Genomic DNA, 72089 nt, shown 5'->3' on the forward strand with positions numbered 1-72089 from the left:
TTTTCATTGAAGTTTGGCGTAATGCATTATTTGTAATGAGTTGTAAGATATTATCTCAAAATAAAATACGTAAAATTTCATCTCACAAAAAATTACACAATTCATTGACATACAAATACGTAACTTTTTACATTGTACGTTATGTTGCAATTTGGTATTATAAAATAATTAAAATTTAATCTCACAATAAAATACGTAAAATTTCATCTCACAAAAGAAATGCAAGATATCAAAATAATTGATAGTGCACTTTTTTAATGCACTAACCATTTATTTTATGAATAGTGCACTAAAAAAATGTACTAAACTATAGAAAAAGAGGAATAATGCACAAAAAAAGTGCAATATATCAAAAATAATTGATAGTGTACTTTTTAGTGCACTATCCATAAAATAAATAGATAGTGCACTATTCATAAAAAAAATGAATAGTGCACTTATTTAGTGCACTATCCATAAAAAATGGATAGTGCACTTATTCATATAAAAAATGGATAGTGCACTATTCTATTTTAACAGTGTCAAGACGGAAAAAAAGAATATTGTGCACTTATTTTGTACAAACAACCCATTTTATAACTTTTTAAATCAGTGGCACAGATTAGTTTTTTTTTAATATGGTGACATATTTAGGTTGCATACTCATTAAGTCATTGGGGATGAGCTGGCGTTGTTGACTGAGGATGTTGTTTTGTTGTTGTCGTGTTGAAATTGTCATTGAAACACTGATACCACTGATGTTGTTTGTTGGAGTTTGTGCGGCTAAGGGGATACAAGGAAAAAGGAAATTTGGATCGGTTATGGGCTGCTCTGGGGCGGGTTTTATGGCTATTGGGTCATTGTTGATGTTATTGTTGTTCGTTGTTGGGCTGGGGCTGGGTGTTAAGGGTGTTATGGGCTACAAGTTGGCCCAAATTTTTTTTTAAAAGGGAAAATGGGGTTGGGTAAATTAGGTTAACAAAGGGAAAGACTCTAATTAAAAATTGCAACTTTTTTATATTAATAAAATGGCTACAATTAAATTAATTGGATAAAGTTGATATGGAATTAACTTCTAATTAATTCAATGAGTTTCTCAAATTCAATAATTTCAAAATGAATTTTCAATAAAACACAATTTTTTTAAAATAATAATAATGATGATAATAATAATAATAAAAAAAAATTAAGAAACTAATTATGTCAGCAATTTCTTATTTTCAATCGATCTAGAGAAAAATAGAATATTTGCAATTTAAAATCGAACTTTTCACTCAGAATAAATTCTAAAGCTTTTTATTTAACTGATAATTATATGATCTTGTATAATTAAACACAAAATATATTAATTTCACCCAAATTTAAAAAGGTAGGCTTAGAATTTATTTCAAAATAACTTAACACACACATTAAAAAAATATTTAAAATTGAGAAACTCATGAATTAATTTGAAATGGGAAGGGCAAAAATTAGGTGTCAACAGTACCCAAAAGGATAAAGATAGGACTAAAGACTGTGGACTGCATTTTCATTGGATATCCTACAAGCAGTTAAGCATGTCAAGTTTTAGTTCGTAATCTAAACATCTAGATATCCATTATAATACAACAATTGGATCAAAGTATGTTGAATTCTTTGAACACATTTATCCATATAAATTAGACATGAGTTATCTAGTGAAGGGTCTAAACAACCTAGGGATAAACCATGGGAGGATGTACTAATAAAGAGAAACCATGGCGTAATAAATAGAAGAAAATCTACTTCTTTCTAATCAAATTTTGTAACATTACTTTTTCAAAATGAGTCTCAAATATTCAAGAAAGCAATGATTTCTACAAAGTCATCCATTTGGAAAGAGGATGTTAATAGTGAGATTGATTCAATTTTGAGTAACCATACTTGAGAGTTGGTTGATCTTCCTCTAGGAAATAGACTTTTAGGTTCAAAATGGATCTTTAAAAGAAAAATAAAAGTTAATAAATCTATTGATTAATATAAGGCAAGACTTGTTGTCAAAGGCTTTAGACAAAAAAAATGCATTGATTATTTTGACACATGCTCGCCAGTATTAATTAGGATACATGTTGGTTGCATTAGTTGATGCTATAATCTTGAAATCCATCAAATGGGAGTGAAAATAACTTTCTTAAATAGAGAATTAGAGGAAGAAATTTACATAGAACAACCTTAGGATTTTATGGTTCCTGGTAAGGAAAGGAAAGTGTGCAAAATTTTTAAGTCACTTTATGGGTTAAAACAAGCACTCAAACAGTGGCATGCAAAATTTAACCAAATCATGTTGTCAAACGAATTCAAGTTAAATAAATGTGATAAAATGTATTTACACTAAAGACACTTCAAATCACAAAGTAATTATTTGTTTATAGGTGGATGACATATTGATCATCAGTAGAGACATTTCTGACATAAATATCACTACGCGAATGTTAGAAAGCAAATCTAATAAGAAAGACCTTGGAGTTGTTGATACAATTTTAGGGATAAGAATCATAGAATTATTTAAGGTGTAGTATTGTCACAGTCTCATTACATTGAGAAGGTACTTGATAAGTTCAAGTATTTGAATTTCAATATTGTCAAGACTCTATTAGACGTAAGTTTTGCACTTCAAAAGAATGAAGGTGAAAGTGACTCACAATTTGACTATGCAAGAGTGTTGGAAAGTTTGATGTATATCATGAATTGTACGCGATCATATATAGCATGTGTTATTAGTAAGTTGAGTCTGTACGTGAGTAACCCCAATCAAAGTCATTGGATGACAATGAAAAGATTTTTAGGGTATCTAAAACATACTCCAGACTATGCTTTGAATTATAAAAATATTCAATGGTAATTGAAGGATATAGTAAGAAAACTAGATCACTGGAACAAATGAAGTAAAATCCACTCGTGGATATATATTTGATCTTATTGGAGTAGTCGTCTCTTGAAAATCATCCAAACAGACATGTATTTTTTCCTCTACAATGAAATCTGAATTTATAGCTTTAGATAAGGCTGGTGAAGAAGCTAAATGACTCTAGAATTTCTTGAAAGATATTTCTTATTGGTTTAAATCTTTGGCACCAGTATGTACACACTGTGACAGTAAGTTGTAATAGGTAGGGAAGCAAGCATGATGTATAATGTTAGATCTCGTCATATAAGACATAAACATAATATTATTAAAGAAACTCTCCAATGAAATTATCACGATTGACTATGTGAAGTCGAAGGATAATGTGTTGGATTCGCTTACAAAAGCCCTAACTATAGAGAAACTTGAGAAATCATCTAACAGAGTGGGCTAAATGCCTAGGACAAGTCATCACGACGGTAATTCTACCTAGCAGTCTGGAGATCTCAAGAGCTAGGTTTAAGGAGATCAAACAAAGTTGTGACTGGCGGTTCAACAATGCCAATTAACTCAACTCATTTTCATAATGAAGATAATGTTCAGGAAACAAGAATAACGCTTATTGATTAAAGATTTTTAATGGTTTTTAAGTTTGATAGAATTGACCAAATAGTTTGATATATAGGAATAAACGTTTAGGAATCACCTATGTGAGGGTGAGGTGGAAGCTGCTTCAAAGAGAATGATCGTAAAGACTTATTCTCTAAGCTCTCATGAAATCAAGTAGTGTTCATGGATGAAACAAGCAAAACCATAAGAATCATAAATGGTAAAAGGTTGGTTGTGTGCCTTGTATTGTCTAGGTGTATACTAAAGTTTGACTATACAAAGATATCATATCTACCAATTGACCGAGGGCATCCGATACAAGTTCACTACTGAAAGTTCAAAGAAAAACCTTCTTATCCAGATGAAATTAGTCTTTGCTTGTGGATCACACACTTATCTATATTTTCTGATAAGATAGTCATTTTTCATTCATGTGGGAATTGTTGGGCTCTAAGTTAAATATGACTGAGAAATAGAGAGAAGAAAATGGAGGAAAAAGTGCATTGTACTTTCACTTTAAAAAGAGTGTTTCTCTCACATTGTGGGAGAAAATAACATTCTTATGCGTAATAATAAAAGCACTCTTTCATGTGAATAGTGAGGCAAGAAGAAGACAAACATCGCACTATCATTGTCGTCACTTGCTCAGCTCGAATTTGGCTTCAAATTTGGATTTGATTTGAATTTGTCAAATGATCGATCGAGAGATTATCTTTTTGGATAAAATTCATTTGAAACTTGAGAGTTAATGATGTTTTAATCAAAAAATTTGATACGAAATTTTTTTCCAATTGCGGATGCACACGAACATGTGTAGACGTATGTCACAATGCACCTCGAAGGAAAGCAACCTTTTGAGGCACTGTTTGAATATGACGTTGCTCTTCTACGATACATGAACCTGAAAATTTTCAGAAGAAAACAACCCCACAAAAATTTCTAAGTAATAGGGAGGAAATCCTCCCATAAGTTGCTTATAACCCTAGTACTGGTATATAAAAACTCTAACCATAGTATTGGTCCCAACAAAGCTTCAATTTTTTGCCAGTTTCATAGTAAATTTGAATTAGTGATGACCAATTCACTTAATGTAATCCAGCAGGTAAGATTCTATGTCCCCTCCTCAATATATTAAATTTTTTCGATATACAAGGTAGGAGTCAATGTTGAAATCCTTACCACCTTCAAGTGAGTAGAACCTCAGTGAAAATGACTTAAATAAATAAAAAAACGTCGAATTATAATGTATACAAACTATTGGATTTAGTGGCATGGATAGTTACTCTACTTATGGTAATAGATCATTATAATCACTCAACTTTGCTTTGTTTTTCAAAAGCGACTCAACTTTATCTACTTAGCTTTAATTTAATTTATTTAGGACTCGATCAATTCAAAACCAGACCCACTTAATCGGCTGATTATATAAGAGATGCTTTTAAACTTATAGAATTTACCTAAAAGAATCCAACTGTTATTTACTTTCTAAACAAAAATAGACAAATTTATGAACAATCAAATTCTAGAAATTGAAGCTAACTAGCTAAAGTTGTATCTCCAACTAAAATGATCATCGAGAATAACTAAATAAAGTGTAGTGACTTTTGAAAAATAAAATAAAGGGAAAAGGACATGGACCGGCCATTTTAAGAAAAAAATGGCCCACATTTGGAAAGGTGGATAAGTTGTAGCCAGTCGGTTAAATTAATTCCCTTTTTTAGCCATTTGGCTCAACTGGGCACATGCAGTCTCTATACTCAATTGATACATTTTTATACCAAATTGATACACTTTTATACTATATTGATACACTTTTAAAAAAGAGAAAGAAAATTTTATGCAAGCACATGCAGTCTCTATACCCAATTGATACTCTTTTATACCATATTAATACTCTTTTATACTACATCAGCACATTGATACACTTGCAGTGTCCATATACTAAATTGATACTCTCTTATACTAGATTGATGCATTTTTAGAATACATGTAGAAACTATATAGAGTCGTATAAAATATGTATCTAAATAATAATTGTAGTTAAAAATTGTATAGAATGTGTATAAAAATGTTATAATTATTATATAGAATATGTATATGTATAGAAACTGTATCATTATTATATATAAATATATATCTTTAACAATTGTATTATATTAAAAGTATATGATATTGTATTTTATAGTATAAATAAGTAAAACTAAACAAAACAAATAGTATGTTATTTTAATAATGTTGACGAATACAAAATAATCTGAAAAAAGCAATTACTCGATTGTTTAAAAAGAATAATCAATATTATACATTGATTATATATTTATTACATATAAATTATATACAAAAAATAATAGTAATAAAAGATATAACATACTATGTTTTTTATATTCTAACTATAAATTATTGAGGAAACAGATATCATAAAATTATATTTAATTATTAAAAAAAAAAGTTTCTTTTTAAAATTTTAAAAAGAATAGTAAGAGAGAGTGAGAAGAGCAGTCAACAAAGGAAAAAAGAAAAAGAGAAAACAATAAATTGACATATTAAAAAAGAGTTGAAATGACTAATTTATAAAATTACAATTTTTAGATCATTTTTAAAAAAATTTATTTGATCGAGAGATCATATTTATCGTTTCCCTAAAATTAAAATAAATTAAATGACTATAATAACTAATAATCATAACTAACTCCAAACTATTGAGCATTAAATAATGATGTCTCTATATTTTTGGATCTAGTTAAAGAGGAATCTCTTTTGCCAATTTGTGCATTCATATTTGTGTATATCCTTCATTTGTTTTTTCCCTTTTGTAACCACGTGATATGGAGTGGTTGAGATCTGATTTGAATAAAGCATTTTATATAAGTTTCCACTCTCTCAAACTATCATCATTTCTATTATTTGGCCATATTAATAATGCTACTGTCATAGGCGTGCATTAGTTATACTTATATTTTTCTTATATAATATTTAATTTAATATCTTAAAAATAACATAAATTATATAACTTTTTAAAAAATAAATTTTTATAAAAATATCCTTCATAAATTTATAAAGAAAGAAAGTGAAAAAGATTTCGATGGACAATTATTACTTTATTCATATCAATGTATGTACTAGATGCCATTGCATTAGTAATGCAATAAATTTTCATGTATTAGTAATACACTCCTTAATACCAAATATATAGAATGTATAACTAATGTAAGTATTAGTAATATATAGTATAAAAAAAATATAACAAATAAGATATTAATAATATACAAAGCTAATACATAAATATTTTTTTAATACACTCCATCAAATGATCACTTAGTATACATTTTTTCAATAATACATCCATACTTTAAAAATTCTAGAATTGCATAATATAATCATATTCTATGTCCTGGTCCTACAAAGAATATGCTTGTGAAAATTGATTGAAGAAAGCGGTTGATCGTTTGGAATTATAGCAACTTCCGTCACCCTTACCCTACATTACAACCACTTTTTTAATTTCCCACCCAACCTCTCACAGTTTATTATGTCTTGTATCTCACACATTTATGGGTAAAAATAATGCTACATATTGAAGTACTTATTCTCATGGTAGGAGAACAATTTTCTCCTAAATCATTTCTTTTAAAATAATATGAAATTTAGGAAGCAAAACAACAATTAAGAATATATACATCTAGCAAGCGGAGCCAACAAGCAAATGGTAAACAATGAACTTTGTTTTCTTTTTTTTGGGTCTGGTTATTCTAAGGTTCTATAAAAAGATGAAACTTACTTGTATCACATTTTGTTTTGCAAGATTATAAAGATCATCATTAATATGTTGGTCTAAAGATAAATTTTTGTGAAGTCTCAAATGTTATGTAATAGCATTGCAATTTTTGTGCAATCATGGATTCTTCTGCGATGGAGAACGAATTAATCTGTCACTAGCAAAATCTTACAAACAAACTGAAAATAATCATTATTTCAAAAAAAAATTTGCTTTGAATCAAAGAAAAAAGGTATGTTTTTACATAGATAAATTTTTACATGTTTAGAATTCACACCAAATTAAACGTAAAAGTAATTTTCCGACGCACGTCTATCTCGATTGAAAAGAGAAGGACTCTTACTTGAATTAAGATTTGAATGAACCTGAAATTCAAATGTCTTTGTATTTTTTTTATTAATTACTATTAAAAAATTATATAATTAAAATGATATTTGTAATAAATTTTGTTTACTCGGCTTGAATAGTCTTGAAGAGTTAAGATTTCAAAAATATAATAGTGAACTAGAGTATTTTCTCACTTTATTATTTATGCAAACTAACAAGTGGTATGACAACAAAAGAATATCACGAATATCGATGGTCCTTATCCTTAACAATCACGATGTGTGAAGAAGCAATAGATGAGCAAAAAGTTGATCAGCACGTACACTTGAATTTTAAATCTATGATGATATTTTTTATTTTTTTTTTGGTAATTATGATGATAGTTAATATGAAGCAACAAAAATTACAAAACATTTCCAATGTCTTCTTGAATTCTTGTTAATATACTGTAAAAAAAAAATTATAGTGATAATGTTTATTTGAAAATTTTATAATTGCTATAAAGATATATAGAGAGAGAGGTATTCGATATTCATATCTCATTTAATTGTTATAAATAAAAATATATAAAATTAGAAAGAACATAAAAATAAAAAAATCAAATATTAGTAGTCTTTTCCTCGTAATATTATAAAATAACTAATGTGCACCATTTAAATATAATTTTCCCCTTAAATTAAATATTCGTATTTAAAATTTACTGTATGCTTAACATTAATGATGATTACCATAAATTTTTGATATTTTATTTCGTACATAATATATTTCTTACAAAATATTATTACATAATATGTGCCTATGGTGTTATAGAGAGATAATTTTATAAAGTGTGTATCGTTATAATAAACGAAATTATTGTTATAGGTAGAACATTATTATACAAGTAAAATATAACTTGAAAAACTAGTTTCGAAGAAAATTAGATCGTTATAGTAAAATATTATTATAGCAAAGTAACACTAGACTTTATATAATTTTAAGTTTAATTAATTATAATTTTATTTTATAATAATAATGTTTCTCCTTTTGTTATTCTTTGTAGTAAAATGTAGTATGATATTTAAGAAGTCTCAAATGCTATGCCAGTGGATTAAATATGTCATTAGTTTAAAATGAGAGTTTGAAATAAATTATTACTATCAAATACGAAAAAACATCACTCCCTTTTAAAAGATACTAATTAGAAAATATTACTTATTAAAAATATAAAAATTATTATTTCTCCATTTTACTTTAATTTTAAAAATATTTTTTACATTACAAAATTCCTAATTTCAATATTAAAAAAATATTTTAATACATTACATATATTTTAATTTAAAATTACAAAAATCTCGATTATCTTTTCGATTTGTGCCTATCAAATAAACTACTACTTTGAAGACCTATGAAGTATTTATTACTCCTACTTGAATTACTATAATGATTTCGTATTTATTACTTGAATTACTATAATGACAACAATCAATTAAGTATAGCCATATCAATTGTAACATGCTCAATATAGTTTCCTCGATTTAAAGAGAGATGAAACATAACCAAATTTTACCTCTATTTTTATGGAGCAATAGACCTCAACTCAACTCAAAAATTATATTTTTTTGTTGAAAAAAATGGATTATTTTTTCCGCTTCTTCCGGACCGCTTTCGAGCAGAAAATAACAGAGAAATTAAAGAGAATAACAATACAAAGATTTAACGTGAAAAACTCCCATGGAGAAAGAAAAACTACGGGCTTTTCAGAAAAATATTCACTATATGAAAATTATTACACCATATAATACACAATATTTTTCTCACACACCCTCACTTCCTAAAATACTATTCTCAAAAGAGATCTCCAAGAGAATTATCTCTAAACCTCTTTAATAGTAAACAAGGAAAAAAATATTTTTATGTGTGTTTAAACAATGAAGGAGGTGGAGTTTATTTATAACTCTCAACCTCCTCCCAACCAAAGTAAATTTCCGATGTGAGAGGTTTTGTTTTCTTTCTTCAAAACAATTTCAACTTCAACAAATCTCCACCTTTTGAAGAGAAGAAAAATGCAATCCGTTGGCCCTTTATAGTTGTCCAGCTACACATAACAAAATCAGTTCTTCACCTGACTCTAAACTTGGCCAACCATGTGTAACTGCAACTTTCACATTGTCTGCTACTGACAATCATAATTCTAAATTCAAGAATTATTATACCCCCACCATAAAGAGTACATCCACTCAGATTGAAAAATCAATCCAAGAATTTTCACTTAAAATCACTTCCTAATTTCAAGAATTTCATTTTCGGTACATGTCGAAAAACTTGCTAATAACTTATGGTGCAACACTCTTGTTGATTTCTTGAGAGTTCACTAGCCATCGACATTCTTTCCACCACACACCTTGCATCACTTATCAATCAATGTTCATGTGCAAACTTATGGATCAGCTACCAATTAAACATCCTCTTCCATGGCAATTCTAAAGGTAGCATTCATGCCATGAGGATTTTCATCTTTCTTACAAAGAAATATCATCCCACTGTTCTAGGGAGACAACAGTGGCAGCATTTTCTTTGGAGCTTCCAGCCGAATTAGCCCCATTATTTGGACAATTATTTTTAACATGTCCCAGTTGTTTACCATTTCAGCAGATGACCTTCTTGTTAGAGCTTTGCTTCCATTTTTCTTTAACAACAAGAGCTGAATCTTCTAGAGATTTTTCATCTCCATTCTTCAATTTTTTTTCCTCAGAAATCAATTTGCTTGTCACTTCTGAGAAAATCACAGTTTCCTTTCGATACATTAAAATGGGTTGCATGTACTCGTAGAAAGATGGAAGAGATCAGATGAATCAAAGTGTCTTGTCTTCATCATCAATTTTCACTCCAATAGATTCCAATTCAGAAATAATCTCATTCAAGACAGTCAGATGATCAGAAATAGTTGTACCTTCAGACATTTACAATTTATGAAATTGTTCCTTCAAATATAACTTATTTGAAATACTTTTGGTTTGGTAATACTTTTGGTTTGGTACAATTCTTCAAGTTTCTCCCACAACTCCTTTGTTGTAGACAATCCAATCACATTAGCAAGAATATTTTTAGCTAAACACAAGCGAATTTGACTTGCCGCTTTCATGTCTAGCCCTTCCCATTCTTCATCACTAATTCTAGATTTTTCTGAGTCTTTACTGCTTTCAGATTTTTCTGAATCCTTATCACCTTTACCGCTAGTTGGTCTCTCTTTCAATATCTTGTGTAATCCGATTAACACATCCTTACACTTGCCACAAGCCAAAATTAATTCTCCCATCAAATTTCTCAATCTCAAATTTTTGGATAATAGTAATATAAAATACCCACTAAATTAGTTCCCAGGAAAAAGAAGTGGATCACAAGGGATACACTTAAGTACCAAGTCTTTCCTTAGCCAGAACCTCTTTAGATTGTACTTATTTCCACTATTACCAAATATACAAGTACCCTAAAGTAACTCCACCAAAATAACAAACTCCACTGGAATCAAACTCCACTTGCTACTCCACCGGGATGAAACTTCTGCTTGAGAACAATAATTCTAATTCAGAAATTTTTTCTGATGTGGAAGATCAGACAAAGCTGCAATCACAGAGTATACTAAAATTTCAAAAGAATTATTCCACACCCAAGGCTCTGATACCACTTATTGAAAAAAAATGGACTATTTTTTTCGCCCCTTCCGGACCGCTTTCAAGCAGAAAATAACAAAGAAATTAAAGAGAATAACAACACAAAAATTTAACGTGAAAAACTCCCCAATTGGAGAAAAACCACGGGCCTCCCAGAAATATATTTACTATATGAAAATTATTACACTATACAATACACAATATTTTTCTCACACACCCTCACTTCCTAAAATACTATTCTCAAAGAGATCTTCAAGAGAATTATCTCTAAACCTCTTTAATAGTAAACAAGGAAAAGAATATTTTTGTGTATGTTTAAACAATGAAGACGTGAAGTTTATTTATAACTCTCAACTTCCTCCCAACCAAAGTAAATTTTTGATGTGGGAGGTTTTTTTTTCTTTCTTCAAAACAACTTCAATACTTTTATAGAGTATAACGTTTATTTCTGATATGCCCCAACTTTATATAGAAACTGTTTTCCACATACTCTTGAAAAGAGCTAATATATAAATTATACTCTTTTATAGAGTATAAAGTTTATTTTGGATATATCTTGACTGTTAAGATCAGGTATTTTGCGAAAACTAACAAAGCAAACCTTGAAAAACGCGAAGTCAAATGAAAAATCATCAAAAGAGATATAATATTTAATGTGATTTGATCAATCTACCTACATCCACAAAAAAGAAAATGGGCAATCCATTGTATGAAAGAGAGTATAAAATATCGAAGAGACAAGGAGACAACTCACACAATTCACTTAGAATAAAAAAAAAAAAATTCTCACAACCCCCCCCCCCCCACCCCTCCCCAATGCAAAAAAAAAATACTCTTTAAATGTCTAGGACTACATTGTGGATAACTAGAAGATTAAGAGTTATAATCTTTTTCTATCAGATCAAGAATTGACCAAATCTGGATAATTTAGATTTTCCAAAAAATAATTTTGTATAGAAATTGTTTTCCACATACATAAAATTATAGAGTATACAGTATTATTTTTGATATACGTCGACTTTGTATGGAAATTGTTTTGAAAAAGCCAGGTATATCCTTCGTTAAATTCTAAGCAAACTCCTACTCTTATACGTCTCATCCTTCTATATAATCTGCTAACATAATATAGCCATCCTTATCCTCCTCCTTCCACATCAAAAAAAAATAAAAATAAAAAATGGCATCACAAAGCTCTGTTTCTCCAGCTGAAAACCCATATCTCTATTCCCTCTTGGAATCATGTCGTCCTTTTCTCCGCGGAGAATTTGAATCAATCGACAAAGATCTTCCCACACTTATCTCCGTCTTGCGCTCTGTTGGGGCAGGCGAATGCTGGCATAAACACGGAAGTTTTCTCGATCACTTAATCGATATCTACAAGATTCTCAAAATCTGGAAAGCACCGAGTTCCGTGTGCCTTTGTGGTCTTTTCCATTCAGCTTACTCCAATTCTTATGTCAATCTTTCTATCTTTGATCCTTCTACTGGTCGTCAAACAGTACGTGGTCATGTAGGCGAAGATGCTGAGAGGTTGATACATCTTTTCTGTATCGTACCTCGTCAGCAGTTGATTCATGATGATTTGTTGTTTAAGTATACTGATTCTGACCTCGTTGAACATCTCGAGTTTTCAAAGGCTTCATTGGAGAATGCTAAGGAGAAGGGTGTGTTTAATGGAGACGAAGAGTGGAGGAGGAAGTTGAGGTTGATCTTGCCTGAAGATGGTTTGAAAGTGAAGCATATTAAGACAGGAGAAGATGTGTTGATTTCGCGGAGATTGGTGGCTGTGTTTCTCCTTATGACGATTGCGGATTTTAGTGATCAGTTGTTTAGCTTTCAGGATTTGTTGTTTGACAATTCGAATGGGAGACTGGAATGGACTGGGAACAATTCAGGAATAACTCTATGGCCCGGGGATGGAAAGCCCGGGCTATGGATGAATTCTGCATCAAGAATGGGAGCTATTTACAGTTTGATAGTTCGAGAAGAAGAGATTTTGATTGAACAAAGGAAGAAAAATGGACAAAATGGCGGCATTGTAGAAGGAAGAGACGAAGAAATTGAGCTTGTGATTCCACCTGTTTTCGACTACTGCACGAGTGTTTTGGATGCGGAGGAGCAAAAAGAGGCAAGAGAATTGTACTGGGAAGGTGTGTGTCAAGGGTTTAAGAGAGGTTTAGATTTTGCGGAGGAGAAGTTGTTGATGAGTATTGAGAAGAATCGTTTTGTTGGTGAGCCACATGTTGTATTGGGGCAAATTTATTTGAGTAAAGGGAAGTTTGAAGAGGCAGAAAAAGAGGCTGAAAAGGGGCTAAGATTGATATTGGAATGGGGAAGTCCATGGGATAAGAGAATGTCTTGGGAAGGTTGGGTTGCTTGGACTAGAGTTTTGTTGATGAAGGCAAAAGAGAAGTCTTGGCCAACACATTCTTGGGGTATTCTTAACTTGGGTCTAGTAAGGTAAAATTATAGTATGTCCTAAGATAGAGTTCTTAGTTGGTTGTCTAGTATCCTTAATTTATGTTGTTCAGACTCTATAAATATGTTGTCTTATTTAATATAGATCGGGGTCATCTATATACCCTTGTGTCAAATTCTGTTAAGAATGCACTACTTTTGAAGAATCCGACATTCACCCATCTATATTTTACTTGGTTTCAATGATGATTATTTCACGGCATTTATTACAGTTAGAGCTAGCATATTTTATTACAAGTTGGCTGTCTAGTATCCTTAGCTTATGTTGTTCAGACTCTACATATATTTTGCCTTATTTAATATAGAGCGGGGGACATGCATCCCCTCTATTTGTTTTAGTCAGAGGTAGCATATTTTATGGAGCAACAATTTACCACAATGGCTATTATGTCTGCTTATGGGATATCAGAAGGCATTTGTTAACGTGTGTGTATACTTATGTTTTGGCTATTTGCCTAAGATTAGAAGCATCTTTTCCTAGGGGGAATGAAGAGGATTTTGCATTTGTCAATTTGATCACATAGACTAATTATCACATTGCCTTCTCATTACTGATTAACACCTATCTACACCGGAAAGGTCTGGATTGATGTTTTTTTTCCGTCAGGGAGCATCATCATAGAACGTTGCACACACCTGAACTGATCAACTCCTAACTACACCAGAAAGGTTTGAGTTGATGTTTGTCTACGGGGAGCATAATCAATAGAATGTTCCCTACACCGCATCTCCACCACCCTCTTCCAAACCTTCATAGCAACCACAGAATACACTTTTCACTAAAAGAAAGAACTAAAAATTCATATTACAGTATCTTGCACCCTTACAGAGGTTGCTAAGTTGTAGATGAAAATTATTTAGAGAGTTGAAAGGTTCGAAGCTGATAGTTGGCATCAACTTATATCCTGTCTTGCCAAGCTTTAAGAAGCTAAAACTAAAGATGTTTGTTTTAGAAAGTTGAGGTGTTTGACTGAGCTTTTAGAAAAAATATGAAGTTCTTTTGAGACTATTATTATCCAAATTTGTCACCCAATAGGTCCCTTTCTTTACTAGTTTTGTTTGCACTTCCGTTTTGTCAAGTACTCCCAAAATTTACTAAAAGATGACCATATATAGCATGCTCCTCTATATGGCCAACTTCAACTTCTTGAGTGTGATTCTAGAAAATCTGTGTTGATAGCTCGCCTGATATCCGCAAAAAAATCAAATTGAAAACTTGGTGGTTCAAGTTGATGTAGATGGACAAGATTATTGAAATTCCTGGATTCTGCACTACTTTTAGGCTCATCTCTATTGCCTAAATTTCACAACTTTTATAGGTTCCAAATGCTTATACAGGTCTCCGACAATAACAACAACAACACACCCAACGTAATCTCACAAATGAGGTCTGGAGAGGGTGGGGTATACACAACTTTACCCCTGCTTTGTGAAGGTAGAGGGCCTGTAATCGTGCAATAATCTGAAGCCAATTACAGATGTTGAGGAACTCACTCGAAATATGAATGTTTGTAGACTCCAGCCTGTAAGTTTCTCTTTAGGTAGCTCTTTCAATCAATATATTACTGGTTAGGTAGGAAATGCCTATAGTACATCTCAACTAACAATTATTTCTGATTCAAGAAATGAGTTGCAAATATATTGATGTATAATTTCATACTCTAAAACCAAGAACGTAATACATTTACATCATGAAAAACAGTGTGATGAACTAGCATCAGTCTATAACATGTTTCTCTAAACATCTTGAGATACAACTATCCATGACAAATTGGAACAGTTCTTCCATCACCGTTATCAGAATCTTCATTATCATCATCAACACCACCATCATTAACATAAGCATCATAATCATTAGCTGAATGAAGTAAGGGAAGTAAATTATGTTGGGATCTTTTCTTTATACTGGCAAACACTATAATTCACATTATTATAGATGTAACCATGATAGATATATACTTGCATGGAATTAATGCATTGGAGATATGAACATGCACGGGGTTGTTTCCGAGGTCTTCTTGTTCTTGTCAAATTCGTGCAATGGATGCCCTCGAGTTTAGGATTACACCATTTTAACTCAATGAGTTATAGCGAGTGGATGTCTGCAAACTCAATGGGTATCTCGTCCAAATCATGGCAAAATCTAATAATGAGGCGCTCAAGGACAGAAAAATTGTCATTTGTGGCTTTCCAGTACTTGAACTTTATTACTGTTGATTAGCAAAAGCTTCAAGCGATTAAATCCCCTAACAATTGGATACCATACTTTACCACGACAAGCATGAAACACCAGCTTCAGCACCTCAAGGTTAGGCAACTCACTATGATGTCCAAGTACGACCAACTTAGAAAGTTCTTTCCAATTTTAACGTCTTGAGCATTGCTAGAAAAGCATATACACTTGGAATGGTCGCTGGCAAAATGCCTGATCTCCAACTAGAATTTTTTTAAGCTCAATGTTTCAAGTTGATGCAGATGGACAAGATTGTTGAAAAGTTCAGATTCCCAAAAACTTTCATAGTCATTCCTCATCTCCTCTTATTCCTAATTTTTTTAACATTCTGAATTTCCGAAGCTCCTTCATGCAACGTTGAGACAAGTAACAAATAGTTTGTATATTTGAAAAATCCGAGTGGGAAATTTGATTGAGCATTACCCTTCAACGATGAATGTCTGCAGATTCCATAACTTGCAAATTTCTGGAGGCATGTCAAGATTCCAAGGGCAGAGGGTTATGCAAGATACCTAAACCAGATGAGGCTGAGTATTTGTAGAGGGAAAATATCAATCTCTACTGGACTCAAGTCTAAGACTTTTGAGGAATTTGAAATGAATAAGCTCTGATTTGAGAATAAAAGTTGAAGAATGATAACCACAAACGAAAATAGAACGAGTTTGTTTCAAAAGATTGTTGTTGTCACCATCATCTGTCAACTGATGATGTCCAGGGATACGAAGGGCCCTACAAAGACCATACGGAAGATCAGAAATTTCATCACCAGTCCAGCGCTTAAAGGGCTGCATTTTATGGATACTGAGAGATTGACGCTCTGAAGAAACATCATTTGGATCACAATCAAGTACGAAATCATGGATTTGAGCTTTTCTTTTTTGCATCTGATTTTTCAAACATAATGTCGTTCATGATAAAAACGTTTCCCCTTTGAACTTCTCTCAAGCACAGGTCGTACATCATATCATGAACCTTATATGATCTAATTTTTGTTTCATCTAGACTTTTCTCGCTGACGAGAACTAGACATCTGTTGATAAGATCTTGTAAACACTTGTCAGCCTCTCCTTCTAAGTCTTTTTCCAAATTCAGGAACCCCTCATCCATCCATAATCTCATCAAATTCTTCACTGGAATCTCAATGTCTTGAAGAAATATTTCGAAATACAGAAGACGTGCTTTTAGATCGCTGGTCAAGTGATTGTAACTCAACCCAAGCACATGTGAACATTGTTTATCAGGATCATTTGTGACAAATGACTCGACATAATTTACAACACTTTCCCAATCTTCTATTGTCTTTCTAGATTTGCGCAAAAGCCCAGCAACCCCAACAATAGTTAATTGTAGCCCTTGACATTTGTCTAGGATTTGCTTCCCAATAGTCTCGAACTCAGAAGGTAATGCTTCATTTGAAAATGCAGCACTTTTAAAAAGGTTCCAACTCTCGTCTTGATCCATGAAGCCCATCTGCAAAGAAAGATTCTCTGTACCAACGTAACAAGCTACTTCATTGTTATGGGTAATCAACAATATTCTACTCCCATTAATCTGACTTGGAAAGCATTATCTCAGGTCATCCTACACTTCACTATTCCAGATGTCATCCATGAAAATTAAGTACCTCTTTCTCTTTAAACTTTTCTGCAGCATGTCTGCTAGCTTTGCCTCACCTTTCATCTTAACGGTGTCATCCATTTTGATTGAATGTCAAGATATCCTTTACACTGTGTTGTTGAGATACAATAGCCCAAACATGAACATCAAAATGAGATATAAGATTGTCTTACCTACTCCTCCCATCCCAATAATTGAGATGACTTTGGGTTCGCCAGAGTAACCTGTAGTCATATCTTCTAACAACCTTCTCCTATGATCATCACGTCCAACCATATTGTTCCTGACATCTAGAATATCTTCTGCTGAACTTGAAAAATCTTGAACCAGTGATTCCTTTGATGTTTGTTTGTCTTTGTCTTTTATATGTACTTCCACATCTGTCATTTCTTCCAAAACACTGCTTTTCTCAAAGTTCTTGATAAATACTTACAGGGAACTAACTTTTCATGAAGAGAGCACAATTTCTATTGTTCTATTAAGAGAAGCCACACTTGCATAAGCCATATCTACTGTACTATTCCTGTTTTTGTCCGTTGTGATTATGACCTGAAACCTGCAGGTTGCAAGAGGCTAATGGTTTTACAGATAACATGATTTGCAAATTTGCAAAAGAAGCAGGCATTAACTAAATAAGATCAGGTAATTTAGAGTCCCACACCAGTAGTTTAAGGAGCATTTGGCCTCTTTATATGGTTTGGACAATCCTCACCTCCTCAGTTAGCTTTTGGTGTTGAGTTAGGCCTAAATTCCATTTCTTGTTAATCATTGGCACAGAGAGGCTAACTCAACTTGCAAATCTGGGGGGAGAGGCCAACAAGTTGAACAAGTTGAACTGCAGTCTGCAGTGACAAAGAAGTCCTTACTTACATGTACAGAGCTAGTCTTAAAAGCTATGGATCCAGCAAAAAAGATTGTGGTTCAAAACCCATAAACTAAAAATTTTGGAAGATTGTGGTTCAAAACCCATTCGACACGTCAGCTACAGAAATAGATCTAGTGCAAAGACCTAAATTAGACATTGATAAGCCACCTACAAAAGCTATTTTTCTCTAAAACATAAATCAAATGACAATCATTAAGAGAAACTTACCTTTAATAATATAGCTTCAAATCACTGCAAGAGATATTTGAGAAAAGGATAGAAGAAATGACAATATGAATATCAAGAAACAAATGGGTGAAGCACAAAAGATAAAATTTGAGTGGCTGAAATGAATGGTAGGCTAAACTTAGGTCCCTATAATATAATGCTAAACACAAATGGTCCTTTATCTCTGCAAAAGGGTGCACTTTTGGTCCTGGTAAAAGAGAAAACACTTTTAACTCATAAAAAGACACAGCTATTACGAGGTGATTGGATCAACTTTTTTAAAGTGACTTAAAAGTCATTTTGACTTATTTTTATATACTTTTTAAGCGCAAACTAAAGTGCTTAAAAGCATTGTTTTTGTCTTTGTCAAATATCTCCTATTATCATTTTAAAAACTTGAGAAGTTGAACTTATGGAGTTCAAATTTTAAATCCGCCTTTGTATGCTCTTACAGTGAAGTTCATCAACTTTAATAATGGAGACAAAACTTGGGAATAAGCTAATTTTATATTTTTTCTATTTTAATTTGATTGTCTGATTTTATCTTGACATGAAATTTTAGATGGTAAACAAGACTTTTGAACCTTATACTCTTAAACTAAAGACACATAGAATATATCAAAATGCTCTTTAATTTGTGATCTTAAATATACCGCATGAAAAAGTTAGAGTTAACTAGTTTTCAAAAGAAGAAGGATACATTTTTTCTGACATAGATTAAAAGGAACATAACCAACACATTGTTTCATTTGTGGTCTTAACCATACTATATTGAGAATTAGAATTAAAGAGTATCCAAAAGCGGAAGGATACATTCTTTTTGACATGGATAAAAAGGAAAGTTAACTAAACGTTGTTTCAATTTGTGATCTTAAACATACCTGTTTCCAACATAATTTAAATTCATGAAAAATAAACTTCAGCCACAAATAAAAATATGAAGAAACAACATTTTTTATTGATAAACGATGGGGTACAAATCTGTTCCTCCCTTGATTCTTCTCTCAAGATTTTCTCCATAATTTGAGGGCTGTCAGTAGCATATTTCTCGAATTTATGAAGATTTGGATATGAATTTCTTCGTAATTCGAGGGTCATTTCTCGAATTTATGAAGATTTGGATATGAATTTCTTCGTAATTCGAGGGCCGTTAGTGGCGTATTTCTCGAACGTAGGAACATTTGGATTTGATCTCCATGACTTTCTTCTCTCATGATTTTCTCCATAATTTGAGGGTCATCAGTAGCATATTTCTCGAGTTTATGAAGATTTGGATATGAATTTCTTCGTAATTCGAGGACCATTAGTGGCGTATTTCTCAAACGTAATATTTGGATTTGATCTCCATGAAAGAAGGATTTGTGTATTTGGTTATCAAGAATCCCATGAATTTATTGGGACCTTTTCAGATCTTTGATCTCTCGGTGAATATCTCGTGAATTTGTAGGATACTGGAGATCCTTTAACCCCTTTATATAGGTGTAGTTTAGGATTTAGGTTGAGGATTTAAGGTAAAGTAGCCCCAAGAACTTTAACCAAAATTGAACTCAATACCGTATAGGGAGTTTGAATCAAACAAATCCCAAAAGAAAGAAGGATACATTCTTTTTGACATGTATTAAAAGAAAAGTAAACCAAATAAATTGAAACGGGGAAACTACAAAATGTGTGTGGTAAACTTTTACACTAGCCCATGTATATATATATATATATGTATGTACATGAAAATTAGTAATTTCCAACAAGTAGTATTATTGACATTTCTACAAACTCAAAAAATCTTGTATTGTACAAATCTAGCCCCATTATTAATCCTTGGAAGCCACGAAATAATGCTAAAACACAGTAATGTAATGATAAATTTAAAGACTCAACAGTATGAACTATAATAAAATCCTTGAACTTCAATTTATCCTTCTGCCCTTGAACTTCTTAGCTAATGTCAGAGTCTGAATCAAACGCTAGTTCTGCGCTTCAGCTGTAGTAAAGAAACACCAAAGGTCAGTAGCAGTTTGACACAAGTCACAACTCACAAGCATCCAAAGGTGGATCTATACAACTAATCATCAACAACTATTATGCCTCAATTTCACTTATGATTTTCATTAGCCGTATAAGAAAGAAGCATCAATGGTCAGTTCTAAGTTTAAGAAACCACAAACATCTTACACCAGCCACACGAGGACAGGTGTGAGGCGGAATAATAAGTTTGGTAACCTTTAGAAATATATACTTACATGAGACACAAACATCCACGGGCTTGTTTCCGAGGCCGCCTTGTTCTTGTTGAATTCGTGTGGCAGACGCCTCGAATTGGGCTTACAGTCCTTTAGCTCAACTAGTTGCAGTGAGTTGGCTTCTGCAAAACTCAATCGGTATCTCTTCCAACTTAGTGCTACCTATAATCATGAGACGCTCTGAGGACAGGAAAATTTGTCATTTGTGGCTTTCCAGTATTTGAGATCACTGTTTTCAATTAGCAGAATATTCAAGCAAGTAAATCCTCAAGCACTTGGATAGCATCTTTCCCCTTCAGCATCAGATATCAACTTCAGCATTTCAAGGTTAAAGCAATTTACCTATGATATTAAGCCGTCCCACCTTAGACCAGTTCGTACAACTTCAACCTCTTGAGTGTTGCTGAAAAAGCTTTTGCACTTGGAATGGTCACGGGTTGGTAGCCTGATCAAGATCAGTTGAAATGGTAACAATCAATTGTTGAAAAGTCTAGATTCTTTAAAATTTTCATGGTCATCATTATCTCCTTCAACTCTTAACTTTCAAACATTCTGAGTCCCTGAAATAACCTCTTCTGTGCAACAACCATGAGACAACTCGGTCAAGCCAAAAATAGCGTGTATATTTGGAAATCCAAGTACCTTTGTTCATCAACGGTTACAGTTGGAGGAATTGGCAAAAGAAATGAACTCAGTTAGAGATGCCTTAATTGTGTTAGTTCCTAAATTTCTTCTGGAATGTTTGGAGATTCCATAACCTACAAATTTCTGGAGGCATCTCAAAATCTCCTAACAATTCTAGGTACCTCAACCAAATGAGGCATAGTATCTGGGGAGAGAATCTTTGAAGTAGTACGAGACTAAAGTCCAAGGTTCTGAGTGAACTGAAGTGAAAGACTTCGATTTGAGACTAGAAGTTTCAGAATAATTGTTATTAAAGAAAAAAGAAGAGTGTGTTTCAACAGAAAGTTGCCTGCATCATCTGTCTGCCTACTTATCAAATGATGATACCCGGAGCATGGCTTCATTGGTATTGGTGTCAACTTTCAAGGTCCCTACTCCTGTGGAGCTGTTTTGTGACAAAGGCTGCGGTTCAGATAGCTTCTAATCCTATATTTCATGAATGTACGGAACATTTTGAAATTGATTGCCAGTTTGTGAGGGAAAGATTTTTCAGGCAGCGCTGATTAAACCTGAACATCTATCTACTTCCTTACAGTTGGCTGACTTGCTTAAAAAGGCCTTGGTGTGGCACATCATTTCCTTCTATTCAAGCTTGGGGTTCTAGATGTCTTTCACCCTACAGCTTGAGGGGATGTATTGAAATAATGGGCACTGCACCCAAGCTAAGACACAACAACATACCCAATGAAATCCCACAAGTGGGGTCTGAGGAGGGTAGAGTGTGCGCAGACCTTACCACTACCTCGTGCAGGTAGAGAGGTTATTTCCGAAAGAGGAGCTCAGACAATACTGTTATTACAGAAGTTTATTAGTTAGTTATGTACAGCTGTAACTAGCTAAGAGCAGTTATTGGAAAATATATGTACTCAACACATTAACTGAAGGATTGAATCTATTGAATGAAAGAGTCTCTGTCCCATTCCTTTCATCTCTTTCCGGAAGCTTAGAAAGCTTGTCAATGGTTGGTGCAAGCCATTTTTATTCTGTACATTGACCTCAAATGTCATAGAATTGAGAGTTGGAAACACATAAACAAAGTGTATTGTTGATTTATTGGCAGAAAAGGAACTTGTTAGGCTCCACTGTACTCTTTGTTGAGGTCAGAATCCCCTCGATCACCACGCCTGCTTTTATTTTGCCTCCTTTTATTTTTTAAATTTGAGATTAGTAGAAACTTACAGACTTCGAATGTGCCTCTGATCTTAGCTCGCTAATATGTAGTTCTCAATGTATGCAATGATCTCGGACTATTATCAATTAACTTACAGAAAGCATGTAAGATAGCAGCAACAACAAAATATTCTTAATCTCATATATCTCAGAAATGGTAATTGTCATACTTTCAAATTTGAAAGCAGATGAAAATGGTATACAGAACAGGATAGTAGTTTGGTTTTGAACAACTAATCTGATACCCCTCTGAAATCCAAACTAGAAAAGAACAAAAATGAACAACAAAACCAAAACAAAATTCCAAGTAGCAAGCTTGTTCAAAGTAATCTTGTATCATGGCCTTTCCTTCATCTGCCTCAAAACGCATTTGCTCCCGAACAGCGCTCAGTATAACTTGCTGCTGACCAGTGCTTGTGTTTATGCTATCTAATATCCGACTATTGTACAATGCAGGTAACACTATGCTACTACACTTTAGTGCACGTTAGAAAACAGCGGGCGCTGAAATAGTTTTACGAATTCAGATACTCCTCATAGCCAACTTTTTCTAGTCTCTCCCCTTTTACCAAAACCTCGTCTCTTCTGTCCTCTTGATACTGGGCCATCCTACAAGATGCATGATCATTAAATTCCAAGACATTCTCCAAATTAACCTGGCCGAGCAAACACAGAAAAGAATTTTTCCTCTTTTGGCGTGGGGGTGGGGGGTGGGTATTAAGATGAGCTAATAGCATTAGAACATAGTAATGTTATTACTTCCGTCGGAAAAAAGTATCTTGACGGGCTTTCATTCTTCTGTTTACCGACATCTCATCTGCTCAATAAACTATGTGAAATTGAACAAAAATGGCCCCATTAATAGTTTGGTTCAAAAAGGGGCCCTGATTGTTACTTTGGGGTCGAAAATGCTTTTTGGTCCAAGGTGTATATTAGGAAAAACCGAAAAGGGCATTTTTGACCCTAGAGTAACAATAGGGGCATTTTTGGACCAAATTATTAACAATAGGATAATTTTTGGACCGAACTATTAACTGAGGGCAGCTTTGTTAAATTTAGCATAGTTTAAGGGCATTTTTGACCCTTTTCGTTTTTGTTTTTAAAGGATGTGGGAAGATAATCTCAGAGACTTGCTCTTTTCAAGAAAAGCAAAATCAAGTTCTTTCATTTTTCTTCGGCTGACTACAAGTAGGAGGTGGGAAAAGGGGAGCGGGGAGATGTAGTTTTTATAGGGAAAGATGAGAGGAGGGTTATATTACCTAGCTTGCAACTTTATGTCGCTGATCCCCAACAATCTTACTGCTAGCAGACCAGCATTTGTGGCGCTGTTGATTGCAACAGTTGCAACCGGGACCCCTCTCGGCATCTACATAAATAAGAAACCATGATCTTTCAACTGTTATGACCGAAAAAGTCTTATGAATGAACTGATAAGAAACATCAACTACCAAGTTGTCATTTGTAAGTTTGCTGATTACACAAGCAGTAAAGCAACTAAAAGAATTTGCTCAAAGTACCACTGCTATAAGAGCAAGGTTGCATATATAAGAGTAAGGGAACAAATATACATTTTAACTTTTAAAGCATTTCAAAAAAAAAAAATATGCCTTTAATAGGTCAGGGCACACTGTCACTACCAGCAGAAAGATGTTTCCGTCCATGCGTCCAAGACGTTTACAGTAAAGCTCTGTTGACGAAATAAAACTAGGATATTAACTCCAAATGGGCGAAAGGGATGGCGAAGATTTCATTTCGCTGACCGACTAGCTTGGATTGAGGCATAATTGTTATTAATGTACTTGATCACTAGTCCAACCACGAATGTACACAGCTATTTTTACCACGATATTTAGTAATGACACTTTGCATTAAAGGATATTTAGGTATCTGTCCAGCAAGCACACTCAAAGGTCATTGAACTTTAAAGAGATATTAAACCCCCATAACTAATGAGCTTGAAATAACTGAATACTATTGCTCTAGAGTAACAGAAGTACCTGAACAATGGACAACAGGGAATCAAGTCCATCTAATGTGGAAGCCCGTACAGGAACACCAATAACAGGTAGTGGAGTCAATGCAGCAACCATTCCTACTCAACCAAAGAGGCCACATTTAGTGTGCACTAGAAGATCTACAACAGCGTAAGTTATTTTGTGGTGTAAGACAAACCAACCAGGTAAGTGTGCGGCACCACCAGCCCCAGCAATTATTACTTGGATACCACGTTCCCGCGCAGACAAAGCATAAGAATACATCATCTCAGGTGTACGGTGAGCTGAAACAATTTTAACCTGCATCATTACAAGGTTCTTGGGTAAATACTTCATAGTACATACATTAGGCAAGCTGCCAAATGAGATGGAAAAGGAGGTGCAATAGTTGATGGTAAATACTTCAGCAGGCACATCAAACTCTTTTAAAATCTTGGCAGCATCCTTCATAACAGGAAGATCTGAATCAGATCCCATAATGATTCCAACACGTGGTGCAACTGCATATTTAATGGAAACCAAAATCGAGGTTGTCACTACACTCCTGAATATCTTACCAGAATGTAATATTTACACACGAAGTACTTGAATATATTTATGAAGCACTTTGACAACTAACCTGCAGGCTGGCCATTAACAGTGTCTTCATTTAGCATCACTCTTAGCTGCGCTTCCGCAACGCCCATAGAAGGGCCAACTATTGTGATGTGTCCCATCTTGCGTTGCCTTCGCATGTCTACAAGTCATTGAAGCATACAGTTTCACTGGTTGGTGGCATTCTTGCATGCTTGCTTTTTAAAAAAAAAAATGAGAGAAAGCATTTAAGGTTACATCTAAAATTGTCTCTGAGGAAGGTAAGGAGACACAGACCACCTATACGAGGTCAAATCCACCAACCTGGCTTGTCATACCAATGAATAGACGCCCCTGGAATCCCCAATGCCCTTCCAATAAGTTGATTAGCTAAAAGAAATCCAGGTTCTCCCTAGACGAAAAAAAAATGTTGGACAAGCATATGAGAGTTGCTGATCAACTATTATTGATTCAAACAACAAATACAAACTTCAAAAATGCATTAAAACAATTTTTTTGAAGATACAACATTATTTTAAACACCAATTGCACACGCAAGATGAGTTGTTGTATTAGGGAGCCAGATGGTAAAAGCAATTGTCCTTCAGCAAATTCATGTGAAAATGCATATTGAAAAAGATGAGCACCAATGTGTACAAAATTTCCTAAAGCACTCCAACGTGATTCAGTAACTGGCATTTACTAAATCTCATCAAAACTGATTGGAGAGGAGGGAACTACTAAGGAAGATAGATTACATCGTCTTCCCCCAATACGTTATACATGATTGCGGCAGGAGTTTTCATTGATGGATCACCAAGTGGAAGGCCCACGACAGCCCGCAAATGCTGCTCAAATTGTGAAGTGAAGCAAGCCTCAATAGTGTGATGGCCACTATTATGAGGTCTGGGAGCTACTTCATTTAGCAATATCTGCAAGAAGTTAACAATTACAGACAGGTTTAAGTTTTAGAAAATATGACTACTTTTGAGAGATCTGAAAATACATAAACTCATAAAGTTCCTCATAAAACAAAAAATATATCAAATGCGTGTGGAATATGGCAGACAACCTGACCATCCTCTGTCAGAAACAGCTCAACAGCGAAGACTCCTGCTCCTTCTAATGAACTAACAGCTCTGTGTGCAACATCTGTTGCAAGCTTCATAATCTTCCAAGATACATTTGCAGGTGACTTCACAATATGACAAATGTTATCCCTGTCAAAACAGAAAATCCAGTAATCAGGAAATGGAAATGATGGCACAGTCAAACTTCTGAGAAAGTCCATACTAACACAATGATACGAGGAATGGTGAATAGACCGGGAAAAAGAAATACAATCAAACCTGTGAACAGTTTCTACAGCAGGGTAACATGCAATTGAACTATCCCTTCCCCTAGCCACAATCACAGAGAGCTCCTGAAAATTAAAAAAAAATGAGGTTTTTAATTATCTATCAAAATCTTTATAAGTTAGAAAAGACAGGTCAATCCCTGCCTAAGCAGTAGCAGAAAGTGGTGATTTCTTCACATGAATACAAAAATTGAACTGACCTCCGAGGTATAACTAGAACTTCCAGTTTAAAATAAGTTCAAAGATTGCAAAATCAGGAGTAAATATGTTAACCTTTGAGCTGATGTTTAATATATTGTTACCTTTCACAAAATACGATTGCTAAAATAAGAGCATTGGCAAACTTATATTCTCAAACTCCTTAAAACCCGGAACTATTGGAGTAATGTGAAACTTCTTTCTCGAACTTATAAAGCTCGGAGCTTAACTTTTAGATTAATGGCAAATAAGCACTCAACATGGCTAACTTTCACTTCAGAAGATATATCTAAAAATTGAAGGTCCCCTTCTCAACATGTATTAATCCTCAAAAACGAAACCCAAAAATAATTCCTCAGATGACTAATATATGAATATACCAAACAAAATCAAATCAAGCTACAAGTTGATGTTCTTTCGTTGATTTCATGAGAATTTCAGTTTGCCTTAAACACCCCTTATTTCAAGAAGGCAGGTTTCCCATCCAGAATTACAAGTTAGGCAAAACCTGCTTCAAATCTGTTTAAAGCAAATGATGCCTTCTGAAATAAGGAGAAAGTGGTTGTCTCATTGACTTTGAGCTTCAAGATAATGGTGTTGAGATCTAACTAACATAAGCATCTTGGTATAACTAACACCGGATGAATATGATTCCTAATTTAACTGCATAAAGCAAAGATAAATATAGTTCTATCCTTTTTTGTAGAAAATGATCGGTAAATGCATATAAAACAGCCGCTTAACGGTGAAGCAAATTCTAACCTTCACAAATGGAGCCCATTTCTCAACATATAAGCCACGATCATATCCTCCAAGAGCTGAAAATTAAATTCAACCACATATCAAGGCCTGATTAAGCCTCAATCCCACACAAACAAATTAACGAAGTAGGGCATCATACATTCCTACAGAGAAAAATGTGGAAATTTGGATTCTTAACCAAAGAAGCTAACTATTATTAGCAGATATTGTTCCCCTGAGATAGTAACATTTCAATATAAAACCCATAAATGTGTTGATAAATCTTCATGTGACTTCTTCGCAATTTCAAACACAGATTAAATCAGAAACTCATGGAAACTATTTATCAAATCATATCTTCTCCCAAAACCTTATTTTTGCACTTGGATAAAAATTTAAGAAGCAAAGGAAATACTTAGCAGATTTGTTCGGATTGGCATAGTACCGTTAACAGCAGATGAGAGCTGCTCCTCACTTTTAGCAACAGCATTGCCACGCCCATCATATGCCAACTTCCTGCTCTTAATCATAAGAGGATAACCAAACAGGTCCCCTGCTCGTCTAGCACCTTCAAGGTTATCAATCTGTATGTATTGTATTTCCCAGATAAGTGAGAATTGTCAAATTCATATCAAAGGGGTAAGATAAATAAAAATAGAAATACTTGCCACCATATGCGAACCTGCATAAACTTAGGAAGTGGGATACCGTGACGGGAAAAGTGGACCTTCTGAAGATATTTATCCTGTTACAAGAAAACATGAGTAAACCAAACAAACAATTGTTGTTAATTTAGGTAACCAATGAACAATTATCTTTCTTCCATCCAAACTAAGACATGTTAAGTGTCTTGTTTGGATGGTGGTTTCCCATGGTATGGTATGGTATAGTTATCAAGGGAACCATGTTTGTTTTGATTGTTTTCATAAAAACATGTTATGGTATGGTATCTTTTCATGGTTTGGTAACCATGAAAACCCCCAATTTACAGAACCACCGATTTGGTGGTATCCCATGGTTTTTTTTTTTTTTTTTTTTTTCAATTATGCCCTTATATAATATTATTAAATCTTATTTTACCCTTTATCTAATATTACTTATATTTACTTTTTTTTGCTTTTTTGCTCAATCTTTTCTCTGCGTTGTTGCGTTGTTCATCACTGCAACAAAGCTTTAGAGACATTGCAAACACCAAATAGAAGAACAGCACAAAGAAAAAAGAAAAGAAAATGCACACTATAGAAATCGATTCCTTCTGATGCTGAAAATTCATTTAAAGCAAGTCGTGCAAACCAAAAAGCACCTGATAATTCTTTCTCCAACTTCCTCCAAGAAACGAAAGTAGCAGTATTCCCACGATTTCTTTATCATCAAGCTAATCAATGTTGTCACTTCATACTCCCTCTTCCATTCTTTATAGATGGTACTGTTTTACATCTCTCTAGTTTATAATCTTTCGCATCATCACCCCATAAAAGAAATAATGTTGTATAATAAAAGAAGTTGTTGCGATTCTAGTTCTTGTTATTTCATGAAGGTAAAGTTTTAATTTTGTTAGTAAGTTTTATGAATTTAATAACATAATATATTTACAAGACATGATTTGTGATAAATTTGTAAAAAAAAAAAATATTTTATATTAAGGGTATTTTAGTAAACTTACCCGCTACGATACAGTACCATACCATCAAACCAAACAAAAATACTGTTATCAAACAGCAGTGAACGATACAATCTATCCAAACATTGTATTGTACTGTACTGTACAATACCATACATTATGAAACCATGGCAAACCACCATCCAAATAGAGTGTAAAAGACAAACCTGTATTATGCGAATAGTAGAAGCCTTGGGTTGGCAATCCACACCTTGTTGCTCAAGCTTCTCAAGTGTGGGAACGTCAACATGCTCAATCTCAACGGTTAGTACTCCACACCTGCTAACATCCAAATTAGCTTTCTTCAAAAGTCAAAATCCTTAAACATATGATTTAGTAAATAACAGACCTTTTCCCAAATTCTTCAACTGTGGCACTGTCATCATAGCTTCCCACCACATGTTGATGTGCTAATGCACTAGCAGGACAATTCTCCATTGGGTCCAAGACAATCACTTTGATTGCCATTTGGGATGCTGCTTCACACAGCATACGACCTAGCTGCCCTCCTCCCAAAACACCCACAACCGTTTCTGATAGTCCGTGGACTGCTGAACCACTGCATCAAATTTGATAGTTGACACATTCCAAACAACCATTAACAATAACAAAAGAAAGTTAAAATTAGCACTAGAATTTCTAAGAACCATATAAAAGACACTCCCTACATTTCAATTGCTTGTCTGGCTTTGACTTGGCACGGAGTTTAAGAAAGTAAAGATGACTTTTGAATTTTGTGGTCTTAAACTAAAGATACGATGAATGTACAAAATGCTCTTTAAACTTGTGGTGTTAAACGTACCCGGTGGAAAGCTTGAACTAAAGAGTTGTCAAAAAGGAAAAGAGGCATTATTTTTAAACGGACTTGAAGGAAAGTAAGACACACAAACTGAAATGGAAGGAGCATCTAAAACAATATGAACAGTGAAACTTTTTCTTAGCAATGCTCATGAAGAGCACAACAACAACAAAATACCTAGTGTATTCCCACATAGTGGGGTCTGGGGAGGGTAGAGTGTACGCAGATCATACCACTACCTCAGGTGAAGTAGAGAGACTGTTTTCAATAGACCCCCGGCTTAGAACCGATAACAGTATAACAAATACAAAAGATAAGTGCAAAATAAACTAACACCGCTAGCAACAAGATAATACTACCACCACAAGATAAAAATAAGAACTACAACAACAACAACAACAAAAAACCCAGTATATTCCCACATAGTGGGGTCTGGGGAGGGTACAGTGTACGCAATCCATACCACTACCTCAAAAGAGGTAGAGAGGCTGCTTCCAATAGACCCTTGGCTCAAGATAAGAGACAGTATATAGAAGCATGCAAGGCATAGAACAAGATAAAATAACACAGGTACGACATCCAAAAAAAAAAAAATTACAATGCCAAACCAAGGACACCAAAATCCACCTAATTACTGACTACGACTCATCCACATCCTTAGCCCTCTATCCTAATGCCTTTCCTCCATACCTTCCTATCCAGGGTCATGTCCTCAGTCAACTGCAATAGCTCCATGTCACGTCTAATCACTTCTCTCCAGTATTTCTTCGGTCTACACCTACCCTGCTTGAAACCATCCAAGACCAAGCTCTTACACCTACAAACTGAGGCATCCGTGCCCCTTCTCATCACATGACCAAACCATCTCAACCTCACTTCCCGTATTTTATCCTCCACTGACACCACTCCCACCTTCTCTCGAATAATTTCATTCCTAACCCTGTCAGCCCTCGTGAATCCACACATCCAGCGCAACATCCTCATTTCCGCCACTTTCAACTTTTGGATATGAGAATTCTTGACCGGCCAACACTCCGTTCCATACAACATAGCAGGCCGGACTGCACCTCTATAGAATTTGTCTTTCAGCTTGAGGGCACCTTCTTATCGCATAAAATTCCCAAGGAAAACCTCCATTTTATCCAACCTTCCCCAATACGGTGAGAGACATCCTCATCTATCTCTCTATTTCCCTGAATCGTAGATCCGAGATACTTAAAACTATCCTTCTTGCAAACCGCCTAAGAATCCAACTTCACTACCACCTCCTCCTCTTGCCTCGAGTCACTAAACTTGCACTCCAAGTACTCCGTCTTCTTCTTCTTACTCAACCTGAAACCTTTAGATGCCAGGGTTTGTCTCCAAACCTCCAACTTATCATTAACCCCTTGTCGCGACTCATCAATCAAAACTATATCATCCGCGAAAAGCATACACCAAGGCACTTCGCCCTATATATTCCGCATCAACACATCCATCACCAAAGTGAATAGATAAAAATAAGAACTATCTAACCAAAATCATAGGCATCACACAGCACCATGCATACAAAACTACAGACACAAAAGAACGCTCCCTTATTGTTACCGACGCACTCCCACCCCCTAACACTCTACCCTAACCGGGTCCTCCACACCTTTCTATCAAGGGTCTGTCCTCCGTAAGTTGTAACTGCTCCATATCATGCCTAATCACCTACTTCCAATATTTCTTCGGTCTACCTCTACCCCACCTAAAACCATCCATAGCTTAGTGTCTCATACCTCCGCACTGGAGCATCCAAGCCCCTCCTCATCATGTACCTGAACCAACGTAACCTCACTTCTCGCATCTTATCCTCCACCGACACAACTCTCACCTTCTCCCAAATAATCTCATTCCCCACCTTATCTTTCCTGGTATGTCCACACATCCATCGCAACATTCGCATTTCCGCCACCTTCAACTTTTGGATGCGGGAGTTCTTAACTGGCCAACATTCCACTTCATAAAACATAGTCGGTCGGACTGCCACTCTGTTGAACTTACCTTTAATCTTCGGGACACCTTCTTATCGCATAAGACTCCCGAAGCGAGTCTCTATTTCAACCACCCTGCCCCAATACAATGCGTGACATCCTCGTCAATCTCGCCATTGCCCTGAATCATAGACCCCAGATACATGAAACTCTCCCTCTTCTGAATGACCTGCGAGTCCAGCTTCACCGCCACTCCATCCTCCTACGACACCTCACTAAACTTACACTCCAGGTACTCCGTCTTGGTTCTGCTCAACCGAAATCCTTTAGACTCAAGCGTCTGCCAACTTATCATTAACTCCTCCCCAAGTCTCGTCAATCAGTACTACATCATCCGCAAATAACATACACCAAGGCACCTGCCCTTGAATATGTGGTGTCAAAACATCCATCACCAAGGCAAATAAAAATGGGCTAAGAGTTGTTCCCTGGTGCAACCCTATCAAAACTGCAAAGTGCTCCGAATCCCCACCTACCGTCCTCACACGAGTCTTCGCCCCATCATGCATGTCCTGGATTGACCTAGTGTAAGCGACGAACACCCCTCTAGCCTCTAAGCACCTCCACAAAATCTTCCTCGAAACTCTATCATACGCCTTCTCTAGATTAATAAACACTATGTGCAAGTCCTTCTTCCTCTCCCGAAACTGCTCCACTAATCTCCTCACGAGGTGAATGGCCTCAATGGTCGAGCGACCTAGCATGAAACCAAACTGATTCTCAGAGATACGATCCTTCTCAGCCTTAACTCTACCACTCTTTCCCAAACCTTCATAGTATGACTCAACAACTTAATGCCTCTACAGTTGTTGCAACTCTGAATGTCTCCCTTGTTCTTATATAAAGGAACCATCGTACTCCACCTCCACGCTTTTGGCATCTTTGGAGGAACCCATAAAAATCAATTTGCAACATCAATTATATGCAATTTGCACCAAGAACTAGACACTAATACATTAAATATACGAACTTCACAGATTCTTGAGCAACCCCATCTTATGCATTGGTATATTTGTAGGGAGGGCTGGTGGTGTGGGCTGTTGGGGAGTAGGGTGAGAGGATTCTGGGAGCCTCGAAATTGTAGAAGATGAGGGTGATAGAAATTTACCTGGGAAAGGAGAAGCTGCATCCACTGTTGGTTCACTGTCGGAGTTGGATTGTGAGCGTGAGTTGGCCTGTAACTTTGCTGGAGAAGGAAAAGATATTGAGTGAGGCTTTACAGGTGTTTGGGCATCTATTTCTAATGTAATTGGAAGCTCCGTAGTTATGGTAAGTTTGGGTGTGGGATCAGCAGAATTTGAAACCGTGATATTGTCCCATTTTAGGTGCGGTGATTTGATGGCAATATTGGAGAACATGGTTTTGAAAGGGAAAACATTCTCAATAAATTGCACATCGCGAGATAAATATACCTTTGCGGAAATTGGGTCAAAACACTGGTGACAGTGATGAGATAAGGAAAATCCGAGATAGACACACGGGGTGGATTTTGGTTCAAGTTTATTTTTGGAGTATGGTTTAAGCCATGGATAGCATAAACAACTGAAAATTCGTAAGGAGCTATAAATCAGGCAATTTTCCAAGTAGACGCTGGAATGGGGATTGGTTATCTAGTTGAGAGGTGGGCAAACGGTTAATGAGGTAGACCGTGTGAGGACACATGAAAGACCAAAATTGGGGAGGAAGGGACGCCTCATGTAAGAGCGTTCTTGCAGTTTCGACAATATGGCGATGTCATCGTTCTGCAAGCACAACTTGTTGAGGCGCATATGGTGGAGTAGAGAGAAGCTCAATTCCGTGAAGTGAGAGATAAAGGTCAAGACTTTTATATTCTCCTCCATCATCAGTGTACAGTGATAAAATTTTGGTGTCAAAATGCTTTTCCATCATAGGATGGAATTTTTGGAAAATCTCTTTGTCCTCACTTTTATTTTTTAATGTATAGAGCCAAGTATATTGATCAACAAAAATACAATAATACAATTTCTTGTCAAGAGATAAGACTGGTGATGGCCCCCATAAACCACTAAAGATTATTTGAAGCGGTGTAGAGCTACACAATGATAATTGAGTAAAAAGATGCCGATGAGCTTTATTAGATAAGCAAGAATTACAATAAAAAGGTTTGTCTTGCTCATGAAACGGTAGCGAGAATTTATTTAAAATAAACCTAAGAACTCTAAAGTGGGGATAACCCAAACGTTGATGCCAAGTAGTGAGAGGAGTAGATGTGGCGGTCATGTGAGCTTGGGGGTGTGAAATAGGCCACTCATACAGTCCATTGTTGGTCCGACCGTGCACCAGCGGTTTCCGCGTTTTCAGATCCTTCACAACAAAGTCAAAAGGGAAAAAATTCAATGAACTTTAAATTTTTTTGACAAAATTTTGAAACATAGAGAAGTTTGTGTTTAATAGATGGGGCACAAAGAGTGTGAGATAGCTTAAAAACATTATTTGATGCATTTAATTGAGTAGAACCAGTGTGAGAGATGGGAATTTTGTTACCGTCACCCATGGAGACATCCTCATTACCGTGGTATGGTTGTAGGTTGTGTGGCTCCGTGGTGATATGATGGGTGGCTCCGGAGTCGACTATCCAAGGGTTAATGGCAGCAGTAAATCCAGCAGCATAGTTGGCTTTGGCCTCAAAGTGATTATGAGACTTCGAACGACAAACATTGGCGGTGTGGTCAATCCTATTGCATAGTTGACATCGAGTAACAGTCTTTGGATTGGAGTTGGACTGCCACTTTGGATTGGAGTTGGACTGCCACTGTGATGTAGTGTTCGGACGTGAATTCTGGTGCCACTGTTGAGAATTATTATTCTGCCTAGGATTGTTACGGTTATTGGTATTGGATTTGGTGGGAGTCGCGACCGCGACAGTTATGGGACTTGAAAGTTTCTTAACATCCTCGTGACAAAGGAAGAGTTCATGATCAAGTAGCTTTTCAAACAATTCTTCATATGAGACAGACGTATCACGTGCACGAATGGCAGTAGAGATTTCACGAAATTCAGGACCTAGCCCGCTGAGTATTTTGACAATGAGTTCAGGATTTGACATAGGAGAACCAGCAGCGGCCAACTCACCCGAAAGGGACCGAATAGTGTGAAGATATTCAGTGATGGAGCGAGATTCCTTCGTGACGCGAGCAAGTTGATCACGCAGGCTGAAGTAGTGTGCAGAGCGTCCCAAGCTGATTTGGATGAGTTGGCTGCAGCAACAGTCGGAGCAATGGTGGGTTTAGCATATGCCATGAGGGCATTTTGGATGAGTTGGTCCTGACGAAACCAAGTTAAAAAAACAAGATTGGGAGATACATTGTTACCAACGGTCAGGGTGCGAATAGGGGCAGGAGTGGTCCCATCGAGATGGCCAAATAGATTATAACCATACATAAGCATGGAGAATTGAGCTTTCCAGGTGGCAAAGTTGTGGCCACCGCTGAGTTTGATGGGTAATTGGGACGCAGGGTTGAATTGAATAATAATGTTAGCACCTATTGTGTTATCAACATTAACAACTCTGGGATTGTTGGCCATTGCTACTGATTTGTGTGAGGAAGAGAGAAAAAAACAATTAGGATCGTTCTCATTAGAGAGTATAGAGCTTTGATACCATGTAAACGCAGAGTAAGTGCTGATAGAAGAAGATGTTTTATTAATGAAGCATAAAGCGTATTAAATAGAGTTACAGATAAACTAAGATGAGTCCTAAACTAACTAAACTAGACTAGTCCTAAATAAACAGAAATACTGACTAGTATTACACGTGATGTTTCAATAACAGGAACCCATAAAAATCAATTTGCAGCAACGATTTTATGCATTTGCAGCAAAAACGAACTACTAATATATTCAAGATGCATACTTCCAAGTATTCTTGAGCACACCCATATTACAAAACCCATAAAAATCAATTAGCAGCAACGATTACACGCAATTTGCACCAACAACTAACCATTAATATAGTATTAAAGATACAAACTTTAAGGATTTTTGAACAAACCCATGTTTCATAAACTCATCAAAATAAATTTGCAGCAGCGCTTATATGCATTGGCACCAAGAACTAGCCAATACGACATTAAATATACAAACTTTACAGCCACTAATTCGACGGGATACCTGCCACATCCCACCCGCAACAGGTAATGGATAACTCTGTCCACCAAAGTCTAGAACATTAAAAAAGATTATTAGTACCTGGTTGAGTCCTGTGAAACATCCGATGAAGCTCTACAAGACAATACAGCAGAACTGTTGTGCACTTTCTGAGCTGATGTGAACAAAAAAGTTTGATTTTTAACCATAGAGCCAAAGAATGCACTCCTTTGAGCTACAATTGTAGAGGCAAAACTGGTTCTTTTATGGGCAGAAATAGTTGGGAGAGTGTTGCTTAGGCTCAACATTCCCCCTCTTAAGTTTTCCTCCTACCAAAGATACAAGTATGAAGGAGTATAGTGGAGGAAAACAGAGCAAAGTTTAATTAAGTGGGATACTAGGTTTTTTTTGGTTGGACGAGGGAGGGAGGGAGGGAGGGAGTGGGGGACGGGGGTGGTGCGGAGGGGGGTTGTTTTTAGTCAAACATCATAAGAGGTATTAATTTGAAATAAATTCATTTAATTAATTAAATCTAATATAATTCTAATTTTGAGTATTGCACTTTATTTCATTTAATTTAGAATTATTTTAAGGTAGAAAAATTTCGTCCAGAATTATACTATTTGAAATAATTTACTTCGAGTTCCAAACATTTGGAGTTATATTCATTTATGTTTGGCCGAATCACTTGTGTTTTTTTTTTTGGTCAAACACTTTGTATCATTAGTAATAGGAAGTTAGTTGAGAAAATTGAAGGAAATGTGTTTTTTAAGTGTTGAATGAAGGATTGGTGATATTGACCAACAGATAGGGTCAAACATTATTAGGAAACTTGATTAAGTTAATTGTGGATTTGATTAATATTTTCAAAACTTTCTAATCTTTTCAAAAATACAAATCAACCCAACCCACATCCCTCTTCAATCCAAATCAATCACTCTCTCCTCTCTCTCGACAGCTTCTCTCTCCTCTCTCCCAACCAACAATTCTACAAAATTTCTCCCTTCAACCCCCGATGACTTCTACCTCCGGCGACAAATAGTTGGGTTTCGAGTTCCCCTCTTTTCTCCCTTTAACCCCCGGTGACTTCTACCTCCGACGATAAATAGTTAGGCTTCGAGCTCCCCTCTTCAATTCAAATCAACCTATCTCTCATCCCTCTCTCGACAGCTTCTCTCAACTCTCTCCCAACCAATTATTCTGCAAATTTCTTATTCCAATCCTAGGCGACTTCAACATCCGACTACAAATAGTTGGGCTTCGAGTTCCTTTTCAACTTCAACCTTCAATCGACGTGACAGCCTTACTCTCCGGCCACAACAGCTTCGAATTCTTCATCGTTTATTTTCTTCTTTCACAAGTAAATTTTTTTGGCCTTTTTAGTTTTGAAGAAAACGAGGAACTTGGGCCAACTTCTCTTATAGTATTGGTTAACAATTTCAATATTTGTTGCATTAATTTGAAATGCGGTCTGAATAAAACCCTAATTTTTGGTATTTCTTCTCTTCTCTTTTCGAAGTGAATTATGATATTTTTGTTGTTTGTTGCATTTTTTTGAAGTTTGATTTTTATTGTTTGTGATTATAAAAACAAAACGATAATTTGGGTTGATTTGTTATGTTCTTGTTCTTGGTAAAAATGGTAAAATTGTTGTTTTTTTGTTGAACAAAATCATGTTACTATTTTTTATTTCCTCCGATAGATTACCCATCTGGTGCAACATATTAACTATCTGATACAACATATTTATCATATGATGCAACAGATCAACCATCTGATGCACCAGAGGAACCATCAGATTATAATTCTGATGCAACAGAATAATAATCTGATGCAACAGATTAACTATCTGATGCAACAATTTACCATATGTTGCAACAGATTAAGCATCGGATAAAAAAATCTAATGCAACTAATTAACCATCTGGTGTAATGGAAGAACCATCAGATTAATGATCCGATGCAACAGATGAACCTCCTGTTGGATAAAATCCTATCAACTCTTCCAACAGGAAATGTCCAAGACTTGATTTTTCTAACTGATCATTCATCTGCCACGATAGATGGCCCTATGTTGGAAGAAATCTAAACAATATTGACCGTTGATAACTGTTCCAACAGATCACTCACGTGTTGCAACAGATGTATGACCTATTGCACAGACTATTCATCTTTCTCAACAGATGAGTGATATATTTTGTATTATCACAATAGATTACTCAGCCGTTGAAGCAGGTTGGTTAACTGCTCTGACAGATCACTCATATGTTACAACAGATGTGTGATCTATTGCACAAACCATTCATCTTTCTCAATAGATAAGTGATATATTTTATATTATCGCAACAGATTACTCAGCCGTTGCTACAGATTATTTAAATATTCCAACAGATCACTCATATGTTGCAACAGATGATGTCACAATAGATGTGTGATCTGTTGCACAGACCATTCATCTTTCTCAACAGATGAGTGATATATTTTGTATTGTCGCAATAGATTACTCAGCCATTGCTACAGGTTATTTAACTATTCTAACAGATCACTCACATGTTGCAACAGATGATGTTGTAATAAATGTGTGATCTGTTGCACAGACCATTCATTTTTCTCAATAGATGAGTAATTTATTTTGTATTATCGCAACAAATTACTCATCCGTTGCAACAGATTATTTAAATGTCCTAATAAATCACTCATATGTCACAATAATGTGTGATCTGTTGCACAGATCATTTATCTGTCTTAAAAGATGAGTGATATATTTTGTATTGTTGCAATAGATTACTTATCCGCTGCAACAGTTTGATTATATAGGAAAATAGATATACTACCTGGTGCAACAGATCAGTGATCTGTTGCAACTGTTATTTTATTATTTTGCTTATTTGATTTACTGTTATCCTTTTTTAACGATGCATTAATCAACTATAATATATTTTTTTATGTTTCTGTTAATTTTAGATAATATGGTTCCCAAAAAAATAGAAACTGAATTAAGTCAAGTAAAAGAACAAGTGAAGCAGATAGGCTACATCCACCACTCTATGAGCTTTCTTTACAAACGTTATCTTAATCGAGAGTAGAATATGATGAACACGGGGAGGAGAAATATTTCAAAAGAGATGATGTAAATGCTAATAGCCCTACCACCAAAAAGTTGGTCAAAGCCTTCAGCATTGATCGTTATCCTGTGAGAATGCAGTGCGATGGTGCCGCAGATTTAATAGGTGATTTCGTGGTTAAGTCAGCCATATGAAAATCTTTCGACGCCTTTAAAAAAATACTTCGAGAACAAAAATTGGATGCTTATTTCCGGGACGGCTTCTTTGGGAAATATCTTGATTTGCAGGAGGACAACAATGCTCGTTTCCAAATGAAAATGGTATATGAACTTCTCAAGCGTAGGTTTATGTATGAAAACAAAGATAAGATGGATGAGGTATGGATAAATTACTGTGGCATGCTTGTTTGTTTTGGTTGGAAGGAGTTTGTCATAGTTACTGGACTAAAATGTTATCCTCTTTCTCAAGTTATACCTATTCTAACCCCCAAAAAAGTACCCCGCACACCCAAAAAAGGCAAAAACAAGTCGTGTGATCGTGATGACCTGGTGTCCATTGTTGGTCCAAGCTTCAAAAATAAAAATTTGATAGAAGCGTTGAAAGGTAAAAGACTTTCAAAGAAGCACAAACAGTCATTGTGCTTGGTTTGGTTTGTATGTAATATTCTTTGGACGAGAGACGTTAACAACAACAAAAGCCTCAGTTTAATAAAGCTCTCCGAGGATCTTGAGGTGTTTAACAGCTATCCTTGGGGGTATGAAAGCTTCAAAATGATTGTCAAATAATTATTGACTCCGTTAGCGCCAAAGACAGTTAACAGATATGGCTTCCCATGGGCTTTCATGGTAAATGTTTCTTTCTTCTATTATGATATCATTCATTTTTTTCACTCAATAATGATTTTAATTTATTGGCGTTATTTTATAGGCTTGGACGTTTGAAGCCATTCCTTATTTGAGACAACAAGTGAACTATCAGGAAGGAGTTTCTTGTCCAAAAATCTTGAGATGGTTGTCGGTCAAAACTGATAAAAATATAAAATTTCTTGATCTCTTCAACCCCCGAAGGATACAGTAAGTATAATTATAATTAATTTTTTCTTTTAATTAATGATTTTTTTTTAACGATCTAATCATCATTCTAATATATGTAATGATTTACGTTAGATTGTGCATCCGTCGCTAGTTTCGACCAATCAAGAGTTGAAGATCATCGACAGAATAAAAATAAAATTATTTGGATCAACAACCATTACAAGAAAAATAATTTTGGAGGGTGGACTTGTTGTTGTTGATGGTCTTAGTAGTGATGGAGCTGTTGGTGGTGGTAGTGGTGCTGCTGTTAATGCTAATGATGCTCCTTTTACAGTAATTAAAGTAAACCATTATGAGTATGATCATACTAATTATACAGATTTTTTCTCTCCCAATGAATATTCTGCATGTAAATGTCAAGACTGCAGGGCGAAACATATTATAGTGATTAATGTTATTAATGCATTAACTGCTTCTGTAAAGGAATTGACACCTAAGAGGGGTCTCATTCCATTAAAGAGGATTTTATTTCCATCCGCTCCATTAGAGATTAGGGCTAAGAGGAGAAGAAGAGTGATTTCCAGGGCATTATCAAGCATCCAAAAAAGCAAAATTGCAACTCCTCTGTTTGTGTGTTGTACTGAGCAACATACAATGTCCAAAGGAGAGCAACATGAGCTGAAGAAGGTGAATATATATGTCTTCCAAATGACAAAACAACAGACACATATCTATTTCAACAGATGATACATCTGCTGAAAATTATCAAACAGATATATACATCTGTTGCAACAGTTGACTAACCTGTTGCACCAGATAAAGTATCTGGTGCAACATATGTCTTGTCTATTTTAGCAAATCAAATAGCTCTTCATACCATTTTTATTTATACCAACAAGCGACTTATCTGCTGTAACAGATGATTCATATGTTGCAACGGATAGTTCATCCGTTGAAAATTATCATACAGGGTCTTCCTCATATAGAAATTTATCCCAACAATTGATTTATTGTTGCAACAGAAATATAGTCTGTTTGGGATAATTTAAAATGGGAGAAAGACCTATTTGATTTGCTAGAAGAGATGAGTTGTCTTTTTTCATTTTGTTGTATCTCCGTGATTAGCATTGACCAATTCTGGCTTTTTAGGTGGATTTAGAAGAAGCTACTATTGAACAACATTGATAATATGCTACTCTTTTTATGGAAATATGGAGAACAGAAAGCACAGAAACCGAATTCCATAGCACCGGATAAAGAACAACTTGTCCATACTGAGTAGATCTTTATAGCTTGAGCCTGTCAAAGTAATCCATGACAGTATACTTAAATTGTTGTTGATGTATTTGTTGAGATCTGTACCCATAACAATTTTTTTATATTTTATTTATTCGTTGACTTATTTCAGCTAATTTATGAAGGCTTCGATTTATTTTATTTTGTCTATGAATTTTATTTATTCCTTAGATTTGAACTTATTAATTGAAAAGGAATACTAGATTCAAATATTGTAACATATAATGTACCAATTGCAACAAACGACACATCTATTGAAAAAATCGAACAAATTTAGACATATGTTACAACAGGTAGGTAATCTGTTGGAATTTACTGAACAGGTTTTCCCACTATTGCAACAGATGGACTTAGATAGAAATATCGAGATAATACAACAGATGACCAGCCTATTGCAATAGATAAACTATATGTTAGAACAGGTAGAATAACTGTTACAACAGATGGAGAATCTGTTGCATTATAAAAATTCAATTTTCGTTGGACATAAAAAATTATCACTACGTGTAAAAAGGTTAAAGTAAATTGAATTAAAATAAAAAAGACGGAACCTATCGACAGTGTTCAGTTCAAACACCCAAAATAAAATAGGCATCAAGTAGACAGTGTTCATTTTAAACACTTAAAATAAATAGGCATCAAATGTGTCAATCTGACACATTTTGCTGACTTACTGTCACTGTCACTTGACCCCCAACGGTCATTCCCCCCCCCCCCATTGTCTTATATATTCATCTTTCTCCTAAAATTTAACCCTAAATTTCCAAATCTTCTTCTTCATCGTCATTTTCTTTTATCTATCCAAATTCTTCAAATTATTTCTTTCATTTTTTCCAATTGAGCTTGACAATGTCGAGCGCATCTTTCACTGTTTTTTGTGATAAAGATTTTTGATATTGTAAGTGCGGTCCTGAAGCTCTGTTAAAGACTTCTTGGACTCAATAAAATCTGGGTCGTAGATTTTTTACTTGTTAGATTTCAAAGGTAATATTTTTTTATTTAATTCATTGATTAATTATTGACTTGTAATTATTTTATAATTGTGTTCTCTTTTTTATAGAAATTGGGTGGATGCGATTACTTTGATTGGTATAAAGAACGACACCCTTCACAAGCAAATCGAGTAATCTGGGGTTTGTTGAACAAATTCAAGGCTTCTAAAGAGAAACAAAACTGAGCAAGAAGATACTACATTGTTGTCGTTACTGCTACTGGTTTGGTGTTGTTGGGCACATAGATATTCAAGCCTAATTGCTGAAATTTTCATAGTGGTATATGTATTTGCTACCGGTTTGGTGTTGTCGAGAACATGGTTATTCAAGCATAACTGTTGGAAAATATCAAAAAGATTTAGGCATATGTTGTAAATTTAGGTCATCTGTTGGAAATTATCAAACAGGTCTTCCCACTGTTGCAACAGATTAGACTTAGATTATTAGATTATTCATAGAAATAACATCGGCGTAATGCAACAGATGATCAACCTATCGCAACAGATAAACTATCTGCCAGAACAGATTAAATATATTTTACCACAAATTGAAAATCTATTGCATTATAAAAAACTCAACTTTCATCAGAAAAAATTATTGTCACTACATGTACATATAATAAAGTGATGGGTAACTTGAAATTAAAAATTTCTATTTCATAGGCTCTTCTATATACACAGGCTTCAGGTGTCCAGTTAGTACCCCATAAGCCCAGAACTCTTGTGGGTTTGCCACAATATTGTCGCACAGAAAAGTCGTTGGCTCAGCCATTTCTGTGTCGATCAGCAAACATTCGATGTGTGCAAGAACGTGCGAGCCACTCGCTTTAGCGGCATCATCTTTTGGAAGGATCATTCCCTTGTTTCGACCTTCAAAATTCCATGATTTCTTCATCAACACTTTCTTTGGCAAATAATTCATCAGTTTACTCTCCCTCAACAAGATGGGTAACAACACCATCAGTGGCTCCATGAGGAGTAAAAGATCAAAATTGTCGATGAGAGGTACGTTGGAGTCATAAATATTGATCTTTCTCTCCTCGAGTAGTATCTCAACAACCCGATAATGCATGTCATTCACGCTAATAACTGCAAGAATCTTTTTTGCCTCGATCCAACTCTTGCCGCGTGGATTTGGCCTCTTCCATCCAACATATTTTATTATTTCTTCTTCATCCAAGACCAACGTAGGAACTAGGAAATCAAGTCGCACGCCAAGGGCTAACGCCTCCCCATTGAGTTGATCGTACCTATCCTTGAGCTTCTTGTAGAAGTTGAGGTCCATTATCCTATCGGCAGCGTCATAAGCTTTTCGGTAGGTTAATTGCCTTTTTCTCATGAGGTAGAGAATTATGTCAACATGCTGTGAGATAACAAGTCAATTTTTAAATAGGTTAGTAATTGTAAAGATGCAACGGATGGTCCATCTGTTGCATAGGGTTCTTTGAATCAATAATCCAACGCAACTTATGCAACAGATGGATAATAAGTTGCAACAGAACCACTACCAGTTGTACTATTATACCCAGCTATTGCAACAGATGTGAAATCTGTTACGTAGCTTCTTCTTCATGGGGTAGATTAGAAGGTCTAGGTTAGGAAAAGTAAACTTGCCTTGTCCTCGTACGGCATACGCATATCAGTCATAGTCTGGAAGTCTTAGGGGAAAAGGAGGCCTGGGGTAATCTGGTGTGCCTGGCTTGGCATTCTTGGCCTATCGCAGATCCCTCTTCTCTTTGGCGCCAAGTTTTGCATATATGTACACCTTCTTGACTAGCCCCTGAACTTCAACAACTTTTGGAGAGGGAGGAATCGTAATTTCTTTTGATTTTTGACCGGAGAGTACGCCTCTAATTGCTCTTTTCTTTCTCCTAACTAACACTGTAGGAGTGTGTGGCTCCATCACTTTCTTGGATGGTATGACACACCTCTTGGATTTGAATTCCTCGATAGCTTTAGAGATAGCCTCTACTTTTTAAAAAAGTTTATCCTGTCTGTCCTTGCACTCTTCGCATTCGCAATGAGAACACGAGGCTAAAGAGGGATGAGAGGGACCTGTGTAAGGGCAAAAAGGGGTGTTTTCAAACATATTTATTCTTTCTTGAGCATCAATATGCTCATCATTATGAGTGGTAGCATCATCAGCATGCCTTCCACCAACACCAACAACTCCACCAGAAGAAGCACCCAGATCTGCCTAAGTAAAAGGTTGGTCATGAAGAGCCTCAACATTATGTTGACCTTGACTAACTGCTCTTCTTATAGCTATTGCTCCAGCCAATTCCTTCTTTATTAACTCCACTGTTGGGTCTGCTATAGTATCAACATGACCTAGAGTAATATAAGAAGTCATCACCGACTCCTCCTCAGTAGGCACGATCCATGGATGCACAACCTATAAAAAAGAAGAAAAAAGACAGATGCATTTAAATCATATAATATAATAATTTTCACAGTTGGGCTACTTTAAAAAAAAGACCCATCTGTTGCATAGTTTGCAATATATGGTTAAAATCTATTTGAGTTTGGTTCTGAGAAATAGAGCAACACATGGATAATCTGATGCAAAATATCAATCATATGTTGCAATAGTTGCACAAGACGGGTAATCTGTTACATAACAGATGATCTGTACATCTCAACAGATGAACAATATGTTATCAGATTACACATTTGTCACATAATTTATAGTAGATGGTTAATTTGTTAGGAGTTGGGTTCAGAGAACCATAGCAACAAATGGGTAATCTGATGCAAGATACACCCTGTCACAACAGATGTCCCATCTGGTGCATCAGATATAACATCTGTTGCACCAGATATAATATTTGTTCAGTATCTTTCTTTGAGTAAAATTATTTTACTTGAAGAAGACCAACTGCATAACCCGGAGGGTTAAAGAGATCAGCCTCTTTAATATTGGTGTTGCTCTTTGCAGCCAACCACCTAAACATCCTTGGATGAGAAACCTCATCCGCGTAATCCATTATCTGCTTTTGGAGGGGAAGAATGGCTTCAAATGCCCAAGCCTAAAAAATATAAACAGGAAGCAAGCAAAAAAAAGTCATAATAACTATATTCAATATAAATTAATGGATGAGTAAAAATTAGTGATTAATTTTACCATGAAAGCCCAAGAAAAGTCATATAATATGGTCGTCCCTGAGGATAGCTTTGTCAGTAAATATTGGATAGTCAAGTAGAAGTTATTATATCCCTAGGGATAATTGTTGAATTTATCAAAATCCTCAGCACGCGCCAACAAATCATCTTCTATGACCTTATTGACGTCTCTTGCCAATATAACCGAATGGACAAACCAAACTAAGCACAATTACTCCCTGTACTGCTCTGGTATGGTTTTATCTTCGAGATCTGTCAACAAATCCGATGCTTTATATCCACATCGAGCAATGTCAAACAACCCATCTATTTTTTCTTATATTTTCTTGCCTTGGATCTTTTGCGGGGTGGTGGTCCTTCTGGATGATGGAATCTCAAGCCCATCACTATGAAAAACTCTTGCAAGCTAAAACAAACAGGCATACCATAGTAGTTGATCCAGATTTCATCCATCTTCTTTTTGCCCCCTCTCATCTGGATCTTTATCATCCCCCACGTACTTGATCCTGCACTTGAGAAGACTATACTACCATCGTCATAGGAAAACAGATACGGGAAGAGGGGTCCTCAGGCAGCTCAAGAAAGCATCCAAAGCAACTCTTCTTAAAAAGTCCGCCTATATTTTCGTTCTTCATAATTTTCATAAAATGTTCAAAAAATTTCCCCATCTGACATTTAAGTACCATTTGACCAGTTAGTTATTTTGCTTCTAGGTCATTTATCAGCACTGCAACTTGAAACCTGTCAATACTAAAAGTTTTAATAGGATCATGCTGGGATATCGATATTAATTCACGCCCCATTGGTGATCTATTATCATCATGTTGATGATCATTCTCTTTCTCTTTCTCACTCTCTAATTCCTCCTCTTTCTCACTTTGATTTTCTTCATCACCATCTACAAACCCTTGTCCACCTCCCTCAATGTTGTTTTCATATATCTCCTCAACTTCACTTTTTCCTGACTGAGATTGTTCAGGAAGCTCCTCTGAATCCCTCTGTACTGTAGCCTTTTTTTGGGTGGTCAGACGTTGATCGACTTTCACTTTCTTTTCTTTTGGGAGGCATGTTTTACCTACAAATAAAGAAAAACAAAAATTACATTCTAATTGATGTATGCATAAATTTTAAAAAATACATTACAAACACCACGAATACCGACACACCAACAGTCACCACTGCAAACACCACCAACCAATGCCAACAAACAAACACCACAAATACCGACACCACCACAGCCACCACAAACACACCAACCAATGCCACAGCCAGTTCCATCATGAAGATGACGACCACCACCACCACCACCACCAACACCACAAACACCATCCAACAATACCACGACAATCAACGAAACAATGCGACGGAAACTAGGGATTTCTCGAGTTCTTTATATGATTTTACAATCAAAACTCAAAATTGTAATCTCATTATCGAAGATAATACAACTAAAAGTTTTATTTTTCATTATTAAATTTAAAATCCTTATTTAAAAAAAACAAATATAGAGCACTTCTCGAACTCTGTTGCCTATGAAGACAAAGAAAACGACTGATACAAGCAAGAATAAACTCAAAAATAATACCTATGTGGTCGTAAATAAGAATAAAAGCGATCTATTCTGGAGGGTTGAGCAAATTTGTTGAGTAGTTATTGTCTGTGCTGTATTGTTGTAATACCACAAGAATCCCAACCGATAGTAGAACCATGCTTCAAGTTCATGAGAAATAAATTATAGTAATTTGGTAGTTTTATGATCAATTTAGATGTATATTAATTCCTCAAATACGTCCTAGCTATTAGGCGAATCAAAACATTTCTTACCGATTGAATTCTTGAGAAGGACATTGCCATAGTCAATTTCAAACAAGAATATCTCCTATTATATAAAGAATTTTTGAGCTCATGACCCACCAACAGATATATAATTGAATTATTTTTGCAACGATACCAATTTGGCCAAAATCTGATATCGAAGTAAAAAGTTATGGCCATTTTACTGAGAGTTGTCCTAGCTGTCCAGGAGCGACGGGCAAGCTGCCGGACCGTCGCTTTGGCTGTCACAACTGAAGAAGTAAAGCCATTTTATAGCCCAAAAATGATGGTTGGAGTGATGGTTAGTCACCAGACCGACGGTCCATCACTCAGACCGTCAGTTTTGTCCGAAACAGCATTGAAACGCCGTTTTAAATAAATTGTTGGATCTTTTTCCACTCTATCTAACACCCAATCATGTCAAATCAAAGTACATAACTCCTCATTCATTCATAACATCAAAATTAAGGTTTCTTTCAAGATCAAAACCCAAGAACAATATTCAAACCCTTCTCTAAGAAAACTCAAGAATAAAGCATCACCATTGAAGAACCTTCAAGAAAAGTTAACCTCCTTCAAAATTCAAGCTTTTGAGGTATGTGTAGTGTTTATTCATGGATTTATTTCATCCATGAAGTCCTATAACCCTCTTTTAAATTCTATATTATGCTATTTATGTGGTGAATGGATGATGTTCATGTTGTTGATGTTGAATGATTCCCAAGTTGGAATCTTTATGTGTTTTTATGCATCTATGATATCATATGAGTTGGAAACATGTAAATTTGGTTGTTCATGATAAATAATTTGTTGATTACACCAATGCCTAAGTTGTGCATGTAAGGTGCTTGATAAAATGCCTAAAGGACTAGAAGTTATGTATTATAGTTGAATTGTAACCTAAATGACAAATGTATGCTACACCCTTATGAAAATAATGACTTCTATGATATTGTTATGCATTATGATTTTCCTTCCATGTATAAGACTTTGAGAACTTGTGTAGTATAAAATCCCCAACTTATGGTATTTTGAATTATGAATATTAGTCATTTGTTCAAAAAGAGCAAATTCATGTTTTGTCAGTTTCCTTCCATCGAGTCCTGAGGGTACTCATACCCAAAATATTAGCTGTGTACCTAGAGACATGTCATGTTTTCACAATACTCTCAGTCAAGCTATGGTCCATAGAACTCAGTCAGTCATATGACTTAGGAAAATCCAGAAATTTCAGTAATCTCAATAGTTTAGTAATCTCTATGATCTCAGTACTCAGTAATCTCAGTAACCTCAGTATTCCCAGGCAATCTCAGTAACTACAGTACTCTCAGTCAGTCCTCAGAACTCAGTACATTCCGCCAGTCAATGGAACTCAGTAAATTCAGTTTAGCTCCGCTAGACAATACCACTAGTATTAATTCAATTCAGTTAATCAGTTCATCTCAGTTAATCAGTTCAGAGTCTTTCAGATGGGAGTAGGATTCAGCACCGAGCGAGCCCAGGGATGGGAACTCACCCGCTAGATAGGACTGAGATCCCTAGAAATAATCCCTAAGTTCTAGAACTACGTAGCCAGCGTAGATGAGAGATGTCACCCGTTAGATAGGACTGACATACTCAGGGATCACCCGTTAGCACATTTAAATGTATAGGACTGATCCCAGGGGTCACCCGCTAGATTAGGACTGACTCCACACAGTTGTCTTTATCAGTGGTGCGATACTGACACCCTTTCAAGTAGGTTACAGGTTGGACCCCGGTTAGCATAGTATGAGGCATGTCGGTTAGATGAATATATCCCACAGTTTCAGTTATAGAATTCGAACTCTCAGATACAGTTAATTCAGCTCAGCAGTATAGATTTAGGACTATCAGATACAGTCAATTCTTATCATTATAAATAGACTCCGAGATCACCCACTAAATAGGGTTGATCTCAACTATAGTCAGTCAGTATCAGTATCATCAAATTTAGAGATCACCCGCTAGATAGGACTGATCTCAGATTTAGTTACTCAGATATAGTATAGAACTCAACTAGTTCTATCAGATTCAGGACTGTCAGATACAATTACTCATGTTATCAGTTGTGTCAGTTATCAGAACTCACGTTATCAGTATTCAGCTTCAGGACTATCATATACAGTCAACCAGACCAGCTCATCATAATTAGAACTGTTAGACACAGTTATTTATGTATCAGTAACATAGTATCAGTCCCTCAGTATTCAGTAATATAGTATCAGTCTTTCTCACTCATCAGTGACTCAGATGTCAATATCAGTAGATTTAGTAGTAAAAACTTAATATTCAGTATTATCATAATCTCAGTTATAGTTACGTAGTCGTGCATATATTCTCATATTTATGTTAGTTAGTTAGTTAGTATTATTCATGCATATGAACCATTTGCATTCAGCCTACCTCACTTGCATACCAGTATATTCAAAGTACTGATGCATTTATGCTATGATGTCTTATACATAGGTTTAGAAGCACAGCATCCCAGTTCAGCAGTCAGAGTCAGCTGTGAGTCCTCATCCTTCGAGGACATAATGATTACATTACTATTTCAGTTTTCAGTTTATTTCAGTAGATGAAGTTAGTTGGGGACATGTCCCATCAACTCCTTTTTTAGACAGTTTAGAGGTTTTCAGACTATAGCATGTCATATAGTTATTTCAGTTATTTTGGTATTGATATACCATATTTTCAGTTATGTACTAGTATTGAACCTTATGGCCTTTCAGTTAATATTTTTGTATTTATGATATTATTATTATTATTATTCAGTGCTCAGTTACAGGTATCAGTCATGGGTTAGCTTGTGATCCTTCAGGGTTATGAGCACCGTGTAGCATTCGGGTACCAGATTTGTGGCGTTACAAACTTGGTATCAGAGCCTAAGGTTCAATAGTATCCTAGAAAGTCTGAAAGCTGCATCAAGTAAAGTCTTGTACAGGCATGTGTTGTGCACCACACTTATGTACAGGAGGCTGTGAGATGTTTTAGGAATAGTTTCCCTTCTTTCAGTATTCATGTCATGCCAGTAATCATAGGCTCAAATTTAAACTCTCGGTCTAATTTATTTCTCCCTCTCTTCTACAGACCATACCTCCTAAAATAAGAAACGGGGATCAGTCAGCCCCTCAACCCGAAGAACCTTTGGGCGATCATATTTCTTATGTGGAGTTCAGGGCAGCATTCACTACTCTTGCTCAGTCGGTCACCGCTCAAAATGAATGACCATCAGTCATTCCGGCCAACCCAATGGCCAACTCAGCTGCAGCTAGGATTCGAGACTTTAACTGAATAAATCCTCTATCCTACCTCAGGTCTAAGTCAGATGAAGACCCTCGGGAATTCATTGATCAGGTTTAAAAGATAACAAATATTATGGGGGTGACTACTGTTGAGAGTGCTGAGCTAGCTGCATATCAGTTGCAGGATGTGGCTTAAACTTGGCTCAAGCAGTGAAAGTCAGAAATAGCATATGAGGCAAGGCCTATAGAATTGGATGAATTTGTCACTGCATTCTTAGAGAGGTTCTTTCCCCTAGAGCTTAGAGAAGCTAAGGTGCTAGAGTTCATCAACCTCAGGCAGGGTAGTATGATAGTGAAAGAGTATTCTCTTAAGTTTACTCAATTAGCCAGATATGCCCCTCATGTGGTTGCAGATAGTAGGGCCAAGATGAGTAAGTTTGTGTTAGGGTTGAATGATAGCACGGTTAATGAGTATAGATCCGCCATGCTGAATAGTCATATGACTTTAGCCAGATTTATGACCCATGCTCAGTAGATAGAAGAGCAAAAGATTAAGATGAAGAAAAAGTAGAATAAGAGGGCAAGGACAGATAATTTTAATTTTGCTCAGCCTAAGTCAGGGGGTGGTAACCGTTCTTAGTATAGTCATAAGTTTTCAGTCCCAGCCCCATCTTCAGCTATTGCACCAGTACCCAAGTTCGGGAATGATCGTCATGATGGGTCGCCAAGATCCGAGGCTAAGGGTAGTGAGAACAAGAGTCTTACCTATCCGCTTTGCAAAGAGTGTGGTAGAAATCACCTAGGTATATGTAGAGTAGGCAGTGAGGTATGTTATGGATGTGGTAAGCCAAGCCACAGGCTGCGGGAATGTAGATTAAGGGCTCAGAAGGGAAAATATTTACGCCAGTAGGGCATCACTTCTAATACCACTAGTGGTCAGCGTCAAAATAAGTTTTATGCTCTTCAAACTTGCCATGATCAAGAAAATTCACCCAGCATAGAATCAGGTACGTTATCGGCCCTTCATACTCATGATGTGCATTGTTAGATCCCTTACTCTCATTTTAGCTTAAGATTTTTAGCATGATTTATTCAGTCATGAATTAGTTCGTTGATGCCCTGTGCATTGCCCCAGCATCTCAGTAAGGTAATCGATCTTAGAGGGACATAGTGTCCTAAGGGGGAGATACCCGATTATTCCCTAATGCTCTCATGTCTTAAATTCAGTTTCTCTTCACATAAAGAATCCAGGTTAGAGTAGAGGGTACTCATAATTTATCCCTCAAGTTAAGAATTCAGTCGTGAGCCATGTATTTAGGGGCTCAGTTTGGTTCACGAAATTCAGTTTATATGTCATGTTTCAGCCTCAGTCATGTTCTCAGGTTCCCGTTCATGCATACTTCTAGCATAATCATGGGGTCATCAGTACTTTTCAGTTACGTAACATTTTTTCTTAAACTTACTCAGTTCCCTATTCAAATTACCATTACAAACTTTATATTCAGTTCATGCTCAGATCCTCATGACAAACTTGCTCCTAAGTACTCTTGCATACTCAGCCATGCATTCATATATCAGTTCAGTCACATAATTATGCATTAGACATGCATTCTCACTGTGAGAAATTCAATTCATTAGAACATTCAGTCAGGTATTCATGAGTCAATTATCCATGTATCAGAGATGCATGAATTCAGATTATCAGTCATGTATCAGGTATACATGTTTCATATGTTATATTCAGCTCTTCAGTCATGAGATCATGTTTCAGTTATTAATGTTTTGTATATACGTTAGTTTATGTTCTTCCTCTCTTTCTATCAATCTCATTCAAGGATGAATATTTCCAAGGGGGAGATATTGTAATACCCTGAGAATCCCAATAGATAGTAGAACCATGCTTCAAGCTCATGAGAAATTATAGTGATTTGTTAGTTTTATGATCAATTTATATGTATATTAAGTCCTCAAATACGTCCTAGCTATTAGGCGAATCAAAACATCCCTTACCGATTGAATTCTTGAGAAGGACATTGCCATAGTCAACTTCAATCGAGCATATCTCCCATTCTACAAAGAACTTTTAATCTCATGACCCACCAACAGATAGATAATTGAATTATATTTCCAACTATACCAATTTCTCCAAAATTCGGTATCGGAGTAAGAAGTTATGGCTGTTTTACTGAGAGCTGTCCGAGCTGTCCAAGAGTGACGGGCAAGCTGACGGACCGTCAAGTCATCGATGGAACATCACTTTGGCTGTAATAACTGAAGTATTAAGGCCGTTTTATGGCCCAAAAATGATGGTTGGAGTGATGGCTAGTCACCAGAGTGACGGTTCATCACTCAGATCGTCAGTTTTGTCCGAAACAGCGCTGAAATGCCATTTTAAATGGATTGTTGGGTCTTTTTCCACCCTATTTAACATCCAATCATGTCAAATCAAAGCACATAACTCCTCATTCATCCATAACATCAAAATTAGGGTTTTTTTCAAGATCAAAACCCAAGAACAAGATTCAAACCCTTCTCTAAAAAAACTTTAGAATCAAAGCATCACCATTCAAGAATCTTCAAGAAAAGTTAACATCCTTCATGATTCAAGCTTTCAAGGTATGCGTAGTGTTCATTCATGGATTTCTTTCATCCATGAAGTCCTATAACCCTTTTTTAAATTCTATATTATGTTATTTATGTGGTGAATGGACTATGTTCGTGTTGTTGATGTTGAATGATTTCCAAGTTGGAATCTCTATGTGTTTTTATGCATCTATGATATCATATGAGTTGGAAACATGTAAATTTGGCTGTTCATGATGAATAATTTGTTGATTACACCTATGCCTAAGTTGTGCATGTAAGGTGTTTGATAAAATGCCCAAAGGACTAGAAGTCATGTAATATAGTTGATTGTGACCTAAATGATAAATGCATGCTACACCCTTATGAAAACAATGACTTCTATGAGATTGTTATGCATTATGATTGTTGACGGAATGTTCATGAAACTAGATTGATGTACTTATGGCATGTTGTTATACGCATTCCCTTCCATGTATAAGACTTTGAGAACTATGTGTAGTATGAAATCCCCAACTTATGATATTTTGAATTATGAATATTGGTCATGTGTTCAAAAAAAGTAAATTCATGTTTTGTCAGTTTCCTTCCATCGAGTCCTGGGGGTACTTGTACCCAAAATATTAGTTGTGTGCCTAGAGCCATATCATGTTTTCACGATACTCTCAATCAAGCCATGCCATAGAACTCAGTCAGTCATGTAACTCAGGAAAATCTAGAAATCTCATTAATCTCAGTAGTTCAGTAATCTCGGTGATCTCAGTACTCAGTAATCTCAGTAACCTCAGTATTCCCAATCAATCTCAGTAACTACAGTACTCTCAGTCAGTCCTCAGAACTCAGTATATTTCGTCAGTCAATAAAACTCAGTAAATTCAGTTTAGCTCCGCTAGATAATACTACTAGTATCAGTTCAGTTCAGTTAATCAGTTCAGAGTCTTTTGATGGGAGTAGGATTAACACCGAGCGAGCCTAGGGATGAGGACTCATCCGCTAGATAGGACTGAAATCACTAGAAGCAATCCCTAAGTTCTAGAACTACGTAGCCAGTGTAGGTACGAGATGTCACCCGTTAGATAGGACTGACATACTTAGGGATCACCCATTAGCATATTTAAATGTATAGGACTGATCCCAAGGGTAACCCGCTAGATTAGGACTGACTCTACAATAGTTGTCTTTACCAATGGCGCGGTACTGACACCCTTCTAACTGGGGTTACAGGTTGGACCCCAGTTAGTATATTATAGGGTATGTCGGTTAGATGAATACATCCTACAGTTTTATTTACAGAATCAGGACTCTCAGATATAGTTAATTCAGCTCAGCAGTATAGATTTAGGACTATTAGATATAGTCAATCATTATTATTATAAATAGACTCCGGGATCACCCACTAGATAGGGCTGATCTCAACTATGGTCAGTCAGTATCAGTATCATCAGATTTAGAGATCACCCACTAGATAGGACTGATCTCAGATTCAGTTACTTAGATATAGTATGAAACTCAGCTAGTTCCATCAGATTCAAGACTATCAAATACAGTCACTCATGTTATCAGTTATGTAGTTATCAGAACTTATGTTATCAGTATTTAGCTTTAGGACTGTTAGATACAGTCAACTAGATCAGTTATTTATAATCAAAACTATTAGACACAGTTATTCATGTATGAGTAACATAGTATTAGTCCCTCAGTATTCAATAATATAGTATCAATCTTTCTCACTCATCAGTGACTCAGATGTCAATATCAATAGGTTTAGTAATCAGAACTCAGTATTCAGTCCTATCATAATCTCAGTTATAGTTACGTAGTCGTGCATGTATTCTTACGTTCATGTTAGTCAGTCAGTTAGTATTGTTCATGCATATGAACCATTTGCATTCAGCCTAACTCACTTGCATACCAGCACATTCAAAGTACTGACGCATTTGCGCTATGGTGTCTTATACCATAGGTTTAGAAACACGAGCTCCAGAGCACCAGTAGCATCCTAGTTTAGTAGTTAGAGTCAGCTGTGAGTCCTCATCCTTTGAGGACATGATGATTTCAGTAGATGGAGATAGTTGGGGACATATCCCATTAACTCTTTTCTCAGACAGTTTAGAGGCTTTCAGACTATAGTATGTCAGACAGTTATTTCAGTTATTTTGGTATTGATATACCATATTTTCAGTTATGTACTAGTATTGAACCTTATGGCCTTTCATTTTATGTTTCTGCATTTATGATATTATTATTATTATTCAGTGCTCAGTTACAAATATCAGTCATGGGTTAGCTTGTGGTCCTTCGGGGTCATGAGCACCGTGTAGAGTTTCGGGTACCAAATTTGGGGCGTTACAATTATTGAGTAAGAATGAGAGAGAAAGAGCGAGACCTCGAGATTTAAAATGGTGAAACATTTTTTATTGGTTGATTTGTATTTTGAAAAAGAATGACAAGTTTTGAAAATGTTAATTTGGTCTAAATTAATCTTAATTATTTTTAAAATCATAAAATATATACGTAATTTTTCATCCCTCTCATCATGCAATTGCCAAAAGGGTAATTTAATTGAAATTGTATAAAAATAATTAAAGTTGTAGTTGATCGAGTTTTCTAGTTGACCCTATGAAAACTCACCCTGGTCCTAGATTAATCAACTTAGGTACTATTAGTCTAACATATGAACTCAATTGAAATTGTAAAAAAATAAATGCTTAATATGTTGCATCAGATTTCTCATCTGTTGTAAATTATCAATCAGATTAGGTAATAACAGATTATGAATCTATTGTAAATTATCAAACAGATTAAGTCATCTGTTGCAACCGATTATCCATCTGTTGTAAATTATCAAATAGATTGTCATATGTTGCAATAGATTACCTATATATTGTAAATTATCAAATAGGCACTGCCATCTGTTGTGGCTAACCCTATAAGAACTCACCCCTAGTACTAGATTAATCGATAGTTGACCCTATGAGAACTCATCCCTAGTCCCAGATTATTCAATTAAGGTATTAGTACCCTAGTCCTAGATTAATCAATTAAGATATTAGTCTAACATATGAGGTAGTAAGAATCGATTCGGCTTAGAGTAATCGATCGATGACTCTTGTCGGGAGAAACACAGTACCGTCTCATCATGCAATTGCCAAAATACTCAATTGAAGTTGTAGTTAACCCTATGACAACTCACCTCTAGTCCCAGATTATTCAATTAAGGTATTACTACCCTAGTCCTAGATTAATCAATTAAGGTATTAGTCTAACATATGAGGTAGTAAGAATCGGTTTGGCTCAGAGTTATTGATCGATGACTCTGGATGGGAGGAACGCAGTACCGTCTCATCATGCAATTGCCAAAAGACTCGATTGAAGTTGTAGTTGACCCTATGAGAACTCACCCCTAGTCCTAGATTATTCAATTAAGGTATTAGTACCCTAGTCCTAAATTAATCAGTTAAGGTGTTAGTCTAACATATGAGGCAGTAAGAATCGGTTCGGCTCAGAGTGATTGATCGACAACTCTGGTCTGGAGGAACGCAATACCGTCTCATCATGCAATTGCCAAAAGACTCAATTGAAGTTGTAGTTGACCCTATGAGAACTCACATTCAATTAAGGTATTAGTCTAACATATGAACTCAATTGAAATTATATATAAACAAATGTTCAACCTATTACAACAGATGTCTTTTCTGCTGGATCAAATCAAACAGATTAGGTAATCTATTACAACATATTACGTATCTGTTGAAACTATCAAACAGATTACGTGATTTGTTGCGACAGATCATGAATCTGTTATAAACTATCAAACAGATTAAGTCATCTATTGCACTTAAATATTTTAAGATCTTTTTTTTAAAGTAATTTAGGTATTTTTTGTCCGAGATAAAATAGGTAAAATACTAAGGCGGTAAAAAATATTACTCGGTACTACTTGGATAACTCAAAAATCTCCTGAGTGAGTAGTCTTATTTAGTCTTTTCAATGTCACCGTCTCTTCGTTCCCTTCAAAAGTTATTAATGAATATTTAAAAATCTCCATATCTATAACTCTCTCTCCTTCAACCATAAAGTAAATCTAGACTCAACTCATCATTCTTCTTTATTCTCTATTCTCAATTATCTTTGTTTTCTTTGTTTCATCTTTTTTCTCTCTTCTTTTGGATGAGGATCCTTTAGGATCTCAACCAATCAATATCTTTTCTCAACTGAACTGGATGTTCTGATCCGTTTGCTTTTTTGACATTACAGGTGCGGTTCACTATTGCTCTTTTTATCTCGTCTTCTTCTTTGTATGTCATTTAAATTAGATATTTACATCTGTTGCTATTAATGATTTACCCATTACCAGTTTTTTATTTATTGAGAAAATTAAAAGAAAGGTGATTTTTAAGTCTTGAATGAACGAACCGTTGTTTTTATTAAAATATGCAAAAAAAGTCATCTATTGGGAAAACTTAAAAAACCTTGTTGTCAGTATAGTTTTTTTTTATGTTTTTTGTTTGGTACTTTGGTGGTGCTGTTGTTGGGGGGGGTGGTTGTGTTGGAACATGTGATGTTTGTGTTGTGGATGGTGTTAAATTATATGGTGTTATTTCTTTGTTGTTGATACTGTGGGTGGTGGTGTTGCAATAGTTTCCTCAACTGTTGCAACTGATGAATCAGCCGTTGGAACAGACGGAGCAACTATTTGAAGAAATCAAACCAGTAGCAAGGCTGGTTTGATTTATTCCAACAGATGACCCATCTGTTGCAACATGTCATCCATCTTTTGCAACAATGCCTCATCAGTTGAACAGATGGGTAATCTTTTGCATCATATTGGTCATCTATTGATTCACTCAATTTTGTTTTACCCTTTTGAAATATTTTTTTTTATTCTCTTGTTTGCAGACAAAAGAAAGTGAAACTGGATCCACTTTTGTCCGGCCAGCATTAAAGGCTAGAGTAAAGATGCGCTTGTAGGAATAAGCTGCTTGCAGATGGAACCACTTCATATGTGGGAGGTATGTATTACTGATCAACCTATCATGAAAACACACATCCAGTACAATGATTTTGTGAATGTTTGTTCTTTACCTATTAGGCATTAATCCTTCAAACAAAGTATGGTATTTTACAGTTAAGATTGTTAGGTTCGAACTGGTAAGGCTGAGGGAACAAGACGGTGGTGTCGATACCCCGTTACAATTTAATGACGGTTCATGCTCATGCTTTTGTGTCAAGTTTGGGGAAGGGTTCAAGTTTTTGGTGGCAGTGTAAATATCCAATAGTGATTGGACCGGTTTTAATAGCGCAATGGACTTGTTGAAAAGCCTCTGAAGCCTCGCAGTACAACAAACAATGATGGATCTAATAGAAATTTTCCTGGTCCAAATTTATATAAATGGGTTGTTGGAGGAGACTATTATACAGCAGAAGGTGTTTGGGAGAAAACCTGTGCGGAAAGAGGGAGGTTGAGAAGGCCATATATCATCTCAGTCCTTATTTAAGAGGATACATAGGGTAGGAAGAAAAGCTTAGCGAAATTATCTTATGAAATTGACATGAAGAATGAAAAAACTGGATGAGCTGCGAAAGTGAAAGTGTATCCAAAAATGAAAATCCATCAGTCATTGAAGAAAAAAAAGAATAGTCAAGAGAAATTGAGCTGGTCACTTTGCTAGAGACTGTAGCTAGCGAGCGCAGCCTCAACGAAGACCCACAAAATGCAGGACCAGAACTCTAAGGAAGCAGCTTCATGAGCATGGAAGGTGGTAAAATTATCGGTCTGAATTAACATGTAGGTTTTAATTTTGACCGACAATCTTACCACCTTCCGTGCTCGCGAAGCTTTTTCCTTGGAGTTCTGGTCCTGCACTTTGTGAGAGTCTTCATTGAGGCCACGCTCGCTAGTTGCATTCTCGAGCAAAGTGTCCAGCTCCAGTCCTGGTGACCATTCTTTTTTTTATCGACTGATGGATTTTTATATTTTGATACATTTCCACATTTGAAGGTCATCCAGTTTTTTTTATTTCTCATATGAATTTCATTGGCCAATTTTGCTACACTTTTCTTCTTACCCTGTGTTTCCTCTTAAATAAGGTCTGAAATAATATATGGCCTTCTCCACCTCCCCCTTCGCGCACAGGTATTCTCCCAAGCACCTTCGGCTGTAAAAAAGTCTCCTCCAGCAATCCATCCATATAAATTTGGACCAGAGGAATTTCTATTGGTTCCATCGTTGTTTGTTGCATTGCGAGGCTTTGGAGGACTTTCAAGAAGTTCATTGCGCCATTAAAAACCAATCCAATCACTATAGGATATTTACACTGCCGCCTAAAACTTGAACCCTTCCCCAAACTTAACACAAAAATATGAGCATGAACCGTCATTAAATTGTAACAAGGTATCGACACCACCGTCTTAGAACCCTTTGGTCTTATCAGTTCGCACCTATCAAACTAAACTGTAAATGCAGGATCTTGTTTGAAGGATCAATGTCTAATCGATAAAAAACTGTATTAAAAAAATCATTGCACTTTATGTGTGTCTTCACAGCAGCCTGATCAATAATATACATAACTTTCACGCATGAAAATGGGATCCATTGCACGCACCTTATTTTTCCTACCCCATCGGGACATGTTAGACAGTGTTGTTTATTCATCTGCACGCATGTGATGACTATTAAAATGGAGGTGTGAAAAGTCATAACTTTTTATATCAACACATTCTAAACAGCTAATGAATCAAAATATTCATCTGTTGCAATTGACGAATCAGCTGTTGGAAGAAATCAAAACATCTCCCCCAATATATGGTCCATCTGTCGCAACAGATAATCCATATGTTGCAACAGATGGTAAATCTGTTGTGATAGACCAAACTATTTTTTTTATTCATCTGCACGCATGTGATTACTTCTTGCTAAAAATGTTTGTTTCAATTTAGTTTTCCTATTTATAAAATCAAGAGAATTTATTATATTCCTCCAAGATTACCCCTATTATTAAATGACTACATAAAGTATATTATTCACATTTATACTTTCAAATCATAATTAACAAGGCCAATTTGGTAAAATAATCACCTAATTTATATTTTTATTAATTGGTGTGCCAAGTCTATTGGGCCCAACTAATACGAAACTGAGGGACTATTAAAAAGAGGTAAAGAGTCGCAACTTTTTATCTAACACATTCTAAATAGCTAATGAACCGAATACTCCATCTGTTGAAACTAATGAATCAGCTGTTAGAAGATATCAAAACATCTCTTCCAACATACTGTCCATCTGTCGCAACAAATAATACATAAGTTGCATCAGATATCTTATCTGTTGCATATACAAACCATCTATTGCAACAGATGGTAAATCTGTTGTGACAGACCATCTATTGCACATTCAATCCATCTGTTGCAACAGATGCTAAATCTATTGCGACAGATGGACGATCTGTTGCAACAGCTCAATAATAACGGCTTTTATCAAGTCTCAAACCGCTATGTAAAGGTGAGAAGTAATTAATGAAAATCACGATGTTACAGAAAATAAAATGCCACCAGTTTGAATGTAATTAATACAATGGAGCTGAACAGTTCTGCCTTTTGGCCTGACACATCCAGATTAAATCCTCTATAAATAGGTCCCTCCTTAATCTTCATTGAACTCTATTTATTTCTTGCATTTCTTATTTTCGTGTGATATATTCAACCACTTCTCTTCAAAGAGCATATTCCTATCTCGTTGAGGTAAGTTTTTTTCTGGTGTAAATTTACCAGTTGGTCGTATACGTGGTATTACATTTTAAACTTTTTTCTTTATATTTGTCAATTCATGTATGTTCTAGATATGTCTGATCTTTTTCCGTACATTGCTTTTTTACGCGACACAGTGCGGGAACTTCAGAGGCAGGTTAATGACCTGTAGAGCGAGTTGGTCACTGTGAGAGCGACAATGTTCAGAGAGATGCAGAGGTTGATGAGAGCCCTGCTGCTGCGAGTTGATTGGCCGGCTGTCATTAATGATGATGATGATAATAATAATAATTAGAATATATTTTTTCTTTTAGCGTATGTGTTTTATTTTTCTATATCGTATCTATGCCTAATGTATTTTATTTTTTGTTTAATGAAAAATTTACTTTTAGTCAGACTTTGGCATTTTAATTCTTATTCAATTTTCATTCTGTCTATTTCTTCTAATCTAATACATGTTAACATGTCAACGGTTGGAGGCAATGTTGAATCCAGTAGCACTAGCAATTTTGGCTTTTGAGTTCTTTCAACATATGAACCATGTGTTGGAACCGATTGGTCATTGTTGGGTTTCTATCAACAGATTATCCATCTGTTTCGACAGATTTGTCATCTGTTGGAGGAAAATATTCCAGTTGTTTGTGCAACTGTTGAGAATAATTGTGGTCTACTGTATTATTTAGTTCATGTTTTACCTCTTTTTATTGATGTACAAGTTATTTAAAAAAAAGATATTTATATCTAATAAATGATAACATTAGGTTCACAACAATAGTTAAATATATAAAATTCCACAAAAAAAAACAAACAACAACACAAGTTTCTACAATTACAACGATTATGGTGGATTATGATTTGGGCATGTAGTTCTTTTGTGGCCAGCACACTTACATATGGAGCACTTGTTTCTTCTTGATGAAAATGATTCTCCAACTCCACACCTCCTCTTATATGGCTTTTTTCCCGGTTTGATAGTGCTCGGGTCAATATATGAAGGAGATATTAATCTCCCCATAAGCTCTACTGGAACAACCCAAGATTCTTCGGGAGGCACCGAAGTAATATGCCCACTATATACCATTTCATGTTTTTCCACCAAATAATATTGAGAGGAGTGCTCGTAAACTTCAAGTCCATATTTATGACCGTATTGAGCTCGAAGCGCTGCCAGAGCATGTGGACAAGGTATTTTTTCCAAGTTAAAAACTCTACATGTACAAGATCTTGTTTGAGGATCGACCGTAGCAGCATCACCATGACCGATGATACGAAATTTGCAATCTGCTATTTTATGTGAGAATAACCTATTCCCCAAACTGATGTTCGTTGAGATTTTCTTTTCAATTTCAAGAATAAATCAGGTTATTTTTTCTGGGCACTTGAACTGCATACACCTTTCATTAAAAAAATCGCTATACTTCTTGCTTATTTTTTCAAACATAGTCTTGATGGGAAATTCTCTTTCATCGCCAAATAATAAATTCACCGATTCAACTATGTTTGATGTCATAATATTGTACCTATAGAAAAGAATCACTTAGTACGACATCATACTAAACTTGTAAATCAAACAAGATATTAAATTCATAAAAATGTACCTATTGCTGAACAGAATTCCCGGCTCCATCTCTCAAAACTGACACGTGCGAGAAATTATGTTGCCTTGGGATTCACATCCGCTATTTGATTGAAATGGTCTAAAAACTCCTCTCTACTATATGTTTTAGCTGCTCTATAAAAAAAAGTGACGACCCTTTTGTTGTGATAGTTGTTTCGAATGTTCTCTCCAAGATGCCTAATGCAAAAATCAAAGTAAGCTGAAGTGAAGAAAAGTGAACCCATCTTTGGAATACTTGGATGCCTATCCGATACAAAACATAAATCTTCAAAATCTTCGACGCAGCGTTGCAGTTGTTAAAAAAATCCATAAGAGGCATCGCATTTCTTGTCCGCGACACAAAAAGCGATAGGAAAGATGTGATTCTCTGCATTCTGTGCCACCGCCGCTAGCAAAACTCCATTATACCTGCTCCTCAAGAAGGTACCATCGACGGCTATGCCTTTTCTCAAATGTCGAAAACCTTGAATCCAAGCACCATAGGATACAAAAAAGTACTTAAACCTTTCGTTTTCATCCAAATGCAATGTCGTCTTACTTCCGGGATTTGTGGACTCAATCATGTAACGGTAAGCATCCAAGACTTTATACCCATGCTCGAGTGTCCCCCTAACCAGGTCCTTGGCAATCCCCATGGCTGTATATACCTTCTAATAACTAACCAGGACACCCAAATCTGTAAGGAGTTGATTGGCCATGAGCCTTGTTGAAGGGCCTTTGCCATCGGGGAAACTACTCCTGAAATATTCACCGAGGACCTTTGCCGTGGCGTGAGGATTTTGGCCCGATATGTGCTACGAACCACATGTGTGATGCTTTTCATGTTTATGAACGACGAATCTGTCAGAATACTTCACCGCTCTCAACCACCACTTGCAGTTCGAATTAGCACATTTGAAGCAAAAGACACTGCTCAAATAAATCACCTTCTTTATTCTGAAACCTTTTTTCAAGCAAGAAATAAACAAAGTGTTAGATAGTTCATTCTTGTCCTTAAATGACATTCCAATAAAAAATTCGGTCCCGTCGTCTTGAAGATTTCCAGACTGTGTCGATTGAGAAGAACTGCACATCGTATTGGTTGCATCAATGGGTGTAGGTGTTTGATCACCATCTGGAATATTCATGTCTAGATCATCCAACCTATCATCAATGAAGTCTTTTTTTTTATCTTCTTCTTCTACGTTTTGGTTCTCATTCTCTCTCGTCTTTTCAACTATGTAAACCCTTAACACCGGCCTAGTTAAATCACTTAGATAAACACGCAACCGAACCTGATTGGTTATCTTGAAAGACAGTACCCTCTGATTTTCAAAGGAGTTGTGCATGTAGCTGATGGCGAATTCTTCCGGTTGATAATTCAGTCCACAAAAGCTAATGATTAAGTTCACAAAATCATCATACAAAACATTACTTTGGACTATCATAGCTATCATCTCTAGCATTTCACCCTCCTTCCAATGCCATACATATCGATTGCTCTTCTCGACCCATTAACCACTACAATCCACCCCTATTGTTATTGATCCCTCCATTTGTGGTACCTAAATACAGCTATTTATTAAAAAAAGTTGATAGTGATTTCATAGTGCCGTGAATGAATCCCAACTGATGTGTTCTCTGTTGCAATAGGTAAGTGATCAGTCGTAACAGATTCTTACCTGTTGGGATGCATGTTACGCTTCTGAATATCTGTTGCAACAGATGAAGCGCCTGTTGGGATTGATATTACAGTACTAAATCACCTTTGAAGTTGATTCCAACAGATGAGTGACAGTTGCAACAGATAATTAACCTGTTGGAAAAAATGACTTACTATTGCAACAGGTTAGTAATCTATTGAAATAGATGTCGGAATCATGTTCAGGTTCTGTTGCAACAGGTAACTAATCTATTGCAATAAATGTGTCAAATGTTGCAACAGATGACCCATCTGTTTAAACATAAATCCAACATATCAGTCTTTTGTTGAAACAGATGTCTCATCTGTCGCAATAGATGATTTATCTGTTTAAACAGATGGATCTTATGTTGGATTCATGATTGGATTCTATCCATTGTTGGAAAACAACAACATAATAGCAGTTACCCAGATGACAAATTCAACTAAAAATCATAATTTTAACTTACCAACGTCTCCTATGAAGTAATGCCAAAGTGAAAAGTGATGTTCAAAACAAAATTTGACCTAAGAAATTGATCAAATAACAATAGTAGCAGTAACAACAACAACAACTAATGGTTAACAAGAACAAGATGAAGATGATAATGAAGTAGAAGATGATGATAATGAAGCAGAAGATGATGAATGAAGCAGCAACAACAATGAATAACAAAAATCGCTAAGAGAGAGAAAACAACAATGGGTGAGAAGAGAGAGAAAGACGCTTTTTTTTCCTCCGTTTTCTATTATAAAGGCTAACATTTGGATCAAAGTATAAATTCAAAAACTTGTGGGTTATTTTCAAACTTTCTCAACTTTCTTAATTCATAATAAAGTAATTGTCACTTCACCTAATAATTAAGACTTGTGTCACCTACACCTCATTTTAAAACTCTTTTGTCACCTGTGGCTCAAAGCCCCAAGTTAGTTTGATAATGTATTTTAAAAAGTACTTCGAATTGTCAAATTACACGAAAACCATGTATATATTTATTTTACAAGTAATACTATTTAAAGAATATGATTTTAATAAATTAAGATATTTCTATCTATTATTTGAAATTTGGAGAACCGGGAAAGACAATGAAGAAAAACCCAGAGTTAAGAAGAAACAGAGTACGATTAATGATTTCTGTTTTGAAATCAACAAAGGATAGTAACATAAATATTTTTTTTTCTACTTATTATTTACCGTACTACTTGAAAAGACGTTTTTTTGGACCAAATACCTTAAATCTCAAAAAAAGGAAAAAAAACTCAACTTCTCAAAAACTTGGTTAGTAGTTTGTTCAAATTATCAATTTAGATGTCTCATTCTATTTTACATCTCAATCTGTTTGGTTTTATGATTGCAATATTCCTACTTATATTAGAAAAAAAAAAATATATTGTGGTTGTCTACTTATTTGGTAATGTTTAGCAATGACAGTGGTCTTTTTGAAGTTTTACATTAAGGGTGTGTTTGGTATGATAGAAAATGTTTTCCTATTTTCCCTTGTTTGGTTGCAACAAAATGTTGGAAAAATATTTTCCACAACAACTTATTTTCCTCAATTTGAAGGAAAATGACTTCCCTCATGGACCAAAGGAAGTTATTTTTCGGAAAATGATAAATGTGACTTATGCGCCCACCCCTACCCCTCTTCCCAACCCCAACAACACTCATATTCACATGACTCAAAAATATTTTTTACTGTGTTTTTCTTTAATTTTTCATTGCTTCAAAGAAAAAATAGTGAAGCTCGAATTTTTTCCATTTCCAATGTTCATTGAATGTATTGTTATTTTCATATGCATAGAGGAAGACTTACCAATGTTACTTTTGCTAATTGCATATTTTATTTTATCATCGATTTTCACGAGGTTGAATAAGTTTGTCGTTTCGTTATATTTCTATTGATTGTAGTATCTTGAGATTGTCCTGACAAAATATTGAAAAGTGTCCCCTATATTTGCTAATTAATAGTTGCTTAAATTAAGTGACTGCAATATTTTAGTATTCGATATTAATATTATTTGTTATGCTTAAATTAGGCACTGATATACTAGTTAACGGTTAATAGTATTTTCTAAAAAATATTTTTTCACTCGCCAATCAAACACTAGAAAATATTTTTCTAAAAAATATTTTCTATTCACCAACCAAGCACTATAAAATATTTTCTACTCACCAATCAAACATGAGAAAATAAGTAGAGAATTAACTTATTTTCCAGGAAAACATTTTCCAAGAAAATATTTTCCGTGGAAAATATTTTCCATCATACCAAACACACCCTAAGGGAGTGTTAGGATAAGGCCCTGTTTGGCCATGAATTTATTTTTTCTCCGGAGTTGAAGTTGGAGTTGAAGATGAAGTTGGAGTTGGAGTTGGAGTTGTATTTGGCTATGAATATAAATTAAAGTTGTTTTTGAAATTTTGTGAGAGAAGTATAAGTGAAAAAAGTGAAAACAAGTAAAACTTGTTTTCACTTTTCCAAATAATTTTTCAGAATTGGATTTTAATCTTTCATGACCAAACGCAGGATGTTTTTACTTTTTTTACTGAAGTGAAATAATTCTCCAAAAAAAAGAAAAAAATTCTATGGCCAAACAACTACTTATTTTAAGTGGTTTAAAAATTATAAGTCAAAAGCCAAAAGTAGGTAACAACCTACTTTTGATTTTTGGCTTATTTTATATTTTTCAAGCTAAAGTAAAATGCTTTTAACATTTTTTATTCTTGTCAAACACTTTCAAAAATAAAAAAAATGCTTAAAAATAAAAAATATTCTAAATAAAGAAATCTTTCCCCATGAAATACTCCAAAATAGCTTGAATACATCTACATATACTTCAAATGATATGCACTTCTAATATCATAATGCCCCATCAACAATAATATACCAGTATAATCTCACAACGTGAAATATAGGAGGGTAGAGTAGAAAGACCATTTGAGATAGACCCTCGGCTCAAAATATAGTCTAAAACAGACCAGAAAAAAAGTAACAAAGATACAAAAAACATCATATAATCACAAAATAACAGATAATAACATGACAGTAGCTACAACAAAATAAAATGATATTCAGAAATACAAAAACTAACATGTAATAACAAAACTCAAAGTACAAGCTCCTACTTCTACCCTAATGTTTTGTCACATTTAGATAATGATTCTTTGACTAATTGCAACTCTTTAACCACATCACTAATTCCCATTCTTTCTTTTACTGTTTCCATAGTGCAAGCAATCCCAATTTTACACATAAAATTTATACACTTTTTAACATAATCTTTATTTTTCCTTTCACCAACAGTACTGTCGGAGGTCTCTTCTTCTTGCAAGCTGTGGCAAAGCATTGGATCAACAATTTCCATGACTCTATCTGTTGAGAAAGCCATTTTAGCATAGTTGTGAAGGTTCAATCCATTTGAAAAGGCGTCGTCTGTTGGCCTTTTCCCTGTTAACATCTCTAGTATGATAATTCCATAGCTGTATATGTCACCATAAGTTGTCACTTCACTTGCTATTCCATATTCTGCAAAATTTCATTTGTCATATCAAAAGAGTAACTATTAGCTAAGTTTGTCCCAAAAAAACTAGAGTTTATTGTGCAAAATCTACTACTTCCTCTGTTTCAATTTGTTTGTGTGATTTTGATTTTGAAATTGAGTTTAAGAAAGTGAACAAGTCTTTTGAAACTTGTGGTCTTAAAATAAAGATTCATAGAATGTACCAAAATAGTTACCTGGGGCTGCATAGCCAACTGATCCTTTGACACCAATAGTGCTAGTTTCACTTTGAGTTGTTTCTCGGAGGAACCTTGACAAACCAAAATCGCCAACACAGGCAGTCATGTCCTGGTCTAGTAGGACATTGCTTGGCTTCAAATCACAGTGAACAACTGGTGTTTGGCTTCCCTGATGAAGATACTCTAGCGCGAAAGCAATATCTGTTGCAAGGCTTACTCTCTGATAAAGATCTAGATAACGGGCGTGCAGACTTCCATCATTAGAAAATGAATGCAGCCAATCGTCTAGACTACCGTTGACCATGAACTCGTAAATCAGGGCCTTAAAATCATTGCCCTGAACGTCAATACCTGAGCATGCAGTTACTAACTTGACAAGATTTCTATGCCTGAGGTTCTTTAAGACTTCACATTCTGCAATGAAGCTCTTCAAAGCTCCTCTATGTTGCAAATCGAGTACTTTGATGGCAACGGTCTTTTCATCCTGACCAAGGATTCCTTTGTATACAGAACCAAAACCGCCCTTACCAATTAAATTTTCTGAGGAGAATCCATTGGTTGCTTTCAGAAGTTCCCCGTAGGAGATCCGCAAGAACGAATCATCTGCTAAATCAGGTAAAGCGCTACGTTTCCTCTTTAAGAAACAGAAAATTAGGAGTACCAAAACAAGTGTAACTCCAAATATTCCACAAGCAACAGAAATAATTATCCTCAAGGTTGATGACAATCTTCTCTTTTTCGGCATTGGAAACTTACATTGTGGTAGCTTTAGTGCGGAAGAGCCTCCACAAAGATTTCTGTTTCCAACGACTATTGCTGCACTTGCATTACTGAAAACTCCTCCTTGAGGTACTTCACCCTCAAAATTGTTAAATGACAGGTTTAAGCTTTTCAATGACGTGAAAGTTTCAAAGTACTTTGGAACAAGACCAGAGAAATTATTACGCGATAAGTCCAAATACTCCATCCCTCTCAAAGAGCTTAAAGATGACGGGATCACATCTTCAAACATGTTCCCCTGAACGTAGAGGTTTTCCAACTTGATGCAACTGCTTAAAGTATTCGGAAGCTTTCCAGATAACTTGTTCTCAGAAATATCAAGATACCCGAGATTGACTAAACTTCCTACTTCAAGGGGAAGAGAGCCACTTAACTGGTTTCCAGACAGGTCTAGTTGGATAGACAAGGCTGAGATACTAAGAACCTCTTTTGGTATTGTGCCACTGAGTCTGTTTCGAGAAAGATACAACATTTGCAATAACTGACATTTTCCAAGAGCTGAAGGAATAATCCCTTCTAAGTTGTTTTGAGCTAGATTAAGTCCATATAAGGATGTTATGTTTCCAATGGAGGAAGGGATTTTCCCTGAAAGCTTGTTTCCCTTAACATAGAAATACTTGAGCTTTTGAAGTTTACCAAGACTCATTGGAATTTCTTCACTCAATTGGTTATACTCCAAACTTACCACTTCCATGTTGCTGAGATCTACAAATCCATCAGGTATTCGTCCGATTAGTTTGTTCCTAGCAAAACCAATAGATCTAAAATTTGTTGAGAAGTTGCCAATATTCTTAGGCAACTGTCCTCCTATATTATTCACACTCAAACTCAGTTCTTTAAAACTGGTAATGTTAGCCAAGGAAGAAAAGAAATCCATGTCATCTTCTCTCCCGGTTCCAAGATTATTGTAATGCATTGCTAGTCCCCGAAGATTACGGAGATTTCCCAGAGAAGGGATTTTCCCGGACAACTGGTTTCTTGATAATGAGAAAGTTTCAAGATTGGTTAAATTAGACATGGAACTTGGAAGCACCCCACTCAATAAGTTAGAGAACAAAAAAACTTCGCGAAGACTTGGAAGAGTGGATCCAATATCAGGGGGAAGAGTGCCTTGAAGTTGGTTAACTGGTGCAGCAAAATGATAAAGAGAGGATAAGTTAAAGACTGAAAGGGGAATTGAACCAGAAAGCATATTATCACCAAGAGAGATATAACTCAAGTTAGCTAATTGGCCTAACGAATACGGTATGCTTCCTTCTAATGTATTCTTTAATGCTGCTAAGGCCACTAGGGATGAAAGATTACCCAAAGAATATGGCAGCTCACCTGTTAAATTGTTCGATCTAAGAAAAAGTACCTGAAGATTTCTCAAAGACAAACCAAACTCCACGGGAATTTTCCCGGTCAGTCTGTTACCATCCAAATCAAGATATATGAGCCTAGAGCAATTTGATAGTTCCACTGGAATTTCACCTGTAAACGAGTTGTCCTTAAGCACTAAGTTCTTCAACCTGAATAGCCTTCCGATTTCATGTGGTATCTCACCGTTGAAGGTGTTATTTTGAAGAATTAGTTCTCTAAGAAAACTCATATTTCCTATCTGAGGAGCTAATGTCCCTACAACCTGCTTAGCGCTTAAATCCAGCATGGTCACCCTATGATGTCGAGCACTACATGTAACGCCTTGCCAGGTACAATGATGGGAGGAATCATTCCAAGAATTTATAATACCAACGGGATCATTTGTTATTTGTGCTTTGACGCTGAGGAGGGCTAAGCGATCCGTATCATTTCCAGCAAGCCTGGAAGACGCAGCTATAGAAAGAACACATGATAAGCAAGAAAGCATTAGACAAAGGATAGCACTAAAAAACTTCATGCCTGCAGTAATATGTGAATAGAAAAATTCAGGAGCAGTTTAAGTTTTAAGGCAAGAAAGAGACAACGGCCGGCTTATGGGGATGCATTTTCAAGTTTTAAGTTTGTAAACATGGTTGGTAGATTACAAAGGGAATAGATTTTTCATCAGTTCTCAATCGAAACTACAACGCGTGAGAAAATGAATTTTTTTAAAAAAATGAGTTACCATAATGTAGTCTCAATTATCAATCTTAAACATTTCTTAATGATATTTTCAAGGTGTTTGATAGTGAGGAACAAATTAACCTGATGGGATGGGGCAACTTATGGGTCAAAGTTATACCATTAAATGACTATAAAATCTTATTATATTCACCTAATTCTTATTTCTTCTTAGAAGATGAGAGGAAGAAACAAACAAGCACTATGAAACAAACTAAGTCAAAAGCTGCTGCTCAAAGGCTTCTTAGTAATGATAGAATCCCTCTTGAATGTTTGCTAGTCAATTTTTCACAGATATGCTTGAAAATATGCATTTGGAAAATAGGCATATGTTATGACTTACGAACCAAGTCCAACCCAAAGTGGATACCAAGGTCACAAAAGTTGTTATTGGGTTGACAAGAGCTATTGGACCAATAACAAGCAATAGGGCTAGGTTAATTTGGGATCCAGGTTGAGTATTGCGCGTGAGAACGGTTCCATTAAAAGCATTAACTAGCCTTTTACGCTTTCCTTCCCTTCCGAAGAATTCAATCCAAAAACAATTGTGGGACAACTTGCAGAATTCACTAGGGACCTGACATCAACTGTACGCGCAAACTCTAGGACATGTCCTGAAATTTCACTTGTCCAAGTTTTGAACTCGTAGGGTTTCACTTGTATTAGTTTTGAACTTCAGGACACTCTCTCAGAGTTTCACTTAGAGCAACTCGACATGTATAAGTTTCAAACACCTGGACCCTGTCCTGAAGTTTCAGTTGTAGCAATTCGACTTGTTTAAGTTTCGAACCAAAGGGCATTGTCAATTAAACTTTTCATTCTTAAAAAAATGCTCAAACGCTCATATTCTCATTCGCTATTCTATATCTAGTGATTAACTTTTTAGGATAGTATACATCGACGTTAAAGATTTGTTTAGTTCGTCAGCTCTCAATCTATATGATAGTGTTAAATTTGAAGAGAAAAAATCATACTAGAGTTACAAGCAGTTTCGAATCCATCTGGATAAATTTGGTGCACGTGCACCCATCCTCATGAACAATGCTCTTTGTATATGTGTTGGTTGATATTTTGTAAATAAAGACTTATATTACCTCTAGGCACCCATTATCAAAAGGAACAATTGGT

At 35.5% G+C, this 72089-nt stretch overlaps 4 protein-coding genes across 6 annotated transcripts; 1 reads left to right on the forward strand and 3 right to left on the reverse strand.

Annotated features, from left to right (window-relative positions):
• The first annotated feature begins 12249 nt into the window (after nucleotides 1–12249).
• Nucleotides 12250–13830, forward strand: LOC107851232. The gene has a single exon (XM_016696175.2). It carries the CDS (start codon nucleotides 12384–12386, stop codon nucleotides 13668–13670), a length of 1287 nt encoding a protein of 428 aa, XP_016551661.1. The 5' UTR covers nucleotides 12250–12383; the 3' UTR covers nucleotides 13671–13830.
• A 1480-nt stretch (nucleotides 13831–15310) lies between these two features.
• On the reverse strand, nucleotides 15311–18907 carry LOC107851207 (putative late blight resistance protein homolog R1A-10). Of its 3 annotated transcripts, none has more exons than XM_047400885.1 (2): nucleotides 18628–18907; nucleotides 15311–18376 (listed from the first exon to the last, which is right to left on the reverse strand). In XM_047400885.1, the coding sequence occupies exon 2, from the start codon at nucleotides 17385–17387 to the stop codon at nucleotides 16773–16775; it is 615 nt and encodes a 204-aa protein (XP_047256841.1). In that variant the 5' UTR covers nucleotides 17388–18376; nucleotides 18628–18907; the 3' UTR covers nucleotides 15311–16772. The 3 variants fall into 3 exon arrangements, with proteins under 3 accessions (XP_047256841.1, XP_047256843.1, XP_047256842.1); XM_047400887.1 differs by having other exon boundaries at nucleotides 15311–18090; nucleotides 18628–18881; XM_047400886.1 differs by having other exon boundaries at nucleotides 15311–18090; nucleotides 18196–18881.
• A 3922-nt stretch (nucleotides 18908–22829) lies between these two features.
• Nucleotides 22830–36621, reverse strand: LOC107851129 (phosphoribosylaminoimidazole carboxylase, chloroplastic). Its single transcript, XM_047400888.1, has 16 exons — nucleotides 36268–36621; nucleotides 29591–29800; nucleotides 29409–29520; nucleotides 28264–28326; nucleotides 28027–28165; nucleotides 27603–27658; nucleotides 26635–26708; nucleotides 26358–26505; nucleotides 26044–26217; nucleotides 25610–25697; nucleotides 25332–25448; nucleotides 25115–25212; nucleotides 24895–25012; nucleotides 24716–24810; nucleotides 23978–24084; nucleotides 22830–23327 (listed from the first exon to the last, which is right to left on the reverse strand). Exons 1-16 carry the CDS (start codon nucleotides 36471–36473, stop codon nucleotides 23234–23236), a joined length of 1899 nt encoding a protein of 632 aa, XP_047256844.1. The 5' UTR covers nucleotides 36474–36621; the 3' UTR covers nucleotides 22830–23233.
• Nucleotides 36622–67488: 30867 nt separating this feature from the next.
• On the reverse strand, nucleotides 67489–70942 carry LOC107849354 (probable LRR receptor-like serine/threonine-protein kinase At3g47570). The gene is made up of 3 exons (XM_047401527.1): nucleotides 68097–70942; nucleotides 67659–67886; nucleotides 67489–67577 (listed from the first exon to the last, which is right to left on the reverse strand). Exons 1-3 carry the CDS (start codon nucleotides 70756–70758, stop codon nucleotides 67489–67491), a joined length of 2979 nt encoding a protein of 992 aa, XP_047257483.1. The 5' UTR covers nucleotides 70759–70942.
• Nucleotides 70943–72089: the final 1147 nt, after the last annotated feature.

The sequence above is a fragment of the Capsicum annuum genome, chromosome 12 (assembly GCF_002878395.1).
Source record: "Capsicum annuum cultivar UCD-10X-F1 chromosome 12, UCD10Xv1.1, whole genome shotgun sequence".
NCBI lineage: Eukaryota > Viridiplantae > Streptophyta > Magnoliopsida > Solanales > Solanaceae > Capsicum > Capsicum annuum.

Excerpts from the sequence above, each read along its gene's own strand:
- LOC107851129 (XM_047400888.1), bottom strand. The coding sequence starts at position 36,473 with ATGTTGAGCCTAAGCAACACTCTCCCAACTATTTCTGCCCATAAAAGA. Across the intron at positions 28,327-29,408 it reads CTACTATTCGCATAATACAG|GATAAATATCTTCAGAAGGT; the intron begins GTTTGTCTTTTA and ends TTCTTGTAACAG. Across the intron at positions 25,213-25,331 it reads TGTTAATGGCCAGCCTGCAG|TTGCACCACGTGTTGGAATC; the intron begins GTTAGTTGTCAA and ends TTAAATATGCAG.
- LOC107849354 (XM_047401527.1), bottom strand. The coding sequence starts at position 70,758 with ATGAAGTTTTTTAGTGCTATCCTTTGTCTAATGCTTTCTTGCTTATCA. Across the intron at positions 67,887-68,096 it reads AGTTGGCTATGCAGCCCCAG|AATATGGAATAGCAAGTGAA; the intron begins GTAACTATTTTG and ends GAAATTTTGCAG. Across the intron at positions 67,578-67,658 it reads GACCTCCGACAGTACTGTTG|TAAAAGAAAGAATGGGAATT; the intron begins GTGAAAGGAAAA and ends CTATGGAAACAG.
- LOC107851232 (XM_016696175.2), top strand. The coding sequence starts at position 12,384 with ATGGCATCACAAAGCTCTGTTTCTCCAGCTGAAAACCCATATCTCTAT.
- LOC107851207 (XM_047400885.1), bottom strand. The coding sequence starts at position 17,387 with ATGGGCTTCATGGATCAAGACGAGAGTTGGAACCTTTTTAAAAGTGCT.